We start from the raw sequence: 61,870 nt of genomic DNA, 5'->3' as shown, positions 1-61,870 counted from the left end.
GCCCTGAGGTCAAACAGTGCCATCTCTGCTACCAGTCTCTGAAATGCCCAAGACTTCTGTACACCTGTCCAGCCACTTCATAGCATGGCTTTAGAAACATGGCGAGCCTTTGCGGAGATGGCAGTGGTTGGATTGACGTAAACGTAGTGGTACAGCATCAGGCATTTCATGGGGCCTTGACTGAAAGGTCAACTCAACTCACTTTTGTGATAGCATTATAAAACCTAATCATTCAGTTTTACTAGAATGATTAAGGCCACTGTAAACTCCGCTTTGATGAGTCTACTCAAACAGACTATGACAAATGGTTGCCTGATGCATGTAAAGCGGTCCTTGATTAGTTTCACGACTTGTAGTAAAAAGTACATTGTAAGGACAGGTCAGGCCAATCATTTCCACAGAGGATTTAAGTAAACTATTTTTTTTAACTAAAAAAGTAAGTAAACTCTGTCATGAATGTTTGTTAGCTCTATTCTCCAGTATTAACAATGCACTAAGCAGAAAATGATGGATATCACCAGAAACAAAATCTGAGCCTTCTTTTAAGCATACTTGAGCATAAATATTTCCTTGCCTAAAAGAATGTCTCATCTGGTGAGGTAATTTGATAAAAATAACCTTGTGTGTGTATATTGTGAATGTTAGATAACAGGAAAAACAGCTTAGTTAATAGCTCAATGTAGTGTATTAAATTTAAAACCACAGTGTAATGTAGTGTACATTAAACTATATTATGTCAGGTATACTTTGTGTTCTTAAACCTGATCCCTACCAAGGATGTTTTTTTTTACTATTATTTTGTAATATTAATATTGCAGTTGCATTAGGCATTAGCCTTTATATGATACACGGCATCTGGAAAGATGCTGCTTCAAGTAAGACTAATGGTAATGAATGTGACGTTTTAAAGTAGTTGTCACCTCTGTGTCACAGTCTCATTGTAGCTGTTGACATTTCATCGAAGTCACTGATTAATCTATAGGGGCTTGAGAAGAGTGTTTTTTTTCCTCCTGCCTCTAAAGTAGCAAAAATAAGCAAAATGTAATAGCTTAAATGCCCCCCAAGGGATGAGCAATGGATGGACCTTCAGTGAAAAGTGTAAATGAATAATCAAAACTTCTTCATATCGATTAAGACGTACACAGTTAGCTTTGATGGACTAATATCTCTGCTAGAGTATTCACGGCATGCACATTCTAATATATGTGTTCTCTGGATGCGCGCATTAAATTGGTGCAGTGACAACGACCCCCTGGATTTTAAGCAAAGGAGAAAAGTCGAATCACTTACAACAGAAGTACTAAGAATGTGAAATGTGAGGGCAATTCTCTTCCAGACTGGAGTTTTGTGCTAGCTATGCGCACCTCTCCACAAAACAACACTAGATTAATAATAATAATAATAAAACAAAAAAACGAAAGCAAAAAAACAAAACAGTACAGGGGAAAGTCGAACAGTCAGCTCGACCAAGACTGGACCTTCCTATTCTCCCTCATCTCTCGTGTCTGTTAAATCCCTTCATCCTCGCTCATCAGTACAGTCCCTTCATTTGAGTCTGAGTCCTGAGAATATTGATCAAAACGGCAACTTATTTCTGTTCCCAACGGTAGAAGAAATACTTTTGTTCTCACATATAATACAATTCTTTTTTTTCTCTTTACAGTTGTAATTCTGTACAGTGGCGCAGTAGGCAGTTGCATGAAGAAGACATCAGGCTTGATCCCTATGCTTGATTGAAAAATATGTTGTTTTGGAACCACGCTGCAAATATCCAAATGAGGTTTGCCTCACTTCCTGGCATTGATGGCGTTAAATAGATGCTTTCATCTTAAACCATGTGCGTCAATGTTAATTAAAAGTCAAACAGAGGAAAAAGTTGATACCGTTGATGCTGTTTCTATGCCTGGTCCTTGAAACCTTGGCACTCTTTCAACATGCCAACAGTAAGGGTATGAAATAGAGAAGAAAACAAGAAAAAATAAGACTACTTCATGAGTGAAAGCTTAAACTTTTGTCTGCTGCTCATAGGACTTTTTTTCCAAGGGCAAAAGAGAAAGTTGGAGATGTTTTTCATTTTGTCTTCCCTGCTGAGATTTCCGGTACAGAAACTGGAGACATCTATGCAGTTTGAACTTAGTCCTCTGAACAGAGCAGAGCTATTTCCTATCATCTAGTGGCTCAGTAAAAAGACTGTAGGGTGAACGGAAGCATAATGAACTAGTCCAGGTTCCTCTACGGACTGCTGGACATAATATTGTAAACGATTCCTGTTGTACAACTGACTACCGACAAAGGCTGCTTTAAAAAGACTAGATCTTATTGTAGTACACTGTTTATTTGTAGCATGTAGCTCTGGCATACAGCTGTTAAAAATGGTCCTGGTTGATGCAATGCTAGATTGGGAGTGTAGTGATGATTCCATGTGCTGGTCCAGTTGGATTCTTTGGAGTAAAGCCTTGTTCTACAGCCAGAAGGAGCAAATCCAGATCAAATCAAACTGGAGTTCTACAACTGCACATAGTTAAGGATTTCAGAATTCTTGAAAACTGGAACAGAATTTGCGTTTTCCAGGTGCGTTAAAACTAGAATTCTCCACATCTGGCTGTGAAGTAGTGAAAACTTAAGTGACTGTTATCCCACTGTAGGCAGGCACTGGGAGGGGAGTGATAGTGGTGGTATAGGTTTGCTGGGTTTTTCAGTGGTCTCAGCGTCTCATCTGGCCCATCTGGTAGTTCTCTCTAGGCTGCCGGTGGTGGCGCTGGGGCTGTGGCTGGCGCTGGGATGGACGCTGGTTCTGATGGCCATGGGCATGAGGGTGCTGGTTCTGGTTGTGATGTTGATGATGATGCTGCTGTTGGCTAGCATGCTGGGCTCGCCTCCTCTTCAGAGTGCCTGAGGAAGGGGGGGAAGGAGATACACATCTTTTATGGACAGCTTGAATTTTATTAATAAATTGAGTAAGACACAATATCAGTTTGCCTTCACATCCTAATGAATAAAACTAAATGAACAGAACTTCCAGCTCTTCCAAGGGAATCTGCACTACTTGCGATTACAGCGCTTGGAATGTATGCAACACTGAGACAGAACTTGCATGTAGCGACAAAACCAAAATCTCCAAGATGGTAACTTTACAGGAGTTTTACGGGAATTTTTAATTTAAATTTAAATTAAGTTTAAATTTTTAACTTTAAAAGCAAGTAAACAGAACAAGATTTTTTTTCCAAGTAACTTTGAAATATTTATAATTCTCCATCCACTGTGAAATTTTCACACAATTTGAAGGGCAGCTGGCATTTTCAAATTCTGTACTAACTAATTAACTAACTAAATGATAAAAAGCTTTTTTTTTTCCAGACAGCAATGATATGCTGTAAAGAGGTGATTAAAATTACCTGGTAGAGGTTTAGGAGGGGGTAGTTTGGGGTTACTACTGGGTGTGTGCACACTGCAAATCTTGATGAATCCAGCCATGAGCATGATCAAAGCAATGCCCATCAACAACACTGCCCACCAGTGAGCCTGCAGATTTACAGATATCCATTAACACACACTCAGAGACACAAACTTACAGATAAAAACTCTGATAAAAATTTTGGTGGAATTACACCAATTTAAAACAATAATAATAATAATTCATTCAGACATAAAGACATTCAGAAAGGTTGATGTGATATCCTTCATTCTAGAAGAACATGCAGAGGCAGAGCTGTTCACAGTGGCGGTGACCAGAACCAGACATGTAAAGAATTGAATGTTCCCTCGCAGAAAGTTATCACGTGACATGGCTACAAATATGGTGCCTCATGCCCAGGACATTGTTTAACAAATAATCTATTCATGGTAGAGAGGTACATGCAGGGTGTTAAGACAAAAGAGATCCCATTGAAAATGTATTCTTTCAGATTTACCACTAATGGCATCACCAAAAACTTTTTTCTAATTTACCACTAATGGTGATGACACGTGTAGGTTCACTAGTGGTTTTGGATTGCAAATAAAATGGTTATATTTGCATTACAGACATCAATACCCCTGAGACATCAACACCATTGTAAAAAAATCAGTGATAAGTTTTTTATTTATTTATTTTTTTTTAATACATCAAACCACTCTGAATGACTGTTTACATTTAAGCAAATTTGAAAAATCAGTGTAATTCCCTTTCAACATTGCCCTCATACAAACACTGACAACCATTATTATAGGAATTAGCAAATTTAGCAGAAAATATTTCATACTGTTCAAACAGTTAAGTTCCAAAAGTAAGACACTTAATAAAAAAGGCCACTGGCATCTGAAACTGCAGTCAGAAGACTTACCACTATCCACTCAGCAATGTTCTCATAGAGCTCAGGATTGAAGATGGCTTTCTTTAATCTGGCCAGAGGCCCATCAGCATCCACCAGCCTGCACTTCATGAACACATCACAGTAACCCTTGAAGTCATTGCAGGGAGAGCCAGCCTGCAGCGTGGTCACCTTCTTATTGAAGAATCGGGCCAGGCGCTCAGAGCCTGTACTGCTGCAGGTGCTCGGGTTCACTGTGTGAAGCAGAGAAGACTCAGAGTGATTCCCAGAATGATGGTACTTCACTGCCTTTTCTTAAAGACAGCACGAGCCTGCCTACTGCTGCGTAGGCGTGTTTTTTTTTTAACATAGAGAAAAAAAATCTCACAGAGCAAGTACAAAATGGAGCACGAAATATAGATCACACTACCTTGACAAGTTAAGTGCAAAATGCTTACTTGATGAAACTAGCAAAAGAAACAGAAAGCATTACAGACAATCTGAAATAAGCCTAGCAACTCAAGGTACTGACTTTTCTCCATGCAGCAGACATGGCACAGTTCTGTCTCATCCTTCCCATCAACACTAGCACAGGTGCACACCTCCAGCCCATATTTCTCACAGATAGAGCCAGAACATCCCTGTGAGAAAGTGAGAAAGAGAAGACAAAGAGACAAAGGGGAAATTCTGTTAGACACTATTGCACTAGATGCAATCTGTATTTTTGCCTTGGACATCTTCAAGTTCAGCTTTTACAATAAGCCACACAGTCATGCTCAAGTACCACAGCATTACCATACTCACCCCATTAAGGCAGACTTGGGTTTCTCCATGGCAGGCAGTGAAGTTGGCTTTGGGTTCTGATGTAGGGCACTGGGCTGAGGCTCCATTACACGTGCCAGGATGGGCACACTCCGACTCCTCCCGACACTTCTCATTATGACTCTTGTATGTGCATTCAGGAGTGCAGCATGGGCCCTGGCTGGGACTGAGTGGGAGAAAAGACTGAGTTTCTAGTACTTGCACTGCCTTTAACAAAGTCTACAACATGGCTCAACTCAAGTCCTGGAGGACAAGTGGCCAACACTGTTTAGTGATTTCCCTGCTCAAACAAACCTACATAACATGGTAATGAACAGATGAGTTGAATCAGGTGTGTCAGAGCAGTTATATAAACTATGCTTTCCAGGACCAGAGTTAAAGAGCTCTGTGTCATTTGCACCAACTGCTTGTTCAATATAGACTAGTTATAACGTAAGTGTTTACACCAAGTACAGGTGTAGGCATTACTATATCAAAACCGGTTACACCACATGCTATTTGCTAACATTACTTTCATGGATAAGGTTGGAAAAAATATGAACGCTGTGTGCTGTGGTTTTACTTCTAGCTGTAATCATGACAGTGGTGTAAACTTTCAAAGGCAAAGCTTACATCTATAGCTCATATTTATTAAGACTTTAGCAGATGCTGGAACTTCTAGACTGATGTTCAGGTTCTCTCAGATGGCTGGAAACCATTTTTAAAAAGCTGCACATTCACACTTGCTTATCATGAAAAAATATTTAAAAGAAACAAATAAACAATGCCTACAAGTATTCAGTTTTATCCAGTTCAACTGTAAAACCGCGTACATATCATTCCGTTCTATACAGAAATTTTCTCCCCCACCCCATGAAAGCCAGGGCAAGCTGCCATTTATGTTTCCATGGCATCGTGTTTACTGATTGGTTCTGAACTTATCATAGCCATATTAAAACAACAGTGTTTAGCTGTACACATCAGTTAGTATTAGTTAAGACATGGCATAGTGCATGGTGGTGCAACTGAACTTAAAACAAGTTTGAAACAAACCAGTGTTAAATAAGGACTTGGTAAAAACTGTATATGTTTTTCATCCAAAATGTTTATACACCGACTCGAGAAAGCCAAAAGTTCTCTCATGCTCTCTCCCATTTATTGTTTAAACAAGCATCATCACAAGGCAGCCTATTCCAAAGCTTGTAACTGTTTTCCTTCTGTGTATTACTTGTGCTTAATGTCAGTCAAAGCCAGTTCCTGCAGTTCCTTCTATCACCAGCCCCTTCCTTGCTACTTAACAGCCTTGCCAACCTTAGAAATGTCTAAAGCAGATGAAACCATCCACTGCATCTGAGATTGTTTTCCACTTAACATCAGCAATCAACTCAACATATGTGAAGAAGAAATCTAACTGTTCAGGGCCTGTTTCACATATACTACCTCTGTGTGACATGAGTGAGGTGGCAGTGTGACTGCTACAGCTAGCAAGTGTTGGCCATTCACACATGCAGCGTTTGCGCTGAGGAGCAATGAAGCATGCAAGTTCTACGAGCAACCTTTTTCCAAATGCACAGTCAAATCAGTTACTTTGCTAAATAAAATCTAATAAATAAAAAAGTTGCTTTCGGATTTGCAATTCTAACTGTAATTCTGATTTGTAATCATTTTAAGCCTGCTACTAGATAAGACTTGGCTTATGATTTGGTGGTACAAATTAATTTAGTAAAACTATGGTCTGAAACTGTCTAATATGAACTAAGGGATTTACACACAAACTTAAACTTGGGGATAACCGGTGGACCCAATCCTGGCTTGTAAAATGCATTCCTGACTAAGTATATGTTGGAAACTTTTTCTGTGAATAGACTTACAAAATTGAATTCATTTATTTTTCATGTCATGTTAACTGTATTCAGGCACTAAAAGTCACCATTGCTGATCTTTACTATTACAGACATTTACATACACAGCAAACATGAGAGCGTACCTGCAGACTTTGTTGGGTTTGAGTTTACACTTCTTGTTGTCTGGTTGGTTAGCATCGTAGCAGCACTGGTCTCTGCACTGGTCACTATAGCCACAGTCACACTCCTCTCCAGGCTCCACCAGGCCGTTACCACAGATCGGCTGCCCAGACTCTGTTGTAATGCACACACACACACACACACACACGCGCACGCAAGCACACATGCACACATGCACACACACAGCAGAAGAGATGAAGAGATGCATTCAGCTCAGTTACAAAGATAGCTCTTTGTTGAGTCCTGTGTTTAAGCAATGAGAGAGCCTGACTGTTGAGCACTTGAAAGAGTTACTTAAGAAGAACTCAATGCGTCATAAATCTGTGCATTACAACAGCATCAATCACACCGCAGAAAAGCTGTGATCCTTTTGCATTCATATTTGACACAAAGGCTGAAAACGCCTTACAAATTCCACTTCACTGAAGATGGATGAGTTGCTTTTAAACTAGATGATACTGTCACTCCATATCATTGACAATAGCTATACTGAACCTGCTGTGTTCAGAATGACGTGCTATCTGACATACAACATACACTACAAGGGGTGTCAAGGCAGATCCTTTATCATTAGCTATCAGATAAGGATGAAGAATAATCTGGACTCCATAATCTTAAATGATTCAAAGAGAGAGACCTACCCACGAAGCAGTTGCCTCTCTTTTTCTCCAGCACCTGGCTGATGTTTCGAATGCTGCACACTGAGAACTTGTTGTTGTTGAGCTTGTCTCCTGACGTGGCTCTAGCGTACATGATATAGTTGCCTTTTTCCTTCTTATCCTGGCTTTTTGACTCTCCAGGAGTGCACTCAGGGCCTGAGTCATGCTAATAAGAAAAGGACAAAATTTAAATCAATGTCCATGACTTTCATGACTATGGTAATAAAAAATAATATTATTTACTCTTGTTTAATGTGGATAATATATTTGGATGTAATCTTAAAAATGAGCTGCAGGTTGGGTGGATGGACAGATTGATATCAGAGAAATCACAAGGAAAGTGACAAGTGACTGCTTCATAAGCGATGAGCAGCAGTGAATTAATAATGCTCAGGACACCATGTCCATCTGCATGACGCAGTACAGGCTGGCAACAACCAGACTATTTTTCTTGACATTAATCAAAATCTGTTTATGGAAAACCAAAAACCAGTTGCTTTTGTGTGGGAACCTTTAAAGAACATTAGGGAAATAATCATGTAAGTAATGTTTTTTCTAGTTTCATCTAGGGTGAGGCAGTTTATTGTAATACCAATGGAGCAGAGGAATAGGAAGGCATCTATTTGATTCTTTTCAGACTGAGAACAAGTATAAAAACATTTTTTAGTACTCGCCGATACCATAGAGTTTATTAGAACAGCTGTAGTTTTGCTGTTGTGTCTCTCTGTAGCTAAGCAACAGCAGGAATCACATCTGGGGCTAACGCATCTGAGGAGCTCATGTGTGGAGTTTTATGTCTATCCAGAGTCTTTTCTTTGGCTGGTTGAGCTGTAGCTGAATGTCCTCTAAAGCCAGACACACACTGTGCATTTTCAGAAATCTTGTTCTTTGGTCACTCACACCGTATGTTTGAATAGGCCGTTGTGTACAGACAAAGCTTGTGAGTTATACGCTTGCACTATACTAAAACGCTCCATTCATGCTGCGTGTATAGCAGTCCTACAGACAGCTCTGTCCATGAACAATTTCAAATAAAGCTGCTTCATTCAAAATATCAAGCTGTGCACCAAAAACTAAGCAAAAAGGAACAGCAGAGCTGATAACACTGAGCACTGAAGCTAAAAGCAGGCAGTGATATGCACGGTAGGACAGTACGGTCTCTCTACAGCCTATTTTACAAGGAAACAAAAAAAACCCATTGTAACGCTTATACCTTGCTATTCTTGTTGTATACATGGATTTTAGTAGCAAATGTTGACTTTTTTTTTTTTGCCTCAGCTTAGCTAGCCTACGTGTCTCCACCCCTACTGGGGATGCAGCTGTTACTTGTGTGTTTAAAACAGGATAAAATCACACAGTGTATTCCTGGCAGAAATCTGCCAAGAAGGAATGTTTAAAGTGATTGTCAACTTCAACTGTGTCCGATTGTCACAGAGTCAGTGACACTTCTCTATGTAAGCAGAGCATCAATCACTGTATTTGTTTATTACAAGTAAATAAGCATGGTACCGGCCCGATACATGATATCAGTATTGGTATCGATGCATTCCTACAAAGGAGTATATAAAAGTGTGGAAAAAACTACCCTAATTTTGTTTTACCTTAAATTTGTTTATACATGTGTAAATATTGATGCCGTTCAAACTTACCGGAGAGCCAAAGTTGTGCCCCACTTCATGGGCAAAGGTGATGTGTGAAACTTTTGGGGGCACATGGGAACCGTAGTTCTGAACAGTTATAATTCCAGTGTTCAGCGATTTTCTCTTTCCATCAGAATACAGCTTACTCTTCTCACAGATACCACCAGAGCTCCCTGAGAATCCACAATAACCACCAGATTCCTTGTGAGAGTTGTGCTGACATATCTATTAAATCTTCAGTAAAAAATTTAAACCCCGGGTTTTAAGTCTAGACTTCCCAGCAATATTTTCACCCATTAGAAAGGTGATGTGTACCTGAAGGCGCGCCGACCCAGGCCAGTCCCAGTACGCCATCATCGAAGTCTCTGTCAGTGAAGACATAAGCTAAGCAGTAATCATCATGGTTCTGCTCGGAGTTCAGCTCCAGAAACTTCTCAACACCAATATTAGCAAAACGGAAAGGGTTGGACCTGTCCCTCTCGTCGCTAGTGGTGTTGATCTAAGAAGAAAATAGACAGCTCTTCAATAATGTTGCACAGAAGAAAATGTATTTATTTATATATGCTAAATAATTTAACAAGTTCAAAACTACAACTTATAAAGCCAGTTTAAAATTACTAGGACACAGCAGTCATTTCAGTTCAGTTCACTGAGGTTTAGGCTGAAAGCATCAGAGAGAAAAACCCTTCTCAACTCACCCTAATCCTCTTCACCATGAAGCTAATGTTGCGGATACCTAGAAAATCTGTACCCTGGTAGATTGCATCAATTGCCTTAACGTGGCTGGAGATCTGAGAGAATAATGAGATAAAAAAATTCAATGACCACAAATATTTATCTAGAAAGCATAACGACCAGTCAAACTAGCGTAATAGCTTAAAGCTTAGAAGCGAAACTGTGACATGTGTAACATGTATGATCATGAGGCTAGTGGTTTAAACCTCAGCAGTCTTATTACCTGAGCAATGACAGCCTCTCTGGTCTTGTAATATTTGAAGAAGAGGTGGTCTGTCTGGATGAAGAGCTGACAGGTGTTTTTCTCCACCTGAGTCATTCTCTTTTTTCTCTGTAACACATGGTTGTCTGATGGTTCCTTCTTTGACACTACATTTATTTCCTGTAAATCGATGAAATTAATTAACAACTTAGTCAATTAATTAACTGACTTAAAATATACTGATCTGAGAAATATGTTTTTCTTTTTCCCTTTATTGTTCAACAAAGTCATATATATTTATTATGATCAGTGAATCATTAAAATGTTTAAAATGCAAGTAAGACCACCCAAAACCAGTTTACATACAGATTATGAACCCACCACAAGACAGACAGCCTCTTCCAAAGCTTGCAGAATAATCAAGAGGTACTCGTTTCCCTCTATTTATCTTCTTAAATGTGCTTAATGTCAGTCAAAGCCAGTTCCCCCTATTACCGGTCCCTTCCCTGCTGCATAACAGCTCTGCCAACCTTGGAGCACCTCCAAGGCATGTGAAACCGTCCACAGCATCTTTTTGAAATTGCTTCCCACATAACGTCAACAATCAGTGCAACATGCAAGGAGAAGACGTTTAACTGCTCAGTTTTATCTCTAAGACCTGGCCTACTGCACACATTTTCAACCTAAGACTGTTAAGCTATCAGAAAAGCAGAATCTACAATGAACCAGCAGGTCTTAGTTATTTGAAAGTGAAATGAGTTTCACTAGAGGCACTTCACCATCACAATAATTCCAGCATTCTAAACTTGTAACTGAATATTTCAACATGTCTGAATTTAAACACTGCATACACTGAAATTTATTAATTTAAATTTAGGTAACATTATAATATAGCTAACTATAATGCTTGATTTTTGGGGGAAAAAACAAACAAACAAAAAAAACAAACAGAAAAATAAGGCTCTGAGCTTTTTTGTTGAGTTCTCTTCACTAAAGCTTTTGAGTGCCGTAAAAGCATTGTTCCAAGCCAATGAAAGGAGTAATATAATGTTTCAGAACAGCACTAAGGTTATTGAACTGTATTCAGATATATGACTGTGACTGACCTTGGCTGGTTCTTCTACAGCAGAAGCCTGATATTTCTTCATCCTCTCAAAGACTGTGTGGTCTGCGCAACCACCATCAGGTCCATACTTATGAGGGTAGTCTAAGAGGCAAGACAAATGAAGAATATATGACAATTTGCACATATTTTAGAATTTACTGCATGCTTACTTATATAGGATGAATATGCTCACTAATGTCATCTTCATGGTAGATGACGGAGTGGAATGGCACATTTTTGTCCTCCAAATATCTTTCAGCGGGCTCTACATAGTAAGTCCCACGATGTGTCTTAATGAACCCCTCAAACTTGCCATTGACAACAGAGCCATGAGTCAGGCTGCCCTGCTCGCCTGCAAGTGAGAGGAAAAGACTTGTCCATCTCTCAAACTCCACTTGTTCTTAATGTGAAAAATGCTCACAGCCTCCCTAATGCGATGCTCAGCCTGCCTTAATTGCTCCAACACAGATATCACAAAAATAAAAATGAAAAGAGCTTTTAAGCTCAACTCTCTCACCATAGAGTTCCCCTGTATAGATATGTGAGGTGTCATAGCTGATTTCTTCTCCAGACACTTCCAGCTTAAAATCATCAGAGAACAGCTTGGTGTCCCTCCTCATCCTCACGTTAAAATGCCTGTAATGAAAATCCCAAACGAGCAAACAGTTATAATGTGGCAAAGCTTCAGAACCTTCTGAGGAACCTTTCAGCAAAGGAAGTGTTCTTCTCAAAGAAGAATTTCAAGAACACAAAATGTAATCTTTTCCTGCATTATTCTTTTTTTCCAGAAACAAAGAGGTTGTGTAGCTCATAATGCTACCTTTCTTTAAGGGACAGATGATTTGTCTGTCCATTTGTTTGTGTGCACACTATGTCCTTCCTTCCATCCTGTGAGCAGATGCGTGGTTCTGGTTCTGTAAAGGTCATTAAAGATCTCATCTAAACTGCTTTAGGTTTTCTTGTTTTATAACCCTTTTACTCATATTTGGAATAAAACTGTGTATGAGACTGATTCCAGTGTATTAAGTGTCACTGATCCTGAGCTAAAGAATCATCAGTTATGATTTACTGAGGAGATTCTGAAAATAAATGTTTAGAAATGGCAAACTAATAGCACAGTTTAAGATATTCAGTAAGTCGTTTTGACATTGTATTCCTAAATTAGGGAATTAGGAATTAGGTCAATTTGAAAAATTAACTCTTTTTTTCGGTCTGTTAAAGCCAAAATGCTACTGTAACATTTCAAATGGAGGAGACGCCATTTTATTTCTTTCTATTTGCATGTAATTGTACCCTAACAATCTTCTGGATATAAATACATGAAATGCTCTCAAAGTACTTGTCATTTTGCTGTTAGTTTAATAGTACAGAGTACTGCCTTTGCTCGAAAGGTAGGTTTTCTTTCTTCATGTGGGACAGTCAAGAATTCACACCTTCCATGAGCATGGAACTCCAGACGAAGGAACCGGTCCTCGTGAGAGAGCGCTCGTTTGGCTCTCTGGTGGTTGTTGTGCACCAAGTCTGTGTCATAGGACAGACCTTCGTAGTGGCGAATGTATTTGTTCAAAGGGTTGCCATAGTAACCTGTATAAGACACAATAAAGATTGGATGGTATCAGCATTTGGCATATATAATTTAACTGTAAACCACAAGGCACAGAGCTAACATTAAAACAAGGGAAGCATCCCACTAAGAGTTCTGAGGTGCAGTTTTTTTTAATTCCAGTACAGAAAGTTTATTTTATATCATAATCAATGTCTGAGAATGGTGTTCTTACATCAAAACTATATCATCACAATACTTCAGTGACTCTCGATGTGGATCACCATATTTTGCTTCTCTGAGGTTGGTGAAGAAGTTGGAACAAACAAAGCGCACCAGCAAACAGGGACGTATATTCTGACAAAATTTTATTACCCACAAGATAAATAGATAGCTAACCACGGGAAAGGAAAAACACTAAAAATGACCAATGAAAAATGACTGGTGTTAAGTGGTTAGTAGTGCGAAAAAAAAATGGCAAGCAGAGGAACACAACTGAAAACACAGAAACACAGTTTCTGGATCTAGCTAACATCAGTTAAAAACGTTAGCCTAGTAAGCAATAAAGCTAAGCCACATCCGCCTTCTCAAACACATCCTTAGCAATGCACTCACATTTCTTAGCAGTAAATATTAGCAAAACCCCTAAAACTGTGAAAACAAGGCTTCAACATTAAAAAAATAGTCTATGTATGTAGAAACAGGAGGATCAACTAGTTGGTAAAAATAGATGAATAAAACAATTACAAAATAGGATGACATCCAATCAGTTACTTGTTGCCATGCAGTTTATCCAGTCCTTATATTCTGGTTGTTGTTATTCACAGGTTCTCTATAAATGGTCTTAATCCTTATGATGCATGCAGTTATTAAGTGCCCTAGATGTACTGATGATAGGCTCAATACACTCAGAAAAGCATACTATGGCATTGTTCATCATGTTACTAATAAATAATAACATACTGTGATATTGCCCACCCCTTGTGGAGGTTGTTCCTTATCGCCTGAGCTGAGATGTACATCATACATGATGTACAGATGATGTACAGATGATACAGATAGTACTACTTTCATGTGACATGCACTGCCCACCGATGTGTTATCACAACATATGGAGCCATTTTGTGGTGTAACTAGTCAGAGTTATATAACAGATCATGGCTATTATGAATAAGTATTCACGCTCCTTCATTGCTGGTTTGTATCTCCAAAGGTACTTCAGTATTTGTGAAGAAGGCTTTCCTTCACTTCTTTTTAAATATGTCTGTCCACAAGCAGGTGCTTTTCACATTGCTACAGTCTTTGGTCTTGGCTTCAGTGAGCAACATGGACTAATCTGTCTGAGATGTAGTGTAAATGCTAACAAATACTATTCTGTAGAAGTGATACTCTTTTACTGAGTTATAACATATTCAATTATCAACCCAAACAAAGTAATACAAACTTGGCGTCGCTACTTATATATCTGACAGAGCACATCAACTTGTTACTTACACATCATTTATATTTCCCTGTGAAATTAAGTTAGATGTTTAGGTTTGTTTTTTAAAGCTATTTTTAACTCAAAATAATAGGTTTGTACCCAAGACCTTAGTTACCATTAAATTTAAACCACCACTTTTACTAAATGGTGCCTCACCAATGCACACACGTTATGCTTAGCTAGTAAAAACTAAGTAATGTGGACGCTGCATCCAATCCTCATTCTAAACACGTTAGAGAAACTTGAAACCGTGTTCACAACACCGATTTCTTTTTCTTTTCACAAAAAAGCTATCGATTCAGAGTATATACACAACAGTGTACATTTTGATTTTTGATTCTGTGCTCAAGAATCAGTTACATGTTTTATTTTAAGTATTTTAAAAATGTGTATATAAAAGAGCTCTAATTATATACTACTCAGCTTTGTTTAGCACACAAAATAGAAAAATCTATTTCAAAACTAAGCATCACAAATGAGCAATATTATGAAAGTGCAACTAAACTATGGACAATAAACAAAATCCTAAAGTGCCTGACGTGTCCATCTGCAGTGAACCAAAACTGAAACATCACAAACCTACACAAAAGTCTGACACTAAGCAATAATTAAGTTACTGTTCCCATAAAAGACGACCATAGAAAAGGACATGAAACAGATTGAGAAGCATATGTTTCAAATTTTGATACAGTGCATTTTTTCAGCGTTGTACTTAAATCATTACACCCTTAATAACTGGCAGCCAAACTCATCAGATCAGTCAGTCATACTAGGTCATAAAGCTAATATTAAACACAGTATAAAATGATCATTTAATGGAAAAAAAAACAATAACCCAAAACACAACGGTTCTGGGTGTCACTACGCACACAAAAATGAAGTAACTGTACTAGAGCATTTTACAAAAGTTAGCAATCTAGCATTTGTTAGCTGAACTAGACTGATTTTACTAACTTTATAGTACTTGAAGTGTGAGGCAAACAATCCAGCTTTCTAAAACATGATTTGGTTTTGTTTGGTCTAACTTTGCACTCAATCACTTTGCTTAGAACTTTTTTTTTTTCATTCATATAAATCATTTGGGAAATACAGCATATTTTGCTCTATTTTGTTTTTAAAGCTCTTGTACGAGTGTTAACTCTAAATTTTGCTTTTAAACACTGTTTGAAAGAGGCCTCTGACAATATTAGGCACAACCATGTACAGTCTCTCACTGGAGTCATTTCCACATGACTGATTCTTTTTGTAGGCTTACACTTTGAGTGTGAAAATGTGCATTCACCAATTCACCCCTACTGTTACCTATAGGTAACCCTATCAGCTAATTCAGGAGTTTATTGTAGACGACACAAGCAACTCCTTTGGCTCAGACTGAGTAAACAGGAATTCTGAGAAGCCAAAATGCACTACAGCATATCAATACGGATGTGAAGTTGGGCTGAATTTGAATTTACTGATCTACTGAAACGTACAGCACATTTCAGCAGAAGAAAGCCTGTAGAAAAATATGAAAAATCACTTGACCCGTGCCAAAGCGCTGTGGATTTCACTGAAGTCCAACTTAATAATTTAACACCACCCATGTATGAGAAGTAGAGTAGTGAAGACACATTGCATAATTTTATTTGACTCTTCAAGGTAGGTCAGTGTTAATGTACTAGCTCGGCTGCATATAAACAGGGCAAAATGATTAATGGTACTGAATTCTGAGAGGCAAATTAAGCCATTACTGGGCTCGTCGCTGACACTTTCCATTGTACTTCACATCCTATTAAAATTTAATCTTAAAGGAAAGGAAATGAATACTGTCGCGTAAACAGATGACGATTAACTAAGTCTTTAAAGCACAAAGGCCTAGTTGTTTACTGCCACACATCCTTCAGGCTTCAGCTAAGCTCCGCGAAGAAAACAATAAAATAACGGGTCGCTCCTACATCAGTTGTTGCCAGCCTACTGCAAATAAACGGACTCTCTGCACGGCTAACATTTAGCCTGTTAATACAGCCTGAAACGTCGATGAGCGACAACAAAACGGCGTTAAATGTTATGAACAATGAATTATGCTTTCACCTAAATACAGATATTTCCCCTCAACCTATTTATGAGTTAGGTAGCTAGCTAGCGGTCGACGTTTAGCTCAATAACACTGACACTTCGGCTAATAAAACTGTCTCACTTTTGGCCAGCTCAACATTTATTTTGCAGGTTACAGTGGTGTTTGTGCAGCTTTCGAAGAAAGCGGACTCGTCCAAGCTGACAAATGCACAGATTTTCGGGAAATTCAGGCAACGTTACAACAATGAGTGCTGTAGCGGCTAACTGGCCATATAATTTGCTAACCGTAGCCGTAGCGAGCTAACAGCTCTGTATCCATTTTAGACGATGCTAGCCGAGTCTTGTCAGCTAATGCGGCTCAGTGAGAAAACCCCGCTAAAGCTAACTCCGTTAGCCTGTCAGCAAGCCAGCAGCGACCGACTGCCAAACACTGAGCGACAGCTAGCTTACAGTAAATATTTTTCAATATGCTGAATGCCATATGGACAACCATGTCTGTTTTCATCGCTCACAATGGCGAAAGCATGTATGTTTGCACGCATAAAAGATTTACAATTCAATTCGGCGTTTAGCACGTCCGCTCGCTAGCCAGTTAGCTAGCTAACCTAACGGTGTTGGTCGCGCCAGCTGCGTCTCTTCATCTCCCGTTAACGTTACCCAGATTTATCTCGGGTTAAAAAAAACACGTTTGTTCTCAAACAACACCTCGGTCACACTTACCTTGAGTGGATTCCAAGGCGCACAACAGGCAAAGCAGCTTTATCGCGACCATTTCGGCTAAGTTCATTGTTAGTGCATTGATGGGGAAACCGCTTTATTGTCCTAGTTAAGGCGCAGCCGCCCTGCTGTGTTTACAGCTTTCCTCTCTCATAGAGCTTCTCTCGGTTAACGGCGGGATGGCAGGAGCAGAGTGAGTGAGCGAGCGAGCGAGCGCCCCCAGACAGCCCACCCGTTCTTTCAAACTAAAGGAGGATACCGTGTAAAAGATATGTGACACGACGAAGCAGCTATCCTTAAATTCGTATATGACGAAGAGAGATTAAACATGTTCTGGGCAGAGAGAGTGACGTTAACCGTCTTTGGTCATCTGAAATACTTCAGCCTAATACCAGGCTAAACCAGCAGTCCACTCTCCCTGCTGAAAAAAGACCATTAGAACCATTAGGATTAAATTTTGATGATTTTGCTTTCTAATGGGAGTTCCCATTACAAAACCATCAAATGCATCTGGAATCAGAAGACATGCTGAACTATTAGACTCCTTTACACTGTGATATCAACCCATCAGGAAAACACACAATGCCATTAGTGATTATTTAACAACTACCAAGAACCAGCAGAAACTTTTAATGGTTTCTATGTTTTTTTCAGCAGGGCTTTCCTGGAGAGCCCACGAAAGAGCTTCTGAGAACCTGTGACAAGATTGTGTATGTTTAAAACGGTTTATATTGCTAGGATACATTAACAGGGATTTTTTAAAGACTGTTCAGCCAAAACCCACACTCCACACAGCGCTTTTGTCTTGGTAAGACACCACTTGAAGCTTCGTTTTCAAAGAAGAATCTGTCCTTGTTGGGTCTGGCACTTGTTCACTTGGGCCCAACATCAGTACAGCTGCTGTAAATGGGCACACTGGTTAGATATGTTGGTGGAGGCTGCCAGCTCCTTGGGTGGGAGGAGACTGGAATCACAATAATAGGCTATTCTGGGATTAAAAATAGCCTCTGTGGAGGCATCCCAGCTCAAGCCAACGGCTAGACCAACATGATACAGATAGTATATAATCATGCTTTCACTAGGATGTCTGTACATTTGGTTTGAAACATTTACTCTTCCCTCATGGCTCATGCATCTTAGTTGAATGCAGAGTATGCATGCTGTATGACCACCTGTTTGGGGGGTTGCAGAAAACACACAACTGTGCATCATTAGTAGGTGGGCATTCCTGTTGCAAATAAGACTTGAAACAAAGCAGTGCCTCTGCAGTGTTTGCCATCAAGCCAATTTAAAGCCATTTGTGAGTGAGACTTGTCATTGCATTCCTAGATTTTGTGAAGTGATTTGTGGAGTGGCAGGCTACGCCACTAGACTGTCCATTTGATTTTCTGTCTGTAGGAAAGAACAAATACAAACCCCATTCCAAAAAAGTTGGGACAGTATGTGAAATGCTAATAAAAACAAAAAGCAGTGGTTACTCCTGTTTGACCTGTAATGATTTGAAAACAATACAAAAAACATTATTTTATGTTTTACTCTAAATATGCACTTACAAATTTGATACCAGCAGCACGTTCCAGTGTGTTACAGTTTAACTGCACTTTATAAACATTTGGGGGCTGAAGACACCAAATTATCTAGTTATACAAGCCTTCAATTGTGCAACCGTACAAGGCCTTTGTTGTCATATTTGAGCTCACATTTTCAGTGGGAGACGGTTCTGGAATGCAGGCAGACCAGTCTAATACCTTCACCTTCTGATTTCATAGCCATGCAGCTGCAACATGTGTAGAATGTGGCTTGTTGTCATGTTGAGATAAGCATGGATGTCCCTGAAAAAGATGGTGCCTAAAAGGCAGCATATGTTGCTCCAAAATGTTTTCAGCATTGATGCTGCCTGCACAGATGTGCGAGTTACCCACTAATAAGTCAACACAACGTCTGTTACTTCCATAAACAATCTGAAAGGTTGACTCATCAGACCATAACACACATGTTCACTGTGCATTAGTCCATTTCAGATCTGAGCCCAGAGATGTTGACAATGTTTCTGGATGCTGTTGACATATGGCTGCTAGTGTGCATAGTACAGTCTTAACGTACATTTGTGGATGCAGTGATGGACGGTGTTTACTGACAATGTTTTTTCAAAGTATTGATATCCATCGCAGAAGCATGCCGGTTTTTATTGCAGTGCCATCTGAGGGGTCGAAGATCACAGGCATTTATTTGCATTTTTAAGCCACCATTTGATGATATTATGCACAGTAGAGGGTGAAATACCTAAACTCCTTGCAATCATTGGCTGAGGAAGTTATTCTCAACTGTTGGAGTTTTTGCAGGATGCATTTTTGGCAGAGTGGAGAGCCTCAAATATCCTTGCTCACAAAGGTCTTTGCTTTTACTTTTATAGCCTAGTATAATTGCATCACCTATTTAAGATGATTTTTGAACAGTTGTCAATGTTCTCAGTCTTGCATTACCTCTGTCTCAACTTTTTTGGGAATGTGTTGCAGGCATCAATTACAGAATGAATATATTTTCGCAAAAATAATGAAGTTGATAAGATGAAGTTAAATGAAGTTTTTATTTAAATTCAGGTCAAATTAGATTTTACCTACTGTCACAACTTTTTTGGAATTGGCTTTGTAAATGGCAAGAGTCATGCAGGGCCTGGAACAGGCAAGGTCCTGTTGTACACATTTCATAGCAACATCATTTGCAGGGTTGTGTTCTGAAACACATTAAATACAACTTCTATACATTTTACTTTGTTTCATGATGTAAGTTTTTGGGAGTGGGCTTTATACACACACAAGACACCGATGCTGTATTATGAATAATATCACCTTTATCAGAGAAGTAAAACATGTTTTTTCATTAAAAAAAGAAATTATACATAAGCTTTTATTCTTTTCACACCTGTTCTTGTTACAAATAAATAGACAGCATTTAGGAATTAAAATTTTCAATTACAGATAGGTCTCTACATTCGAATATAATGCAACGATCAATGTACACCAATCAGGCATAACATTATGACCTCCTTGTTTCTACGCTCATTGTCCATTTTATCAGCTCCACTTACTATATAGGTGCACTTTGTAGTTCTACAATTACAGACTGTAGTCCATCTGTTTCTCTGTATACTTTGTTAGCCCCCTTTAACCCTGTTCTTCAGTGGTCAGGACCCCCATAGACCCTCACAGAGCAGGTACTATTTGGGTGGTGGATCATTCTCAGCACTGCAGTAACAGTGATGTGGTGGTGGTGTGTTAGTGTGTGTTGCACTGGTCTGAGTGGATCAGACACAGCAGTGCTGCTGGAGTTTTTAATCACCTCAGTGTCACTGCTGGACTGAGAATAGTCCACCAACCAAAAATATCCAGCCAACAGTGTCCTGTGGGCAGTGTCCTGTGACCACTGATGAAGGACTAGAGGATGACCAACACAAACTGTGCAGCAGCAGATGAGCTATCATCTCTGACTTTACATCTACAAGGTGGACTGACAAGGTAGGAGTGTCTAATAGAGTGGACAGTGAGTGGACACAGTGTTTAAAAACTCTAGCAGCACTGCTGTGTCTGATCCACTCATACCAGTGCAACACACAGTAACACACCACCACCACGTCAGTGTTACTGCAGAGCTGAGAATGATCCACCACCCAAATAGTACCTGCTCTGTGAGGGTCCATGGGGGTCCTGACCACTGAAGAACAGGGTTAAAGGGGGCTAACAAAGTATACAGAGAAACAGATGGACTACAGTCTGTAATTGTAGAACTACAAAGTGCACCTATATAGTAAGTGGAGCTGATAAAATGGACAATGAGCGTAGAAACAAGGAGGAGGTCATAATGTTATGCCTGATTTATATTTTAAAAAAGGTAAATAATGGATGACTGCTTGAAATTCCAAATACATGCAGTCACTTGTTTATTCACTTGTTCAGTAAACTAAGCAAGATTTTAAATGTCAGCTGCTAAATTATATTGTGCTCAGTTGAATAGTGAGCTGCTTTCTTATCACTGGCATTGCTCACCATTATTCTTACAGCAGTGTTATTAAAACTCTTTGTGCAAATCAAAGAGAACCATGATTGAATTTAGACTAAATAGGATTAAAAAAAAACTCTTGTAATAAAAAGCCCCTGATTTTAAATAGATTATAGTGACATTTGTGGGTCAAAATCATTTAACTGAGTGCAGAGATGAAAACAGAGTGATTCAATCAATTAATTCACACTTTTTCTTTGTTCTGGTTCAGTTCTTTAATCGTGTATAGACATTAGCATGTATTTAACGTTGACAAGTTTTGACAGCGTCACTGTCCCAGGGATCTGCTAGTATTTAAAGGAATGATTAACATTTGTGTAAATGTATGGAAGAGATTCAGCTCACTTACACGTGCTCCCAGAGGATCAGCAAATGGTATTACTAAAATAAGTGAAGTTAGCATCTCCTCAGTTTTGTTCTCATTAATAAGTTGTGCTTTGGGTAGATCTGTAAGATGCTGATATTTCAATAACTTCCCTGACATAACTCAACTTAACTTGGCTGTCTACCGTTTGTATTTGCACTATTTTGTTTGTAGGAGGTTGAAATGAAGAATGTTTTGCTCAGAGCTGGAGACCAGTTGAAAGTCCAAGGGAAGATCCATGCTGATGCTAAAAGGTAGGCTAAAACCAAATGCCTGTTAATAAAACTGTGTTTTTATTTGACTACATTACTTCTCCAAACTACCCAGGCTTTGTTAGCGTGGAAAGCTTTATCACTAGCGACTGAAAACTGTGGTAACCAACCTACTCTAAACGACATCTTTAACCACTGTGTTTTGATATTGAAGTCAAACCATAGGGCCAGTTTTCTGGACACTCAGACTAAATTGTAGTGTCAATGATGAATCAACTTTAAAAATACATTTTAGGCCTAATCTGAGTCTGGAAAAGTAGCCCATGGAGTTGTACAACATTTGATTTGCATTTGTTTTGCACCAAGGTTTACATTTACATTTTCAAGTGGTAAAAATATCTACACATGACAGCTGGGCCTATCAGCAAAACAACTTTACAGCAGGATCAGCTTTTCACAAAGCCAAGTCAACAAATATAGCATCTGCATCACAGCCTGTCATTTTGCTCATGGAAATAGCCCCATTAATTTGTAATCATAAAGGAAAAAGACAGAAGCCTACAGCAGACAAAGCTCCCATGGCTCATTAGATATTTTTAAGACCTATACGCTTTATTTAGTGCTTGGTGTTTCGAAGTTACATGAAAGTAATATCGAGTAATATAACATGTAACTCAACTAGTAAAGTAATATTCCAACTTAACTAGTTACCTTGAATTCAAGCAATGATACAATGCATTACATTTAAGAGGTAATTTGCTAATCAGTAACTGACATAACATTGTCCTTTCTGAAGGTTTCAGATTGACCTGGGTTCCAGTGAATTGGCTCTTCATTTCAACCCTTGTTTCTATGATGATAATGCCAACACAGCAGTGCTGGTGTGTAATTCACAGTCTGGTGGTATCTGGGACCAGGAGCAAAGGGACACGCCCAACCCTTTTCAACCAGGCTCTACTTTTAAAGTATGGCAGAAACCAAATGAGTGAACAACATCTCCATTTCCCTTTTGTATTCTAAACTATTGAGCTACTATAACAAAACATACACTGTCCAGTGTCACTGTCTGAGCTCAGCAGATGAATTGTAAGATTTGTAAGATGATGAAGCGTAAGATTTGCTTGTTTTTCCTTCCTTCTTCACAGGTTGTAGTTAAGCACACAGGAAAAGTATTTGAGGTGAAGCTACCTGACGAGCAGGCGACTGAGCTCCCCAGCCGACAGGGGGTGGAGGTCATCAGTTCTATTCATGTCAAGGGTGACATCAGCCTCACCGCTTTCAAGATGTACTGAGAAAAGCAACATTTCTGCAAAATTCAAACAAAAACAATGTTAGAAGTCTATTGTAACAAAATGAAATGGCAGACTGTCTTTTCTCTTTCATAGGCCAAGCAGCCCCATCTGGTGGGCAAAACATGTAGTGCTACCCAAATGAGGCCCTAATAAAACATTTCACTGAAAATGACCTTCGTGCCACAAACAAACTTAATTGAATACAAAAAAGTATGTAATGAATACAGTATAAATGATTTAACCCTCAGTGACCAAAACATTGTTGATGACATTTTTTCAATATATTTTTAGATTTCAAAATGCAACCATGGGTTACAAAGTTTACAATATAAATCACAAATATTATACATACATATATGTATATATATAGGTAGATAAATAGATAGATAGATAGATAGATAGATAGATATAAACACATACACACATACATATACATATGTATATAAAATTTCAACTGTAATGTTTTGCTGTGCTTTAAACAATTGTTACAATTTTGCAACAGCAGGCCTCTGAGCATTACAGTTTTTTATCAGTTGCCTAAATACTACAAAACAGTTAACAAATAACTGTTAACAGGGGGTTGCTGAACAAATTATGCTTTCTCTTTGCAAAAGGATCAAACCTCCACCAAACACTCAACACACAACACAAAAGTAAAGTTTTCCATAAAACACTACAGCGGACTGTCAGGAGAATAAACTACTTCTATCAGTCACTAAACATTGACCCAATAACCCTAAGCGTAAAAATATCACAGTGTGAAAACTGTTCTTGGCTCCTGGGTAGTTTTACCAGAGCTAAATTTCAGTGCAATGTACTGAATCTGTACTATCATCCTAAACATCCAGATACATTCAATACATTTACTCTTCTTTCTTCTTTTCTACACTTTTGAAACAAAGGCTAGAGGGGTGGAGGGCAACATTGTCCAGACAATGCACTCCATCTGTGGCTGTTTTTAAAATCAAGCTTAAAACACACTTTTATTGATTAGCATTCAGAAGCTGTTAAACTCTCGAACTGTGGATTGAGTACTGTTGTGTTAATGTACAGTGGTGATGATCGGAAGGTGGGAATCCTTTTTGTGTTTTATTGTAAAGCACTTTGTTTTGAATGTGCCATACAAATAAAATGTACATACTTACTTACTTACTATTACACATCCTTCTACTGACAAACGCTGTCTCCGGCCCCTGTTTGTCATGTTGTATTTAATATTTTCGCCTTTTTGTCCCTGAGTATGAATGGTTCTGAATATCTCCAGTGAAATCTTTTTTTTTTTAGTGGATGGGGGTGTGCAGTAAATTGCATTGAAACATATGGTTATGGTATCTCTGGTAGAGTCAGTTGTCTGGCTGTTTCACAGTCTCAGTAGGTACATCTGTCATTTTAAAACCAGCTGACAGTCTTACCTGTTACCTATTTCTCATCTGAAAGACATTTGTCTAAGACCTTTTTTATCGATGCTAACATCAGCAACTGGTGATGACTGATTGCTGCACTGTGTTGTTCACGCGGTTACTAAAGGTATTTATAACCATGAGAGTATATTTTCTATAAGCTGTCCTTTTATTTCTTTCTATTTTCTTTTATTTTGCACAGTTGGCCAATGAAATGATGTGTTTTTCTGTGAGATCTGTGTTAATTGTTCTCTACAAGTATGTGAAAAGTTAAAAGGACACTTCTGCTTTGCTACGAAAGTGCCAACGAAGATTAATTTGACCCCAGTTTCGTTAAACGTTTTCAAGAAAAATTGTAAAATGTAGTGTAGTAGTATAACGTGTAGCGTGTTCCTACATTGTTAATGTCATTAAAGGAGACACACCCAGCAAAGATTTTCCTCATGTAGCTCCTCATGCGTTTAGTCCACTCAGCTCCAATGTGATCAATGTACATTGTAATTTAAAGTCAGTGCAGTTGTAAACCTGCTGTTGTCCTTTTAACCAATCAGCATTCACCTCTGCCATCACGAGCCGCTCAGTAGCCAATGGCGTTCTCGGAGAGAACCATGTGATCTTTGTTTTCCCATGACTGTAGTTTGTCCGGTGGACGCTGTCAAGTCGAACGACCTCAACAGCAGAAATGTGAAGTCAGTCGCCTCTTAACGCTTTTAAAACCGTTAGCTTCGTCGCTCAGGTCTGTGTCTTTAGACTGTGCTCTGAACATCCTCAACACCACCATGTGAACATGAGGAATATGTGAGGTTAGGTGTTAGCATGCTCGCTAACTGACCTGTGTGTGTGTGTGTGTGTGTGTGTCGCTGCCGCCGTCGCCTGACTGACCGGTGAAAGCTGCCGGAGAGTAGCGGAGGGTTAACGTTAGCTAACTGTGGACATACGAGTTATTTAATTTACAGACACATTAACTGGAGCATCTGTTGTTTCGTGAGTAGTTAACCTCCACTGTATCTTGTCTTTTTAAAAGCTCCATCTATAAGCTTTTCCTTTTCTGATATGGGCTGGCTGAATGGTGACTGCTAGTAATAACGGTAGCTTCCCGTGGACTTCGTGGTGAATTTAACACAGTTTTAGTCCTGTAGGCTCTTTTAACTTAGTAGTTAACATAGTAGTTACTGACAAAGCAGGGCTAGTTAAGCTAACCTAGCTAATTGTTGTCACGTATAGCCGTAGCGTTTTCTCTGTGTAGCTACCAGCTAACTGACAACCAAGTTAAGTTACCGAGTAGCGTTAAAGTTTAGCTAACCTAGATAGCTATACACCGAAAACGTACTAACGTTTAAATCAGGTAAGTTAGTATCGAAGCACGAAATGCATTGTTGTTTATGGTTAAATAGATACATAACGCTAGCAAAACGCCATCGCTTTAAGATTTGTTAACAAAAACTAGTACAGCACATGGAATGATCTAGAAGGGGATCCAGTTAGGGCTCACCAACCTCGTACTACACAGAACCGATAAGGTCGTAGTCCAAAAATGTGCCTTGTTGAATAATTGACTAGTAATATGAAAGGCCATAGAGTTACTCCACCTTGTGGTTCTTTATGTAAAACTAATAGTTGTGCGTCTGCTATGAAGATGTACATGATGTACATAATAATATATGTGTATTATTATGAATGTGTCCTCAGTTTTTCACTTCTTCAGAGTGAAAAATTGACAACTAGCTAAACTTGTGTTTTTTGTTTTTTTGGGGTTTTTTTTTCACAGGCATATCTATGTAAATATAAGGATGCATCTTTCAGGTCAACAAACACTGGACCTCCCAGTGTCAGCCTCCTTGAACAGAAACCATGACTTTTAGATGGATTCCAGATTCATATGTACAGTCCCTGAATAGGGCTGTATACTTGTGGCACACACAAGGCCAGAGGGCTGTGAACATCTCTTTCTATCCACTGTGTAATCCGCCCTGCCGACTTCATGTCAAAAGGCCCTTCAGCTACAGAGAAAGCTACCATATCTGGAAGCACATCCACATCCAGAAGAGCAAAATTTGGAGGGTATGTCCCAGCAGAGCCAGCTCTCTCAGGCATAAAATACTGCTGTACACCAGGATTTCCAATTTCAATACCTCAACCTGCCTTGGGTCCACTGACCTGAGCCATCGTATGTCACGGCTGAAGAGCACTTTAGAGTCTGTCTCAAAAGCTGTGAGCGGGACACAAGCGGAGATTTCCTCCAAGATAGCGCGGCTTAAATGCAGTGCCAGCCAGGAGGAGAGAAAGAGTGAGGCAAGTGCAGAGACAGCACCCCTAAAGGATCAGAGAAATGGATCAGCTTTGGCAGCTACACCTACACTTGTACCTCAGCCTCCCTCATCAGCTGCAACCTCACCTGCAAGCGCCACCTCGAATCTTCAAGAAACACCCTCTGTCCCATGTCAGTACGTCCAGGAAAAAAGGGAGCTGAAAAACAAGAGATCTGTGGGTCATACCTCAAAACTGAGTGGAACAGCCACTATCACAGCTTCTCAGGCTAAATCAGGAGAACCTGTATCCCAAACTGAAAGCTCCACTGCATCTAAGCAGGGTACTCCACTCTTCCACCCGGGTTCTTTCAGTGTCAACCTGGGTGAAACCTACAACTACGTGGCCCATCATATCAATACTTATTTTAGCAGCTCCACTAAGACACAAGAAAAACAAAAAGAGGCCAAGGACTGCATTGACCAGCCATCCCCTTCCATGCTTGACCAGTGCCAAAAGAACAGTGACACTGAACCCTCCCATGTGAATGGCCAGGCAGCAACGTCTGCACCTCTCCCAGACCCAGGTTCTCCTTCTTCTCCCAAAAAGAGCCTTGGACATTACCTGGGGTACTCTGCACCTACAGTCCAGGCCTTTGTGGGGAGTTACATTGCTCCCCTTGTTCCTAAATTTAGGACAGAACCAAAAAGTGCACTGCCAGAAACAGATAAGCTCCTTCCTCCTGATGACCCTGCTTCAAAACAGAAGGAAGCAGCAGAGATTAAAGAACAGAAATCTGCAGAGGAAAAGGTCAGGAGATTGCTGCTTCAAAGAGAGAAGGTACTGAGTGGCATGCAAACACATAATGATTGTCTGTACACAAATTTGCAATCTTTCCAGCATTACCCATTTTTGAACATCCGCTACAGCCTGACAAAGGAATATATAGGCTTTTGTAGTCCTTTTAGAGGGGAAACATGTTTGTTTTTGCTGTGCCAGAATAGTTTATTTGCATAGTGTTTTTTATCTCTTCATCTCGCACTTAAAACTATCTTAAAAGTACATTTGTTGTTTTTTATTGGAAGTGTTCATCTAAGAAAAGCATTTTTAACAAATGAAAGCCACTGTGTGCCAGAATGATTCAGCAACAGCTCAGAAATGCAAATAGAATTATATTGCCTCCTCTCCTCTGTGACTGATATATGTCAGCTATGGAAAGCAATATGTGTAATGAAGTGCAGTTGTTTCAAGATATATAGTTCAGTGGAAGAAAAGCCAGCTTAGAGGTTGGTCATGTGCAAAGCTAATGTGACCCTTATATGTATGTGTTTGTTCATGTGGGTGGGACTGCCTTCATGCTAAGGGCATTTCCAAGAATCCTATATATTTCTTTGTGTATGTATATTTACTGCAGTTCAGCAGTAAATTGCAGTGCTCAGTATAGACTTTGGTATCTCAGCATGTCAGCTCATGATATAACATGGCATTAGTTAATGAGATGCATGGCCTATGCCTATTCCTCTTTCCCTCTTCCAGATCATTGCGCGAGTGAGTGTGGATAATCGAACGCGAGCGCTGGTGCAGGCCCTTCACAGAGCATCAGACGTGAGGGTTTATATCAGCAGAGTGGAGGATCTGAGCTACCACTTGCTGGAGTTCCCTGAGACCAGGCTAGTAGCTGTCAAGGTAAATCATTTCATTAACTCAACTTATGTGTTCCTAATATCAAATAAACAGGGATTTCCAACTTCAAATTAGCAAATATTATACTAAAAAAATGTATTTCCAGATAAAAGGTTTGTCTGTATAGTTGCTTTGTTGTTTCAGCATTGTTAAATGCTGTCTATTTCACTGTTGTATTTTCAGTCAGACGATGTGAAATGGGTAGTAGTAATGGAAGCACTTCAGGTTTAGTAAAATTTTATCAACTACATTTCTTCAGAGCTCCACAGTTCAAAAGGGCACAGTACACAGTTCTGCATATGCTAACAGTTAACGTTTGTTATCACTACAGCCTCGCATAGCTTCATATCCAGAATTGCTTTTGTAATTCTCCTGCCAGTTTCATGTATGTATGTATGTATGTATGTATGTATCAGCACACTCTATTAATAAAATAGTATTATATTAATAATGATGGCTGACCACACAGTGAGACCACAAAAATATAGTGTAGTAGTGCTGTTACCTTGCTGCTTTGCAAACTTTTGCAAGAGTTTCACTCTTGAGTAGTCTCAAAAATTATTCTTGTACTTATCCTCAAATAGATTGCAATAGTAACGTAACCCATTCAGGTCTACAAACTAAATATAAAAACACTAATGTCACACGATCAAAAGGCTAGATTTAATACGATAAAATAAATGATAAAAACTCACTGTTTAGCCATATGATTTGATTGATTTGTTTTTTTAATGTGCAAGCTTAAAGAAGATTTGATTTGATGGAAATTTCAGATATGGATATTAAGGGGTAAACTGAGCACGTTTTTCACAGATTTATCTGTGTTTTGAAGCTGGTTTGAATACCTTTACTAACTATAAACATGTTTTGTCTGAAGTGAAAGTGAGGTAGCTAATGTTATTGTTGTTATTCAGATTCTTCTCAAATGTTAGCTGAGCTATGGGAGCAATTATAGCTACATGCTGTACCTCTGTGGTTAATGAGTGTATGTGTGTATGCCTTCTGGACTCATCTCTGGAGACATCGCATATAAAGCCCCGGAAACAATTCAGTTGTTGTTTCTTTTCTTTACCAGAATTTTTGTATTTCTGGAGACATGCTGAATGTACACAATGTAACTAGATAGTGCTTGGTTCATTTAAATGGTATGGCCCCTGTGCTTATCAGGAGAAGGTGATTCCATGTCTTCTGCGCCTGCGGCAAGCCAGTGATCCATCTCTGAAGGCAGCGGTCAGAGAGGCCCTTACCTTGGTGGGCTACATTGACCCTGTCAAGAACAGAGGAATACGCATATTGTCCATTGATGGAGGGGGCACAAGGTATGCACCCTAACCTCCACAGTCTGCTCAGAAGACAACAGACGGCTGAACTGCCTTTCTTATTGTTCTGTGTGTGTGCATTTTTGTTTTCAGGGGTCTGGTGGCCCTTCAGACTTTACAAAAGCTGGAAGAGCTTTCAGGAAAATCTGTTTACCAGCTCTTTGATTACATTTGTGGGGTGAGCACGGGTAAGATAACATCTTCTGGTTCTCTGTGTCTGTGTAAGTATGAAACTCTTTCAGTGAGTAATAACATTCAGCTGTAGGCAAGATATCTTCGTAATAGATTACAAAAACTGCATGAAAGCAACTGTTCATGTGCTTGCTGAGTGTCTGAGAACAATGTATGTGAATGAGTTCTAGCACTGGATGCAGAATAGTATTTAATGACTCAATAACAGCATGACTGCTGAAAGTTTCTTGAAGGGGTGTACTGTAGCTTTTTAGCACCTACTTCATTATAGCTTTGCCGTATTTCAGACATATTGGTATGTAAAATGATGTCCCATGTGAGCTTATGTGAATGTACATAATTTGTTGTCTTAGGAACATGTGTAAAAGAGTGCATATTTATTCATTCTTTGAGCATCTTATATCTGTTACCGGCATGCCCTCAACACCTTGGGCATTTTCTCACTTGAGAAAAAAAGCGAGAACAGATATCCCTAAGGTTTGCCCAATCTGTGCAACTTTCTATGTTTCCAGACTGGCTTCCACCTCCAGAAAAGGGAAATCAGGATGGACCATACACAACAGCCATTATCTTAATATTGCATTGGCAAAGATTGTCTGTTATTGTAATTCCCTTTATCTATTATCTTATAAGACCTATTAATAAATATGCACTGTAGAAAGATTTTGATATATGATTATATCTAATCATATTTATTTGGGAAATATTATTTTTAAAGCTGGCTAGAAATGATTTGTTTAGGCATGGTGTGTGTGCCTTATAAGTTACATATTGTTGTGTTGTTGATATAGTTTTATTGATTTCTTTACACTTGAAAATCAGGGAGTGAATTCAGTCTTTGCGAATCATTAATAATGCTACTTATATTATTACTTGTTGTAAAATAGTGAGAACGAATTTATGATCAAAATGAGGGAAAATGATAACCTAAACACAGTATTTTCAAAAACATTTTTGCTGTAATGTAGTAAGGATCATTAAGTCCCTGCTATAAGTGCTCCTTTGACACTGACCACCTGGGGGTGCTTTTCACCAACATTCAGCTTTAAGCTGTCTCAAACTGTCCACTACCTTTGTGCTTGCTTTCTGAAATGAATGATCCGGAATGTTCTAACCACGACAGCTGGATCTAAAGGCTGTGCCTGTTTTCATCGTTCCCAGTTTTATTTTAATACTCTGCTGCCAAAACCTCTATAACTCCCTGTGAGGGTACAGGATAGGGACATATGAGAGATTTTCTGTGCAAGTTATACCAAACTGGCATAGCCCCAGTACCGTGTTGGGGTGTGTGGATGTATGTGGGGGACTCGGCCTTAATTCCTCTCCATGTGTCCATATAATGCTCACTTAGTCAGTGATCCTGGATTGGAGCCTCAAAGTAGCAGTTGGTCATCGGAGGGGTTCCCTAGGATCAAAAGATGACATGGTGTGTTTAATTTACCTAAACCTGCTGGATACAGACAAGTAGCTTTATTTAGCAAATGCAAGCCAGTCGAATTTCTGTGTTGCTCTTTTGTATGGCCATTGTTCCAGTTTTGCTATTCATAAAATAGAGCATTGCTGAGATTTGTGAGTAGATGACTGGCAACCTGTCCAAGGTGTTTCCTGCCTCCCTCTAAGTGAGTGCTAGGATAGGGTCCAGCACCCTATGTGAGTAAGTGAATGAATGACAGCAGTAGATAATTTACTTACATCCTTGGAAGGCACGTCCTTCACCAAGTTTTGATTGCGTTTTCTGTGAATACTCTTTTTAACACGCTCACAGTCATCAGATTCATCTGCTTGGGGAACCAATGTTACAAAGTGTTCTTTCACCGGTTGCATGTAATAACACATTACAAATTCCCAGAAAACTTACATTGAAAGCTTTTAAATGTTATGTTTAAAATGTAACACTTGTAATGTTAATCATACAATGTAAAGTAATTTTCGATGTTTATGTATGTTTCTCCTCAGGTGCTATATTAGGTTTCATGCTGGGTGTGTTCCGTATCCACGTAAGTGAATGTGAGGAACTGTACAGAAAGTTGAGTTCTGATGTGTTTAAGCAGAATGTCATAGTGGGTACAGTGAAAATGGGCTGGAGTCACGCCTTCTACGACAGCGAGGTCTGGGAGAAACTTCTGAAGTAAGTACATAAACGTTTTCTGACATGTTTACAGTAGTTAGTAAAGAATATCAGCCATTGGACCATGGGAATTATTTAGAAGTAGCATAAATTTGGAGAACATTACAAACACTGATCACACCGTGCTTTATATTTTAATCAACCATTTAAGAAAGCTGAAAATTTATCAGAGTAACTGCCCTCCTTGTTTTTCACTTAGAAAAATGCTTGAAAATAAGAGGGACACTTTGGACTGGTATATATATTCCAAGGGAATGTAAAATACACAGAGAATTAACAGAGGTGGTAATTTCTGGTATAACCAGGTTGAAAAAAAAGATAAAAAAAAACATTTCTGTGCCTCATTTTTTCCAGGTGCTGTGGTAGGTTCTCACACTGCTGACTAATTTGGTAGGACAGTGACAACAACTTGGTTACTGGGTTAATTTATGACTGGATTCTCACAGTCTACTTCTCAAATTTCACACTCATATTTGTTCAGTGCAGGGTGAGGTGGGTATGATCATCGGAGGGCGGTAACACTTGATGACTGATTTACATATTATGATATAGATTTGTATTCCAGTACTGAGCTGTTTCATACATCTGTATAGCAGAGCTGAAATAGAAGGTGCTTTGCAGAGGCTGAACTGACAACGATGATGTTGTTTTGACAGTTTAAAAAGAAGTGTGAAAATTTCAGACTAATGTAATTTATTCATTACAAAGCAATATATTGCAGTTTTCAATGAAAATGGCTTTAGGGCATACTTTCTCTTTAGAAGTATTCACTGTTTGTTCTAATGAGCATTCTCATTTTCCCCACAGAGAAAAAATGGGCTCTGATCTTATGGTTGAAACATCAAGAAACCCTGATTGTCCCAAGGTAGGGCTGTGAGAATTTAAGTGATGTCATGAAATCCTCATTGAAGCAATAGACGTGACTTGACTATAAAAGCCTGAAATCAGTCTTTGTAACATCTCCACCAGGTGGCAGCAGTGAGTACAGTGGTAAATAAGGGCACTCCACTGAAAGCATACGTCTTTAGAAACTACAACTTGCCACCTGGTGTGCGTTCCCACTATCGAGGTGGCTGCCAACACAAGATGTGGGAGGCCATCAGAGCTTCCTCAGCTGCTCCTGGGTACTTTCAGGAATTTGCACTGGGCACTGACCTGCACCAGGTAAGATCAAATGTCTCAGAAGTACAGTATTACTCACATGTGCAGTGAGGTGAAATCAAATTACAGTTCCAAGAGCTGAAATGAGAAGCCTTCTTCATGAGGAACATATTTTGTAATTCAGATGTGGTTCATACAGCCGGGTCAGAATCTTTCTTAGGTTCACCATATCGGTGAAGAATAGACTCAAGCTCTTCATCCTGAATTAAACAAAGACTGCAGAGCACTTAAGCACAATCACTAGCGCTAGGTCCAGTCCATTAGGAAACTGAGAATCCACACTGGCCAGGAGCAGAAGCTCTCGTGTGGTTGTTGTGAATCTTATGACAAACAGCATTATGATAGTAATTTTGTTAGTATTTTTATGTGTTTTTTGTGGCTTTTTGTCTGTTCCAACTTATGAAACCTCAGAATAACAAAATAATTGGATGAATGTTGTGTATTGTGAAGTTATATTTTGCTATATCACCAACTCCTGAACTGTACAGAGTTCAACACTACGCTAATGTGGAGACTCTGCTACCACATACACAGCAGTATAAAAATAAAAATAACATACTAGTCTCACAGCTTTTCACCTAAAACTAGGTGCCAAAAATGTAGAGAAGCCACAATCCTTTGCTAGTTTGTTTATACATTCGTTCTGCATAAGTAAATAAAGACTTAGCTATTTTTACTTTTCCCCTGCATTTCGCCCGTGGATTGAAACATCATGGAGCAGGTGCTGAAGCAGAGCTTGGTGTTTAATTGAAGTGTGAGGGCCTGGTGGGGAGCAATGAAAGAGAATTGCTGATGGGTCCCTGTAGAGTAGGGATTTCCTCCCTGTATCTTTTCCTCCCAACAGAGACACTCATTATGCGCATATGTACACTTGGAGGTTGAGAACAAGTAACAAATTTTCACATGGACATTCCATTCATTTAGTTTTAGATTGAGTACCACAGTTTGAACCAGAATGTAAAACAAGTTAAATTGAAGTATACCTTATGATTATTTTCATCAGCCAATTAATACGTGATTCTAGTGCATTGTGAATTTAGATTGTGAATTTAGATTATTTTTTTATCAAAGTCATGAGCTGAAAGCTTGGCTGTTCTTTCTTAGAAACCTGAATTTTTTGCTACAACTGAAAGAACAAAAATACTTAAATTCTGCATATTGCTAGCAACAGAACTTTTGATTGATTGTTGTAAATAAATCAGTTTGTTTGCAACTTAAACTGCAGTCCATAAACCCTTTTACACATAGAGGTGGAAAGAGTAGGAAAGATTATCTATTTCAGACATTTTAAAATGAGCTCACTTACTTTTCAAGTAACGTGTGTATCATCAAAAAATATTAACTACAACAGGTAGACTAGACAAGGTTTGAGGAAATTAGAACACAAACAACCACTTTTATTATCAATTGCGGAGTTTCTTGGATGCTTTTACTGTGCCTTCTGCACACACGGACAGACTGCTGCAGAATGCGTTACCATCAAGGCTAGGTGGGTGGATCCTGCTGCACCACAACTTTCCTTTGGCTGAACTGACTGTTGGCTGTATTTGGAGTGTGTTCAACACCACATCGGTTCATGCACATACTTTAGAAACATGATGTCCGTGTTCAGCCCATTTCCTCCCCTCCCTACAGCCCAGGTGCTCACTAGCTCATACATTTCTTATCAAATTGTGAATCATTCCTTTTGTGTCAATACTCTTGATTGTTTCTCAAAGCTTTTATGTGGCAAGCTTGACAGTTTCGTATTCTATTGAATGACACCTTCCCATGATTTCTTTGAGCTGTCACCCTTTTTTATGTTCTTGGAATTTGCTTACACAAACACATTGCTGCTCCTCCTCTACTCTCTCTGTATGTCTGGTGCCAGACTGATCCTTGCAGACTCTTTCAGGCTGCTCAGGCTGGCATGTCAGATGGTCTCGAGTGCGGCATTCTTCCCATGGCAGCCTCCTTCTTAAACCCAGAGCTTAGCTCAGAGGTGCAGAAACTGCAGAGTCCTGCTGATCCTTCCTGTTCTCTGTGTACTGCTGTTTAAAAGCATCGCAGTAGCCTTCAATACACTGAGCTGAAAGCTCTGATGTAAGGGTTGGTTTCATATGGTGTCATCCTGCCATATTTTCCAAGGACGCCCACAGAGCAGTCCGCTTCCATCCAGTCACGCCACAATGAGCCTCTTGTCTCTGCAGTCAGGGCTTGAGTCACTTCTTAAAGTCTATACAACACAAGTGGATGGAACGATATTCAAGTGATTCGCTGCTATTCTTTGACAGTCAATGTGTAATGGACTACAACAAGTTCACAGTGAGCTTACTTACCTGTAAACTGGCCCACGAGTCATGAAGACTTGTTGCAATTGTCTCCTCTGTGATGCGTCCCTCTTCAAACAGCCTATGAATCCACACGTTGGCAAGTTGTCATCTTCCCAAACAATTCTGCACAATTTACATATGCAAGCTTTATACCGTAGCAGATCCAGAGGGAGGAAGTTGGTGCTGAATGCCCAAGCATGGCATCTTTTCAGCAGTTGCCATGGACTCTGCCAGGACGGCGTGCAGGAATGAAGCCTGTTAGGCTGTTTATGCCCACCCTCACACAGCTGCTGAAAAACACACTCACAGCAGAGCTGAAAAACCACCACCCAGGAGAAAAGACACAAGCTTGGAGTGAAAATAGAGCTCATCACCTCAGCTCTCAAAGCCCGACATTGTGATTGTATCACATTGTCCCAACATTACAGGATACAGAGCTGTGACATAATACACTGACATCCCATGGCTATGTGAGGCTGATTGTTAGATGTGAAGAAAGAGTGGAAAGCTGGTCCGCAATGCTCTTTTGCGTAAGCAGTTGCATAGTGTGGTGGATAACACCATTGCACTGCACATGGAAGGTCAGAGGTTCGATTCTTCATCCAGACAGGACTGCCACTGCTACACCTTTCCGCTCATAGGTTTATCTACTCTTGGCTGAGTTTTTAAGATATATGTCCTCTTTAAAAAATGTGTGTGAGTGATTGATCATACCATGCCAGAGCCTTCACATTATTCTGCTGCAGCCACCGAAGGGTCAGTTTGGCCCTATCTGGAATGTCCTGCTGCACCCTATACGTAGCTTCCAGGCTAAAGCACGCAAGGTTTTCCAATAATCTGCTAATTTTGTCCCGCCATTCCAAATTACTTTATTTCAGAAGTCTTGGGGTTTCAGTAGATGCTTTTACTGTATTACATGTGGGCTGTTTTGTCATCTAGCTGCAATAATTGCTTTTCCTAATGGGTTTTTCTTTGCATTTCTCACAATTGTCTTAAATCTTTCTTGGTCTATCTGATCTTGGCTTGATATGATTTGAATAGTGCTGATTCTCAATTTCATATCTTTTTATAACCTTTACTAATGTATAGTGCTGAATGACTTTCTCACAAACTTTCTGACAGTTCTTTTGTTTTCCCCATATTTTTGTATCCAGAAAACTCTGGCATACATCAAATACACAAAGTTTCCCTATAAACTCAGAAACATGCTCACTGTGTATAGTCATACACTGATTACAATCAAACAAGGAACAGATGCAGATTCTTCACCTTCACAGTGATCTCAGGGTACCTGAGTGTATAACATGCCCAACATAAAGTATTTTAACTCTCTGCAAGAGTATGTAAACCTTTTTGTTATTTTTATGATTACTATAATGCATGCAAGTTTTTGTGATCATAAATAGCTTTTTCTGAGCACTATTACTAAGTGAAAGAATGTGTTTTGTATGATCACTTATATGATCATATCTTACGAATTCAGCCAGGGGTACGTAAATTCCTAAGCAGATCTGTATCAGTAAGAGTCTTTGGGCTAGACTCCTAATGTTACATTCACGTGTGTGCGTGTGCGTGTGGGTGTGCGTGTGCGTGTGTAGATAGGTAGATAGGTAGGTAGATTTTTGTACAATGTTTCTCTCTAGGAATTCCTTGAGTGGCGAATACCAGACAAAGAAAATAAATAGAAAGAAACCTGTCCTGTGCCCTGGCAGCACATCCTTCAAGGCTTCAAGGCTGCGGTTTAAACCCAGGGGGGTGTCTGCAGTGTTAAAATGCAGACATCTTTGCGGTATTGCTGTAGTGGGATGCCCATAGGCATTAAACATGTTTGTTGACTGACTAAAGGCACGGTGAAGACTTCCAGCTGGTTCATCTCACTCACAAAAATTAGAATATAAAGATATTCCAGACAACTGAAATATTTTAATTTTTTTTAAACAGTTCTCAAATGTCAGATTGCTGTTTTGATTGCTGTTTGAGCACATTTTGTTATCATCAACATGAAGAATGCATAAGAAAAAAACAGTTTGGTAGCTTACTTTTGCATTATGGAGAGCAATTAAACAAAGTTAATTGCTAATTTGCAATTTTGTGTTATGGAATGAATTTGTGCCTCAAAGTGAGTCCAATATCATTTATACCATCATGAAAGGAATGCTGGTGATTGCTTTTAATTGGTCCCTGAAGACAAATCAACTGCAGAGGTTTAATATCAAGCTGAGGTGTGCATGTGTGTTTGTGTGTCTCAGTCTCCCATCGTCTAGCTTCATTTCCTGGTCATAGCCTGAGGGTGAAGGCTCCAGTTTCTCTTGTCCAGATGAGACCTCCTTGGTTCAGTCTTTATGACGACAATTTAAACCCTATTTGAAGCCTCAGGCTTCCAAGGTCAAAGATCATGATGGAAAAATAGTCTGGATAATTGCATAATGTGGCATAATGACCTTCTGCCCCAGCCAATCAAGTCAGAGTCATGGCTGTCCATCATGCTGAAGCTTATACATTAGAGCTTTCTTTACTAGTGTGGGTGGAAGGAGATGTTTCGCCCCTTCTCTCGAGTTTTGTTTGTCATTCCCATAGGACAGATTGCCAACAATAATCCTTCATGTGCTCTCTCAATATTGGGTGGTGCTAGGATGCACTACTACAGCAGACCAAGCGAAATGTCGGAAGTGTAGGTGACAAAGTTGATTCAATACTGAAGCCAATCTTAATTCATTAATAATAGATGGATGTGTGGTGCAGTACCAGTGGATTCAGCGGTAAAGGATTCTAAAGAGCAAAATAATGTTGAAGAACATTCGTACTGTGGTTCTTTGCAGAACCTTTAAAAAATATTCTGTATAGCGGCAAAAAGGGTTCCACTGTTGTTACGAGTCAAAGAACCCTTTTCAGTACATAGAATCCTTTTTGCTAAAAGTGTAGGGTGTTTATTGTTATTCTATGTTTTTTCTAGCAAAATTTTCTAAGGAAATGACTTTAGTATACCATTATTAAGCTTTTTGATGAAAACCAGCACACGAGAAATAAACATTTCCCGAATGCACATCAAACTATCCTCAGCTCCCTGTCTTTGCTTAACTCTGAGGCCCTGTATCATTAGACAACACCTCTAGATTATGTAACGTACGGCTAATGAATGGCCACTCAGTCTCCTTGTCCTTATGGCACTAGAGTGGCTTGGCAGATCACAGCATGCTAACTTTGCACTCCTTGCCAAGTATTCCCGATCCCCAAGCAAGCCAGAAGCAGACAGTTCCTCCACTAATTGCTGAGAACGTTGACCAAGGTTATAGATCTATGGCCTAAAATGCACTCAGTGCTGGTGTGGGTGAGAGAGGACCTCTGTACTCTTTGTGCTGTTAATTATAGTCTGTCAAAGAGCCTTCTGTCTGTAGTGGTGAAAAAAAACTCAAACTGTGAAAAGACTTAAAGGCACACATGCAGTTTTGGTTGATCACAGGATGTGGTACAAATGGAAAGAGGAAGATTAGAATATTTAAGAAGAGAAAAACATTTTTACTTTGATTGGTTTACTTTAACAAATGTCAAAAAAGAAGAAAGCAGAATAGTGAAATGTGGCAAAGGGTTGGTCAGAGAAAAAAATAGTCTTCAGAGGAATGTAGGGGATGCTGTTAGTTTAAGATGACATAGCAGCAGATTATTCACCAGAAGCTGTGACTGATAAGTGCTGAGCTGTCCATAGATATCATCATCCTCATTTCCATCTAAATGAACTCTAATCAGGAATGGCCAAAAATGAAATTTTAATGAGGAGATACGTTTTAAGAACTTGTTTCTCCTTCAGAACAGTCATTATAACTTTATCCATGCTTAACAATTTCCATAGCCAGTGCAGTGTCTGCTAATTAGTCAGATCAGATACAGTCATGCACATCTTTTCTTGATTGGGAGAGTGCAAAAAGGGCTCAGTTTGATCTACAGTGAGTAGTTCCAAAGAACATCATGGTCATGGGGACATGAAGGAAGAATTTTGTAAACAATGATATGTGGTTCTTAAATATCCTGAAATGTTATGGTAATACTGAAGGGCACATGGATAAATTGCTTTCAACCAGTTGTGTTTTCCCGAAGATGGAGTTTCATTGCTGAGCGCTTTCCTCTTTGGAACATGAAGAAGTCTAATTAGCAGGAGCACTGTGAAGAGCAAGACTCTGGAAGATTAGGCTGATAATGTAAAAGTGATGAATGCAGAAGGAGAGGTTATACAGGCCGAACATCAGTCTAAGGGAGCAAGTATTAAACTTACTGCAGTAAAACCTTTCACCATTTTCAACATTTTGGAAATAGCCAAATACTATGTTACAATTCTCGGTAATTTTGGCAATTTTTTTGTCTAAAAACTGACTGTCGTTAGTCACTGATTAATCGTGACTGGAAAGACAGTTGCTTTAAATCAAGGAAGCAACCTATCAGAATATGAATTATAAATGGATAGTTCTGCTTCTGAAGCTTATTTCATAAACATCCAGTATTGCCTCTGTGTTTTTTCTGCATACATATAGCTGTCGTATATTCTGTGTTATTCATCACTTACAAAAGTACTTAAGCCCTATTCGAGCAGGATTAGAATTACCTGGGAATGTGCTGTAATTTGAGTGATAACTGATGAAATCAGTGATTTTAATCCAGTACGAATCTGCCATGTCTGTAGTTTTTGTAAGTAATAATTCCGGAGTAAATTATCTCCCATAAGTCGCCAAACTCTGAGCTTCTTAGTAATAGTAGTCCTGCTCAAATCAACATTTCAGTAATGTGATAACAAAACCAGGGAATAGGAAGTGGACGAGGCTGAAGTCGGCTTCCTATTCACCAGCTTCTTGTTCGAATTTTCTTGTTCACCTTAAATGGTGCAGTAGTTACATTCTGGCACCTCAGCTTTCCCGTTCCTCCTTTAATAGTGCTGCAGCTACATTATGGTGTCTCAGTTTTAAAAAAAAAATCTAACAAACTGACTTCGGCTTCATAGTAAACAGCACCTCCCGTTATTTTCTTTTGGTGACCTGGAGACATGACTGTCAGCTAAAATTTCGATTTCGCCCAAATAATTAATTAATTAAGTTCATGACAAGAGTACTGAAATCTACAGCGTTTTTGGTGATGGCCGCATTACGAGGAGAAGGAAAATTAAATCGAAGGCGCCTGTCTTGTCAGGCGGCATTTGGTAAGTTGAATGAACCCACTTTCCGAGCCTAATGCTAGTCTACAAATCATTTAGCCACACAATGTGTTGTTATTGTTCAGAAGTGTGGCGCCTGTCGCAGAATGTTGATGCAAACATCCATGTGATAATGTTTCGATCGGGGCTATTTGGCTAATTAGGGGAAATTGCAGAGATAATTTATCCCATACGAAATGGCCAGTCAAATCATGCACAGATTACAATACCAGACCTCCTTTGGTAAAGCCAAGGCCTTGTCCACGTGTACACTGGTATTAAACGTTTCTATGCATTTTGGTCCACATGTACACAGTGTTGTAGGTCACTGGAAAGGAACCTTTTGCAAAACTCCTTCCGGGGTAAAGATATTCAAAAACTCTGTTTTCAGTCTTGTTGTGTAGACAGAGAAAACTGAGTTTTTGGCTTGTGACATCGAGAGTATGTGCCGTTATCTCCTTTATTTACATGAGGTGATCTTGTGCAGTCGTGGACATAATAGTGCTGGTTTTAACATTGCTTACAGGACTTGTTACATGTTTACACATGTAAATGTACAATTACTCTTACACTATTTTGAAGAACAGAGGCATCAGAATGCACTACGGAGGTCAGTGTGAAATCCACCACACAGATCCCGCTGGATGGGACCTGGTCGGACCTCTAGGTGGTAGGACAACTTTAAAAACAAAGTGTTTTTCTCTGAAAAATGACAAGAATTTTTCTTTGTCAAACACATCGCTGTTGTCATCGATTGAGCTGCTTCGCCTGCACATTGAAGGCTTTACAGCGTGTTTTTGCATTTTCATGTGGACAGAGATTTTTTTTTAAAACAGTGCGTGTACGGACAGGTTCTTTTTTAGAAACGAAAGAAGAAATTTCCCCAGTTTTAAAAAAAAAAAATGTGTGCATTTGTGGACTAGGTCTAATCCAGCTCGAATAGGGCTTTACTCTGTCCTCCTTTTGAAACTTTGGCTTTCCTTGTTATTTCTATAATGTTGTGGTCACTACAGTCAGTGGGAACTGACAGCTTTAGAGCAGCATTTGGTTGCATTTTCAAAATATGTCCAGTACTTTAAGTTGTTCTTACACTGTCTCTGACCATCTAACTAACATCTTGCTCATCCATTCCAAATAATGACTGGTAGCAGTTGGTGGTTTGTAGATTTAGATAATGCAGATGAACTTTCAGTCACAGTATTTCAACATCACAGAATAACAGATTTCCACTGTACTTTGCAAGAATTTAGTTTTGAATATATACCGCTACACTACCAGCAACAACTGTTGCTTTCCTCTCTGTAGATGTCATGTCCCTGTGCTGCTACAAAGTTAGTATTTGCGTGACTTTCAGAAATAGATGATAAGTTAATATAATCTGTGTAATCAATACATTGGGAATTTTTTTTCAATGACAAATACTTTTCAGTTTTAATTAACAACCTCTGAGTAATTCTCATGAAGGTTTTTTTTTTTTCCACCTGAAAAGATTTTGTTCTTCTATAAAACAGCCTCTTTGTCCTTATTCCTACTGGTCTAGGTCTGCTACCATGATTAATGACAGTCTTTCAAAAACGCAGTTTTCATTAATCATGTTCCTGACTTCCTGACCAGTTCTTGTGTGGCAGCTCTGGAACACCATGCACTGTAACATTCATCAGTCTTTTTCTGAGAGAACTGCAGGCTGGTTGTTTATTAAATCTTTTGATATGTGACCTTAGACCTTAGCTGCTTTCCTGTTGCCTGTATCAGCTGTGTAGGAAAGTCTTTTTCTTTGTTCTGCACCTGCAATTATGCACCTGCACAAAAACATACTGTTGTTCCCAGCATTACCTCCCTTTTTAGAAGCCGTGCTGTTGGCATATTCTGTCTGATGGAGGTCAGTGATCCACCTAGGCCTCTTGGCTGGGTGCTACCTGCATTGTTAGACTCCTTGTAGCTGGCCAAACAACAGTATGTTTTGTTACTCACCGCTTACTCGACTTAAAGCTGTGCTTCTCTGCTGTTAAATGAAAGTTTTATGCTTGTATAGTTAAAAATCAGCAGTTATTCCATCCAAATTATTAGTAAAATTGCTGACATTTCATGAACAACTGCCTCCAGAACTTGAACTTGGCCCCCTGGATTTGATCGCGCCAATAGAGAGGTCTGCCTGAGCTGTCAAGTAAACTTGTGCCAGCACACATCAGAAGAGAAGCAATTGTGTCTAACCCCTAGCTCTGCTGTATTTTGGCTGTACGATTGTAGGCATTTAGGAGAGAGTGACATTAGCAATCCAAATCCTCTTGAGGAAAGTGACCTTTACCCTGCCACATGCTGGGAGTTCGACTGACAGTTTTGGCTTTGGTTTGAGCATCTTTCGGTTCATGTATTTTACTTAAATTAGCTTTCACTGTGCAGTTTGCCATTAAGTAGACCATTGTTTTGAGCCCAGCTTTGATTCAAATATGCCTCTGTTAAAGAAATGCCCAGTGTGAGAATATGGCAGTTGTCCAAGTATGAATCTCTACAGGCGAGATAGAAAAAGAGCCAAGAGCCCTGATGTCCATTGATCGGTCCTAGAGGTCTGCCAACAAGTGTGAAAGCCTTGTTTCTCTCTCTCTTTCATGCTCTCATTCTATCCAGTTGCTTTTAACATCTATTTGTATCTGTCCTTTTTTCCCAGTGTCTTCTGTCATCAACATAGGCTTGTGTGTTTCTTGCAGCTGTTGGTATAAATGAATTATTGATTTGTCCAAAAGTGCAACATTGCACAAACCCCTGCCTGTCACCCAGCTGAGCTCTAAATGACAGATGTTTTTAGAGGACTTTGATATGAGCTTTATTAGTTTTCTGCAAACAATTGAAGCAGTGTACTTGTATTGACTTGCTAGCATATTCCAGCTGAATTTCTTGACTCTTAATTTTATTCAATGGAGATTTTAGATATAGTCTGCACTGAACAAAATTAAGAGGTGGTATCTGATAAAAATTAAACTGCTGAGCTGATCATCTGCTGGTTTAGTGTAGCAATGGCATTATTGCTACTCCCATGTTTCCCTATTTGTGTGAAAGCCAGCCATTTCCCCTTTGGCAAGTCACTGTATTTTAACTGTCAGTCACTCTACTGGCATATAGTGACAAGCTACTCACTAACTACTAACTACTCAGCACTTCCCCTCTGAGCTGTGAATGCTGGGATCGTTTTGTCTTCTAAAGTCACAATTTCTTGAGAGAAGACTGGCTTAAATGTTTGTATAAGAACCCTCAATAGACTCTCTGTAACGTTTAAATGAAGTTTGGGATCCATCAGTGTTGATGTCATTTTGAAAAAAAGAACTACAGTTAGCAGATCTCAATTATTCAGTCAGTTCAGTTAGGATACCTGCTGAATGCTATTAGAAGTATTAAATGTAGCAGCAGTAATTCATTTAGAAAATGTAGGCTACCATTTGTCATGGTATGAAACAAACATAGCAAAAAAGAAATACAGCAAGAAAAAACAGAAACTCATCATGTTGGTCACTGTTTTATTTTGTCTCACCACTCTGGACTGAGTGTCCTGATTTTAGCATCCTTATTTCATTGCACCCCTGCAGTCAGATTGAGGGCTCAGACTGGTTTTAAGAGCTGAGATGGTTTCTGAGGCCACCAGGGGTTTCACGACATTATTGCATAGCCCTTAACCCAATCACGCCTCCATTTTCAGTTCTCCTCCCTTTTTTTGGTCTTTTTTCAGCATCTTTGCAGCTCTGACACAGTTTCTCAGCTCTGATGATTAAGAGTGCCATTGTCCTGTGGAGCTTCCTCCCTCCCTTCAAATTCACTGCTGGACCCCCTCTCTGAAGAAGATTGATCTTAGCATGGCAAGATAACTCATTATGCCCAGCCTGGAGAGATGGTGCTAAAAGATGTGACTAAGACCCCGAGAGGCCCAGGCCTCACTTCCCTTCCCCCCTCAGACACTCAAAGTCCCGAGAAACCTCCCAACGCAGGGGGCCCTGCCTCTAGCCTTCACCCCACTAATGAGAGACCCTTTTTTGCTGTTTGAAGGCAATTCTAAACCCTGCTGCATCATGTATCAAAGCGACGCCCATGGGTTTCTCTCCGTTATTACCACAATTATCCAGGGAAGACATACGGTATAACTGATATCTTCCCAGTTCACTGCTGCTTTGAGGGTTGTAGATAGATGAAACTTTGCATTTAATATATATATAATTTGTGGGCAAATTTGAGAAGTTTGCATTGTTCAAATATATAGGAATCAGCATAGTTTTCATAAATGATTAGTGACTGTGTAATAATATTCATTATGACAAAAAAAGTGATAATGTATGCACATTTAAAAGCCTTTAAAATTGCATTCTTGTCTGTGATTGGAATATGTTCAAATCTAGTTGTCCTGAGAGTGTGTGTGCATTTAAATTGATGGTCTAGCTTCACATGTGATCCACCTAAAACATTCAACATCATTCTTATCTGTCTTGTTAAACAAGCTTTTTGCACATATATTCAAACCTAACATTTATAAGTTCTGCCTACTCTGCACCAGCACTATAAAAGCGTGTTGTAAAAGCTAAAATATTGCACAAGGATGCAGAAACTACATTTGAAGAAGCTGAATGTAACCCATGTGTTGATTGGATGATGATCTGATTGCCGTGATCACATCAAGTAATGCCAAGTGTTTGTGCTGACAGGCCGGAATTATATATTGTAGTTGCCAGTTTAGTCTCCATTGGTAAAGTGTTCATAAAAACAAAAAGCTGCATCACCACATCTTTTCTTGCTGACTTTTAGTACATTAAGCAACCTCACTACAGCGACCTGCAAATGTGACACGTCATGTAGATTTTTGATTTTTGTGGTGAAAAGGTTTGTGTTTGAATTAAATGCTATTGATCACTATCCCTCTTTCTGTCTAGGATGGTGGTTTGCTGGTAAACAATCCAACAGCTCTGGCAATCCACGAGTGCCAGTGTCTGTGGCCAGGCTCCCCTCTTCAGTGTGTGGTCTCTCTCGGTACAGGACGCTTTGAGGCTCCCAGCAAGAACGCCTCCACCTACACCAGCCTGAAGACCAAACTGACCAACGTCATCAGCAGTGCTACAGACACAGAGGGTGGGTGGAGATGTGTTTGTGTGAAATTATAGTCTCTTCGTAAAATACTAAATGTGAAAGGAAAATCAAATAAGAATGGTAAGAAGAATAATAAATGAGGCCATTATTTGCTTTATTTATTATTTAATATTAATTTATTAAATAAATACATCACATTTCACATAATTATACAAAAGTGCCGTTATGTGAATATATCTTCAGTGCATCAAAATAAAATTTATGCCTCCCAAAGTCTAAAAATGGCATTGAGTGTGACCATATATGCAGAATAAGTAGGGTAATTCATTTATACAATTTTAAATGAAATATTTTGGCAAAATGTTATGTTTTGAAATCTTTAAAATCATAATGTCACAAAATATTAGCAAAATAAGTACTCAATGCCATGGCTGAGGCATATTCAGACAGACAGGGTTTCATAAGTCACAAACCTAATGGACCAATCTCGTCCACCGGTTGGGTGAGGCTTTCCTTAGCGTTAGCATTGTAATAAGGTAGAACGAGGTGTGTTAGTGTCAGGTGTAGCTATGTGCCGTGTTGTACAAGTTCCACATTTTTTTTTAAATGATGGAAGAGATGTGTTCTGTTTTGGGATGTTAAAGGACAAGGAGAGTTAAAGGAGAAAATTTGAGCTTCCATATGTTGCCAAAGAATCTGAAAATCAGAGAAAACAGGTAATCAGGTAAAAAAAAAAAAATCAGGTAATTTTTTTGTGTCCCAAAAAATTGTCCCAGCCAACTTCCTTTCAGGGGCTTCATTGATGGAGAGGGTCTTTAAATGTATTCAACTATGTGCAAAACTGTTGTCCATAGATTCTGATTTGCTGTCACACAGCACAGTCAACAACATAGAACTGTTATAATGACCATGCATTTAAGAACGAATGTGCAGTAGAGTGCTGCATCATAAAGAAGACCCCAAGGGAACTACATGGTGCAATCCCAAGGTCAGTTGTCCTTTCACAGATACTGAAAAAATGGTCTTTGTTGAGTCATGGTTAGGCTGGTTCAGTTTACCAAGTTAGGTGATGTGACCATAGGAAAATCATGAAAATGTGTTATTATTTTAATGATGTTTATTTATTTGACTAGAAATGTATTGGAGTTCAAGGGCAAAGGTTTATATGGATGTCAAAGTACAAACACCAGTGTATACAGGTTTTCAGTAGTGGTGAATAATTAAAAGATTTTGTGGGTTTTATTTATTGTTGTATGGTTGACATTTTCTGAATGGTAAAATTATCCTGGCTAAAACAAATGTAAACCATTACAAAAGATATGAAGCAAATATTAATACATAAAATCGATTATTATATAAAAATAGCTATCAAATCATTATTAATAAGATTTTTTTTATATCATTTTGAAAGCCTTATTTGTCATTGACCTAAATACTGTCAGGAACCTTCTCTTTGGCTATGAGTTAATTGAAGTGTGACTATGCTTTTACAGTTACATTCTGAAAAATCATATAGTGGTAAAGTCATCAAACCAAATTTACTTGTCAAGCCATGTAGTGTGTTACATTTACTTTCAGCTTTTTTGCTGTTTATTTTTTTAAATGAGCTTAGTAGCTTTGAAAGGGTGGATGAAAATCCCCTTGTGTGTTTCTTTTGATATGAATATTAATATGTGCACATATTGGTAGAGAATATGGAGGTGCTTTATGCTCAATTCTAAATGAGTCAGTAGGTTTACATCAGTCGACATGTCTAATGCTTGTGTGTGAGTGTGTGGATGTGGATGTGAGCGTGTAAGCATGCATGTGTGGGACACCACGCCTTCTCTCTGCCTTCCATTTGGGATTAAACAGGGCAGTGGTTTAATCATGGAGGTTATTTATAAATCTTGGATTAACAAATGCTCCAGCCTGGATTTCTCTCTCCCAGTCGAGAGAAAGCTGGCTATGCAGCGCTACACTCACAGACGCACCGCTGTGTGTTTATTGGTAATATAACTATATTTTTATGTACAAATAACCAAATATTACTGTAAAAAAGGAACCGTCAGGTAGATGGAACAACCATATAAGTTCTCCTGCAGCATTGACCACTTTGTTACATGGCACAAGAACAAAGAAATTCCACTTATACTCTTATACCCCAGTTTACTTGCTTAGAGATTAATTGCGGACAGTTTAAAATGCCATTGATGGTCATTTATTATATCCTGAAGTTCTGAAGCAATGAGATTGCTTAACTGCGCAAATGACTGTGAACAGTAATGCCAGTAAGAAAGGGCTGCTGGTCTGCAGGTTAAATCATCAGGCTGTCACAGATGGCCCATTTATAATGAGATTAGTGACCCTTGAAGTAAAGTGAGAAATATTGGGTAGGGTATTTAAAAGAGCTGCTTCCTTTACTTTATTACTGAAATTCTTGCTGGGGTAAATGCATTGTGGTATACTACAGTCTGAGTCAGTGCTAAATGTGTTGTCTCTCTTTGTGTATCTTACTCTATGAAATACAGACTTGTGTGGTGTCTGTTGCACAAAATGCAATTTATATTTAAATTTTGAGACATGAATTTTGTAGTTGCTGAACTCTTTGAACCATGATTTGTAGGTAGACTTTCTCACCTGTAAATGTTTGTCCTATGGGGAATTTGTAGATGTACAGTACTGTTCAAAAGTCACAGACCACTTTTCTCTTATTTTATAGTCAAAACAGCCATAAAATTTGTTTAAAGTTGTTCATTTTCAGTCTCATTTTTTATTTTTTCTGCCTCTTATGACCAAATACTATCAAACACATTCAGTGATGTTGGGGTCTGGGCCTTTTCTTAGAGACTGCTTCTTGACAGCTACACATCCTTTCAGATAGTGTTGAGTTGTGTTCTCACAGTAAAAATATGGACAGAAACACCTGTGGATTTTTTCTAGATCTGAAGCATGGTGTGAAGCTTTTCCTTTCTCTCTAACATGAAAACTTTAAGTTCTGTTTATCTGCTGGTGTCAGTTTTGCTGGTGTACCAGGTCTTGTATGGTTGGAGTCTCATTTTCTTTGTATCTTTTTAATCATTTTTTTCAACTTTTTGAAATTTTCTGATTTTTCACTTGGATTCCTTTCCCCTTTGTAATGTATGGTGCAACTTTCCATTCATTACTGTAGTATGGGTAGTTTAGTAGCTACACTGTATTATGCAACAATTTGCAATACATATACACGCATATATACATTTTTATCATTCTCTATTACCCAGTTAGGGAGCTGGTTTGTCCTCATAACTTTGGGTACAGGGAATGCCTTAATCCCAAAACACTGGAAATAGAACATAATTTTACAGTAATAGTTGTCATAATTTAAAATCAGTTTATCATGGAGGATTGGATTCCTGTCATATGGGAGTTTTATTTATTCACTAAAAGTGTGAAAGGGCTTGTACTGAGAATTTAGAATAAGATGCTATGTAAATAATTTGAAACAGAATTTGAAAGGATGCCTTTTTTTGACCTTGATTTTGTTTTGTTGTGATTTAAAAAAAAAAAGAAAATTGTTCAAATTTGTTAAAATAGATGTAAAACTAGTGTGACCTACATGAACTACTGCAGAAAAGGAAAAAAAGTTATCCTATCCCACTTAGTCATCTTCTCGTTCCGTCTGTTTCTTTTCCACTGCTCTTTTCTCTTTTGCTTCTTCTCTCACTCTCTCAGAGGTGCACACCATGCTGGATGCCCTGCTGCCTCCCCACACGTATTTCCGCTTTAACCCATACATGAGTGAGGATGTGGCTCTGGATGAGAGCCGCAGTGAGAAACTGAACCAGCTGCAAGCAGAGGGGGTTCGTTATCTGGAGCGCAACGAGGAGAAGCTGCAGCGAGCTGTCCGCACACTCATGCGGGAGAAAAGCTCGACTCAGAGTCTGATTGAGTGGGTCCGCCTCAAAGCACACATGTATGATGGCCTTTCAGGCTTTTCAAAAGTGTAGGGATGCGTGGCTGCTGTTTCCACAATCAAGGCACATGCCTCAGAGCTTACATTTATTGATAAAGCATGTTCTGATAACACTTCCTCTAGGGTCGTACGTTGCTGTGCTAGAGGATTAGAATAGTGTCCTGCGCACAAACATTGAAATTCCCAAACTCTAAAATTCGGAGAGGCACTGGAGTAAGAATTACAGTTCTTTGTAGGACAGGCGATGCATTATCAATCCTCACACTTATAACAGAATCCCCCAGGTTACATGTAATACTTTAGTTTTGTTTGTTAGGTTATGTAGACCATAGGGCTCCTAAATGGTTTAGAAATATTATTTCTAAGGAATTTAGAACATCAACGTTTGGTCTATTTTTGTAGCTTTTTAAAAATAAATTTCATGATAGGCAAAAGACTTTCTGCAAAACAGCTTTAGAAACAGGAGTATTTATGATGATAACTCAGTAACACTAATGTAAGGACTGGCCAGTTTTTAAGGATCTTTCAATGATTTTTAAACACAGAACTTCTAATATATGGTAACAGCTTCATCTGAAAGCTTCTACAGAATAACCGGTAGCGGTTAATTTCACTTCACACTGAATTCATCTGAAGTGAACTTCAACCTTTAATTTGCGAACCTCATAAACATGACCCACTAGAAAACAAGCAGGCAGCCTGTTTTATTTTCTGTCCAGAGAAGAAAAAAAATGAAATGGAGAAACTGCTCCTTGGTCAACATAATGTTGCTTATCACACAAAAACAAATTAGTTAACCAGCAAATGTTAGCTGTTCACTGAAATGTACATTCTGTACAAAACCACATCACATCAGAACTGCCCATGCTTGCCTAAGTTTTGCTCCACTCCAGCGAAGAAAATAGTCAAGCAATAGTTTGGTGTGACTGTGGTTTAAGAGTTACGTCCGGATTGTAGGAATATACTAGTTCCACTTACTGGCCCTTCTTCATCAGCATATGGACAAAACTGATTGTAAAATGAGCACATGCAAATTTCACAAACAGTCGTGCTATTCATCATTTTCATCTTTGCTGTATCTGTACGATCAGACACACATTGATAGGGGTGTGTGTAAATTTGAGCGTTAAAGAAATAAATGCTTGATCTGTGGTTAACTAACTAAAACTATTATCAATATCAGCTATAATACCAATCAAAACATACCAAAAAAATAGAAAGTAACAATAATACTCTTAATTTGTGCACATAGAAATCCAGTACTGCACTTAAAAATAAAAAATCTAAAACACAGCTAGTGCAGAAGCATCTCATACACTGCAATAATATAGTGTACAAGTATTTTATTTTAGGAAAATAAATCACACTACACAATCACACCATTCCACCATCTTACAACCAACTATTTTGTTTATTTCACCTTTTATTCTTTTCAGTCATTTTAACACTATAGAGTTTGGTCAGGGGTGGGGGGTGGAGAGGGTTTGTGCACTCATTGGCCTGTGAGCTGCTGAATGCTGTTGTTTTATTTGTTACTTACCAGAACATCTGCATGAATTGTGCATGCTTTATGTAAATGATATGTAAATGAGCTATTTGTAGGCTGGCACTTGATTTCACGCACTGAAGCTGATTCATCATTTGTTTCTATGTTCTACGAAAGTTTCATGAATCAGACGCAGAGTAACTCATCTGTCATTAAAAGCAGACAAATCTGCACTTTTTTTTTTTTAACCGATGTTCGATAAATAAGGGCAAGAGTCTCTACTAAATAAGGGCAAGTATCTCTACAGTGTACACTTTAGAGCAGGGGTGCACAGCTCCAGTCTTGAAGTGCCAGTGTTCTGCACAGTTAGGTAGTTTCGCTTCTCAAATACCCCCACTAAACCTGCCAATTAACAGAGGAGTTGAAACAGGTGTGTTTGAATCAGAGTTGTGCACCCCTGCTATAGAGTTTACAATGTAAGCCACACTTTTACGCTGTATTACCCAGGTAGGGGACTGGTTTGTCCCCATAACATTGGTCACAGTGAATGCCCAAATAATCTCAAAAAATACTAGAAAGAGAAACTTGTGAATTTTAGTTTGATTGCTGTCATCATTTAAAGAATATGAAAGTGATTAAGAAGTGTATGTTTGATGAGAGTTTTAAAAAAAAGCATCACTGTTGCATAAAAAGCTTGCATGCTTTCAAGTAGAGATGCATAAAACATAATTTAATAAGCTTGTATTTGCACAAAAAATATAACTGAGTGTGCACCAGTTCTCCTTCAGAAGGGATTTAATAAAAGTAATCTCAGAAGAAAAGCTTGCTTTTATACTTGCAAGCGTTGTACCATGTATATTCGCTTGTATTTAAAATACTACAGTTGACTTTAAGTTTAATTGCACACATTTTGCAGCTAAACATGTAATGATCATTCTTATAATTATTAACAATGACGCAAAAGACAAGAAGTCTCAGGTGATGGAAGAGCTACCTGAATGCGCTTTGTCAGGTACATGTGTTTATCTTCTTTGACAGTAAACGTCTATTTATTTTATGTTTATATATTTTCTGTTTTACTTTGTGTATACTTCTACTTCTTTTAAGTTTTGAACAGGAAGCATTTATGACCGAAGCCGGGACATCACTTTACATGGCAAAATCTGTTTCAGTGCATTTTACACAACCAGAGCAACCTCACATTTATTAACATTTACTGAGCTTGAGTAATTTGTTTACTGTTCTGTGGTGAGTGACCTGGTCTACCATCGGTCATCTCTTATCTGCCTCCAATTTGTGCAGATGTGAAAACAATACATATTAGATTGGGCACACATGTATGCGTACACTTATTTAAAGTATGTCAGAATCATGGCTTTATTTGACTGCCTCACAGAGAGTGTCACCTCCTATTCTTTCATGTTAGAACTTTTGTTTGGCTGAAGCTTTTTTGTCTGCTCTCTTTTTGAGATTGAACATTTTTAATACAAAGACAAACTGTTTCAATGCAATTATGCAAAATAGGATGTTACTCATAGCAGTAGAAGAACTTGAAGGGACACCCCGGGTTGAGAACTACGCACTTCTGTTTGAAAATGCAACTTTAATTCTACCTGCCATGTTACATTTAAATGTTGCACCCTGGCTTCATTAGGTGTTCATAGATTATGTGTTTCGGAAGCTGGTTTGAAAGCTAAGAGGGCTGCATTTGCCATACTGTAGAAGGTTAATATAGATCATTTGGTAGTGTGCTAGGTCAGTTGGCCATTGACTAGGTGTGAGGTGTGATCACGGAAGGGAAGTAAAGCACTGAAAATGTTAGACAAAGTAGAAGCCTGCAGTGTTGATTTGATATATAATAGGACTGAAACATGAACATGAAGTAAAGCTTCATCCTTCTGTAGTGGTCTCTAATAGCTAATTCTAGATGCACATAGAGCATTATTACAACAAAAGGAATTTACATGCATAGCGGTATTTCAGTTTTAGTTTAGATGTTTTTGAGGGCACAATTGTAAAGGCATATGTAATTAATGTTATATATAAATATTTAATACTGAAAAAAAAGCCTGTGGATTGTAAAACAATACCTTGTACGTTTTGTCTGGTGTCTTTTTATGTCCTTTTAAAAGTGATGCCATTATTCTTTTTTGTCAGTCACTGATGCAGTTCTCACCTTTTGGTTTTCCTACTCCACTGTGTGCCATAGTTCTCCTGCCTCTCTCTGTGCACTGGCGTGTGTTTGCTGTGTTCCTTATTCACCCATGTTCCAGTGCCTGAAAGAAGTTATGACTGCTGCTCATTTTCTTGGAATGATCTTCTGGTCTTATTTATAGAGCATCTCACAACAGAAATATAAATCTAATGTCAGATTGCTGATGTCTGTATCAGCTTAAGTAAAAAGTGATACTAAGCTTGATACCTGCCTGAAACTGTTCTAATACCTTGGAGATGCCTTATGAATAAGACTTGTTTGTGGGAAGAAAAATTCAGGAATGTCAAAACAGTACTGTTATCGTGTGGCGTCTTCTAGTTAGAAGTGAAAAAACATAACTGTAAAACATTGAAGTTTGATTTAGTTTTATTTTCCAGATTGTTTTTACCCTACAGCCTGCTGGTCATGAGGAAAGAGTGATATGTAATAAAAATGTATTTCAACCTATCTGTGTTAGGTTTCATTATTTGTATCACGCTTAAAAATACCAAAAGGGTTCTTTGAAATGATGCCTCGTAACAGTGGTCACTACCTCTGGTCCTGACAATCTACATTCCTGTAGAGTCTAGTTCCAACCACAATCTGCCATACCTGATCAGGCTAATTAACTTCTTCAGAAGTTTTTACTGGCTGGATCAGGTGCATTAATGTTAGGTAAAGGGGTGGAGGACTAAACTCTAAAGGAATGTAGATCTTCAGCATGAGGGTTGGTGACCACTGCTTTAGAAGACCCACTTTCAGTTTCCTAAAGAAGCTTTCAGTAGATGTTTTTTACACTTTTAATCATTTTAACCATTTCAGTGAATGAGATGTGTAAATGTGAAGAACCTTTCTAAGGTTTAAAGAACTTACATATAATGTACAAGTAATATACCAATTAAAGGTTTTTCCTAGAACCGTACAAAAACCATTAAGGAACATTTTCTTGGAATGCAGTTTAACTCAAGGTTTAGCAAATATGCTCCAGAATCAAAACAAGAACATCTAAATTTGTAGAGGTGATTGATTTATTAGTTCCTTTTTTCCAGATTTATACTGCCTTTTGAAATAATGTTTCATATTTTAGCAGGGGTGGAAAAGGTAGAGAAACTAAGAATTCAATCAGTGATTCAGAGTGGTTTGATGTAGGGAAACTTAAACTCAGATTTCTGAACAGCAGCTTTGATAGGAACCAGAATTTGTAATGACAGCGATGCAAACACAGCCATTTTATTAACTATACAAAACCACCAGTGAACTTCTTGTGTCTTTTGAGTTTTTTTAAATGCAATATTGATGATGGTAAGTATGAAAAAATAAAGTTTCTTCAGGTGCTGTTTTACTTCACCCTGTTTGCCTTATTTAGATTTTTTGAAAAGAGATAAAAAGACAATATAACTCAAAACAAAAGAATTGTAATAATAAAATAGCCCACAATGAAGAAGAGCCAAAAAGGCTGTCAAAGTTCAAGAACTGTACACACATTAACCCATGCCAAAAAAAAGACAAAAGACAGTAATCAATAAAACATAAATGATAAGTATAACAGTCTTGACAGTTTGAAGAAGCCAAATTACCAAGGTACGACCCAAGGTTCCATCAAATGCCTTACACCTGTCTCATAGTTTATAGACCGAAGAATAGATCTTTAATTTCTCTTTGGAGTAATGTAATCTGTGAATGATCTTGAATTAATTGCAGTCTTGCATTAAGCCTTCCTCCCACGCTTCATCAGTAGATCCGTCTCCCAGGCAGATTTAAAGGGAGCAGAGAGTGCTGTGTAGTAGCTGGAGAATACAGTAACACATTGAGAGACTAAGTGTTTTTAAATTGAATGCTCTTGAGGCTGAAACTTGGCTATATTATTTAATTTCTCTAAGTTGAAGGAATAGGAGGAAATGAAGTTGAAAAAGGTTAAACCTTGCATTCAACTGTGAAAATGAAACAAAATGCTGGTTGATATGTACGTTTTTATATAAGATTTTAAACACTTTTGCCACCATGCAGAAAAGAACATATCGATCACACCTGGAACAAAGCTGTGATTGTGGCAGTGAGGGTAATGCAAAGTTACATCAGGGACTTTAAGAAGCATTTTCATTTGTTTGAATATTTTCAAAGAGTTGTACAAAGTAAAACGGTGGTATAGGAGCTTGTTTGAGACTTCTGTTCTAGAAAACAAAGCAGCACTGAGGGAGCTATTCTGCACTGCCTGTGCCTCCATGTAGCTCCATTTTGGAATATTAACAATTTCTCTAGCAGGAAAACAATCCATCATGGTTCTGTCTTTGGCAGCCCAGTAGTAGTGCTGCATAACTGGTAAGGCTAGAACTCAATGTGCTTTGAGTTTCTGCAAGTGAGACTTGGCAATACGGTGAGCTTTGTAACCCCAGATGAAATTGCAAGATGAATGTGTTTTTTTTTTATAAATACATTTTAGGCCACAAATGTATCTCAAATCTATATTAAAACAGTGCCAGACATCAGGCAGTGTATTCATCACCATGTCATGAAATAACTTAATGTGAGGGAGGCTTTAGAGATATTAAACACTTCAGAAGTCTGGTTCCTATCACCACTACTCTCAGAAAAAAAGGTACAAAACTATCACTGGGGTGGTACGCTCAAGGGTACGTCTCAGTGCCATTAGTCAGGGAACATAATTGTACCATAATCCATTGAAATGATATTTTCTAGGTTGTATTGACTCCACACACCCCTGTCTAGTCTCCAAGCTTTCTTTTTATTTTATTGTTCTGTTTTAAAACATTAGGTTATGAAATGGTACAAACACATACTTTTCACCTGGGAAAAAACATATTTAAGGTACACAGTTTGACCTTAAACCACTGTTGTACCTTTGAGGGTACATTTACATTGTTTGTACATTGATGAACGAAAAATGTACTTTTATTTCTAACAGTGTACTGTGAACTCTGAATGACTTTACATCTTAACCTATTAATTATGCAGAAATAAAAAAAGGTGGAATTTCCCTTTCAATGAAAATCTGGGTTACACTTAAAAGGGGATATATAGAGCCAGACAAAGAAGTATATAAAAATAAAAATAATGTTTTAACAAAAATAAAATGTTTTGGCAAATGGTATGGCAGTGATAAATGGGCAGTACTGGTCATTGCACAAATTAACATTTGTAGGAAGTTTAATTTTCATATTTAATAAGAGAATTAAATTAAAAATTTAAAGATTGTCAAGGAAAATTCACATCCTATGAGATTTGTAAGTTGGACTTGGAAGTTCTAAATTAAAAAAGTAAGAAATGGAAAGTATGTTTTTTTCTCGTAATTGAGTAGAAGTACTCAATGTCAATAATGAGTAAAGTACAAATCTTCCAAATTAATGCTGAAGTACAATAAAGAAATTCAACCCCTGGTTCATGCAGCACTGTATGTGAGTTATATCTCACCCTGAACTTGTAGAAGGTATGTTTTTGTGTTTGAAGGCATGTAGGAAGAGCTGTATAAGTCCAGTTCTAGCTATTTGACAGCTCTAAAGAAAAGTGTTACAAATGAGGTCTTTTATGATCTGATTTGTTCCAGTGTGTGTGGTTGTGTCTGAGTGTGTGTGTGTGTTAGGAGGCTATTGTGTTATAGGAAATATATTGTTAATAAACCCACCTGAGCAGTGGTCTCCTCTCAGATGTGAGACTAGCATATCTATAGTGTGACAGCTCCCATATACTTAAGACAGACTGCCTAGTCAGAGCAAACACAGCTGCCTGTGCTGTAGCTTAACCCTGCAAGCAGCTTTGCTCAACAGTTTTACTCACAGGAACTGTCTGCCCTCCCTGCAGTTTGGGTTCAGCTCCTCTCTGAAGATGATTGAAGCTGTGTGTATTTGTCTGATAGAGGTTTTATTTGCTCAGGCTGGTCAGAGCCTTCAGCTTGCCTGTTAATGCGCTGGAATCCCAGTCCAGACTTTTCCAAGATCGAGTCTTGCTCACTCACACTTATCATACCACATGGTCTGAGCTTGAGAAATGAAGGAGGTTTCATTGTGTCACAGACACTGTTATGCAGCCGTATGATGAAGTTTGAACACTCCCATTCAAATGGTATGTTTTTTTTTTTTGTAAGTGAGATAAGTTAACACTTCCTCTACAAATAATGAACTTAAATATGACATTTTTCTGCAACTTTTAGTGCACAATTTCTCTTTATTTGCTGAGTTTAACATTAAAGGTGCAGTGTGTAAGATTTAGTGGCATCTAGCGGTGAGTTTGCAGATTGCAACCAACTCCCTCACCCCTCCCTTTCCAAGTGTGTAGTACAACCTATGGTGGCTGTCAAGTGCTAAACCTATCAAACAACAAATTGCTTTTAAATTGGCATTTTAAATAACCTGTCCAGCAGGAAACAGGCAATTTTGGTGTCACTCTGAAAACATTTGTCCCTCATCAGCGATTTCCATCAGGGAAAGGCCACACCTATGTTTATCGTTGTTTTCTGCCATTGCCTGTCCTGATTTTGTTTTGCTTCCTTATGTTTTTGCTTCTTTGACAATGAGGTTTCACCCTCCCTTGCTTTTTCTTTTGCTAAATAATAAGTATAATCCTCCATTTGTCAAAATTTGGGTTCTCAAACTTCTCACAACACAAAATGGTTAGCCACCAGCAGCAGCAACTGCTGATTCTTCTTTATATGTCTTCCAACCAGTGCTATAGCGCCACCAAAAACAAAGCTGCTGGTATAATGTAAAAATGTGAAAAGCACTCTCTAGAGCCAGTGTTTAGTTTGTCTGTTCTGGGCTACAGTAGTAACATGGTGACGCAACTCTATTAAGTACTACAATTGCAACTGAGCGTGAGTAAAACTAACGAGCATGGTAGATCAAACAGCCTGCTTACATTCAAGCTAAACCAGTTAGATGCTGCTAAGGACTAAGTTAACAGTTTACACTGCTGAATACCCTTTCTGTAACAGTGTGGAATGGCAACTCAGTTGCATGAAAATTATAGGCTATGTACTGCCTAGTGTCTCTGAGATGATACTTATGTATGATACTTGCTGAAAATACTCAAGGACCCTGAGCATCACCATGAATCAGCCTTCATTTATTTAATATCCCGTAAAAATGGTCATTGAGATAATCCACTTGCATAAAAAAGGGGAAAGACAAAGGAAAACAGCTGAAGTTACAGGAGTTTACACAACCAGAGTTTAAAAAAATTACCAAAGGAAACACAGAAAATGGGACTCTTAACAATCATGCAGGAACTGGTAGACCACCAAAACTGTCACCATCAGATAAACAGTACTTTGTGAGTTTGGATCTTGCCTTCACCTGATGGTGGTAGTACGAGTGGAGACTGTGAATGAGGGAGGGGACAAAACTCTGAGGGAACCTGGGCAGATTCTCCTTGGAGTTAGAAGGCTAGAAGGCCCTTTTGAATGGTGATAGATAGAACTGAGGAACAGGGATGAGAAGGGCTGGTGTTGGGGAGTCCTAAAGCTTTGTCATGGGAAACGGAAGGCACACATGGGAATTTCTAATCTGTTCAATTGGAAGGATGAGAGGTTTCAGGCGTGGTCCTCCCCTCAATCAAGCTCCACTCTTGTTTCAGATCTGGAAAAATCCACAGGTGCTTCTGTCCATCCTGTCCAGGGTCTGAAAAAAATGACTGTCAAGAAGTAGGTACTGAAAAAAGGAAAAAATCAAAGACGAAGAAAGCCACAAAGCAAACAAAGAGGCTGCTGTTCACAGCACAATGGACTGACCATCCCAGAGTCCAAACCTCCATTAAAACTATACCATAGAACTTCTAAATTAGGAGTGAGTATGACTGTGAATTTTAATTTTAAAGCTGTATTTTAAATTACATTTTGTTACTAGAGTACTTCAAAAACAAATTTGTACACTGCAAAAATGGTATCTCAGCAAGTGAAAACATCTTAAATCTAGTCAATATATCTAATAATTATGAGTTATTCTCATTGTGAGTGACATGCATAGTGTCTGTGGAGTGTTTTACGACACGTTTCATGAAATTGTAAGCTTATTTTATGTTCTCCTGGTCCTTAAAGCTGATTTAAATAAAAGAAACATAAAAATCCTTCCCTCTCGGAGCAGACATCATTTGTACGCTCTACCAACTAATACCACCAGCACTTAGCGTGTTCTACCACCCTGTGGCTATTATTGCTTTATGGGCAGTTTCACATTGCTCCAGTCAGTGCAGTATATTGCTCAGTGCTGCATCGACCACACGCTGTGTCTGTAAATCCTGAAGAATAAAAACAGTGCGGCCGAGTGTTGGAGGCCAATATTGGCTTCAGGGGTGTAATAACATGACCAGCTCAAAGCAAAAGCAGCCATGTGTGTGTAGCGTGTGTGTTGGAGTGAGTGTATGCATGTGTGTGCTCAGCAGAGCAATTGGCTTGTGCTGCATTGATCCCCTGAGCGGCTCCAGAGCAGAAGGAGTATTGGGGATTGTGATGCACCCTTGGCAAAGCTGAGGGTGCTGATTCATCACTGAGCTTCCACAGGGCTCGAGGGAGGCAATCAAACAGGCAGTGATTATGAAAAATGCAGCAGCTCCTCTCCTTTTCTTTCATTCCTCTGTGTTGCAGTCTGTGCAGCTTCTTCCCCTTCAGACATTTCGCGGGGTGATCGATGTGCATCGTTCAGGCTAGTACGGCTTCTTTAATTTAGCCTAATGACTCAGTTACTGATCTTCTGTAAGCTGATCAGCTGCTCAGGTCGGTGCTAGGCAATTGACTTGTGCTGCAGTTTAGGGTTACTGACTCATTTGACCCTTTCTGGGCACTGTGACATTGTGGCACATTACCGCTGCAACATGGAGCTACTTCTGTTCCCAGTTAGCTTTGAAAGATCTAATCCGAGTTTAAAGATACTCACAAAAAAAGGTATGGATGTTTAAAATTGACTTTTTAAAACTGCATTTTATAACATTACACTATATTTTGTTACTAAAATGCTTAAAAAACAAGATTTTACACTGCAAGAAATGGTATCTTAGTAAGTGAAAACATCTTAAAGCTAGTCAACATATGTAATATTTCTCATTATGAGACTGTTGTGAGAATATTATATGATTAACCTGTTCAACCAGTTTCTGTACAGTTTTATTTGTTTTAAGTGTATTTTATCTAGTGAAAAAGTGTCTTATTCCATCAGCAGATCATTTTATTCATTTTGAGAAATAATGCAGATAATTTTGCTTATTTTAAGAAATAATGGTTGAAGCAAGAACTATTATGTGACAATAAAATAAGATACTTCATAATATAAAGTTACCTAAAACAAGTAACTTGTCTAGAAATAAGACAGTTTTATAACTTTTGCGGTGGTGCAGTTGGTAGCGCTGTCACCTCACAGCAAGGAGGGCTTGGGTTCGGTTCCCCGGCCGGGTGACCAGAGTCCTTTCTTTGTGGAGTTCGCATGTTCTTGCCGTGTCTGTGTTGGTTTCCTCACACAGTCCAAAGACATGCAGTCAGGCTGATTGGACGTGCTAAGTTGCCCCTGAGTGTATATGTCTGTCTGTCTGCCCTGCGATGGACTGGTGACCTATCTAGGGTGTATTCTGCCCAGTGACTGCTGGGAAAGGCTCCAGCACTCCCCAACAACCCAGAAAGATAAGTGGTTTAGAAAGTGTGTGTGTGTGTGTGTGTGTGTGTGTGTGTGTGTGTGTGTGTGTGTGTGGTTCTATTTGGTTCTGCTATCAGTCTGGTCAGAAGAGAGACACAGTTTTGGATAAGCTGCTAGTTTTTCCTGTAATCAGTGATCAGAATTGGAAGATCTCAGACAAGACACAGGAAGAGATCTTAGAACTAGTTAAAAAAGACTGAGCATTAAGAGTTAGAACTATGCATAATACGGACTTTATTGCCTCCATATTTGATATATTGACTACATTCAAGATGTTTTCACTTTCTAAGATATCATTGTTTTGCAGTGTAAAAGGAAAATAAAAATGAAAGTTATATGTGTTTGTTCTCTCATTGAGTGAGGCAGGTGGGGTTAGAGTAACTTTCTGGTGGACCAACTTTGGGCTGCCCTGCACCTCCAAGTCTATCTAACTATTAGTGATGCACAACGGCCCATAACTGTTACATCATAACATCAAATCCTTTCTTTTGTCCAGTAAATTTTGCTGACTCCAAGTTGTTATATAACAGTATTTGTGCTCTGAATGACATTCTGGTCTTATTTTCCACCAGTTTGAGTGAAGAAAAGTTTTTGCTCTATGAGGCCTAATTAGTGCACAGGGAATAAATTCTCTCCTCATTTACACCTCAGAATTCCATCTGAGTCTACATTTAGATGTTTTAGTGTTTGCGTAGCAAAAATTAGATTGCTTTCCAATGTAAGACGCATGAGAATCCTTTGATCTCCATCAAGAACTGTGTTTTACAGA

General features: G+C 38.8%; 3 protein-coding genes across 6 annotated transcripts; 2 read left to right on the top strand and 1 right to left on the bottom strand.

The window, feature by feature from the left end:
- Positions 1–1,867: 1,867 nt before the first annotated feature.
- On the bottom strand, positions 1,868–17,493 carry LOC118811815 (disintegrin and metalloproteinase domain-containing protein 10-like). The gene is made up of 16 exons (XM_036576331.1): positions 17,257–17,493; positions 12,889–13,039; positions 11,973–12,091; positions 11,649–11,807; positions 11,457–11,557; positions 10,372–10,530; positions 10,112–10,204; positions 9,729–9,912; positions 9,423–9,586; positions 7,756–7,939; positions 7,078–7,228; positions 5,094–5,277; positions 4,822–4,930; positions 4,323–4,543; positions 3,396–3,522; positions 1,868–2,892 (listed from the first exon to the last, which is right to left on the bottom strand). Exons 1-16 carry the CDS (start codon positions 17,321–17,323, stop codon positions 2,705–2,707), a joined length of 2,361 nt encoding a protein of 786 aa, XP_036432224.1. The 5' UTR covers positions 17,324–17,493; the 3' UTR covers positions 1,868–2,704.
- Positions 17,494–21,611: 4,118 nt separating this feature from the next.
- LOC118811817 (galectin-1-like) lies at positions 21,612–23,494 on the top strand. Its single transcript, XM_036576333.1, has 4 exons — positions 21,612–21,704; positions 21,848–21,927; positions 22,682–22,850; positions 23,031–23,494. Exons 1-4 carry the CDS (start codon positions 21,612–21,614, stop codon positions 23,175–23,177), a joined length of 489 nt encoding a protein of 162 aa, XP_036432226.1. The 3' UTR covers positions 23,178–23,494.
- A 1,681-nt stretch (positions 23,495–25,175) lies between these two features.
- Positions 25,176–53,938, top strand: LOC118811814 (calcium-independent phospholipase A2-gamma-like). Of its 4 annotated transcripts, none has more exons than XM_036576328.1 (10): positions 25,176–25,266; positions 26,346–27,664; positions 28,361–28,510; positions 29,675–29,826; positions 29,920–30,014; positions 31,975–32,146; positions 32,954–33,011; positions 33,116–33,310; positions 45,703–45,898; positions 49,550–53,938. In XM_036576328.1, exons 2-10 carry the CDS (start codon positions 26,429–26,431, stop codon positions 49,822–49,824), a joined length of 2,529 nt encoding a protein of 842 aa, XP_036432221.1. In that variant the 5' UTR covers positions 25,176–25,266; positions 26,346–26,428; the 3' UTR covers positions 49,825–53,938. The 4 variants fall into 4 exon arrangements, with proteins under 4 accessions (XP_036432221.1, XP_036432219.1, XP_036432220.1 ...); XM_036576326.1 differs by having other exon boundaries at positions 25,184–25,313; XM_036576327.1 differs by having other exon boundaries at positions 25,192–25,380.
- Positions 53,939–61,870: the final 7,932 nt, after the last annotated feature.

The sequence above is a fragment of the Colossoma macropomum genome, unplaced genomic scaffold (genome assembly GCF_904425465.1).
Source record: "Colossoma macropomum unplaced genomic scaffold, Colossoma_macropomum, whole genome shotgun sequence".
NCBI classification, from domain to species: Eukaryota; Metazoa; Chordata; class Actinopteri; order Characiformes; family Serrasalmidae; genus Colossoma; species Colossoma macropomum.
This window is presented reverse-complemented; position numbering and strand designations above follow the sequence as displayed.

Bases quoted from the DNA above. Each gene is read 5' to 3' on its own strand.
- LOC118811815 (XM_036576331.1), bottom strand. From the start codon at position 17,323: ATGAACTTAGCCGAAATGGTCGCGATAAAGCTGCTTTGCCTGTTGTGC. The intron at 11,558-11,648 runs GTGAGCATATTC...CTTGCCTCTTAG, and splicing joins CTACCATGAAGATGACATTA to ACTACCCTCATAAGTATGGA. The intron at 4,931-5,093 runs GTGAGTATGGTA...ACTTTCTCACAG, and splicing joins CCCAAGTCTGCCTTAATGGG to GGATGTTCTGGCTCTATCTG.
- LOC118811817 (XM_036576333.1), top strand. From the start codon at position 21,612: ATGATTAACATTTGTGTAAATGTATGGAAGAGATTCAGCTCACTTACA. The intron at 21,705-21,847 runs GTTAGCATCTCC...TTTTGTTTGTAG, and splicing joins GTATTACTAAAATAAGTGAA to GAGGTTGAAATGAAGAATGT. The intron at 21,928-22,681 runs GTAGGCTAAAAC...TCCTTTCTGAAG, and splicing joins ATCCATGCTGATGCTAAAAG to GTTTCAGATTGACCTGGGTT.
- LOC118811814 (XM_036576328.1), top strand. From the start codon at position 26,429: ATGACTTTTAGATGGATTCCAGATTCATATGTACAGTCCCTGAATAGG. The intron at 28,511-29,674 runs GTAAATCATTTC...TGTGCTTATCAG, and splicing joins CCAGGCTAGTAGCTGTCAAG to GAGAAGGTGATTCCATGTCT. The intron at 29,827-29,919 runs GTATGCACCCTA...TTTTGTTTTCAG, and splicing joins ATTGATGGAGGGGGCACAAG to GGGTCTGGTGGCCCTTCAGA.